This window comes from Sciurus carolinensis, chromosome 3 (assembly GCF_902686445.1).
Source record: "Sciurus carolinensis chromosome 3, mSciCar1.2, whole genome shotgun sequence".
Lineage (NCBI taxonomy): Eukaryota > Metazoa > Chordata > Mammalia > Rodentia > Sciuridae > Sciurus > Sciurus carolinensis.
The window spans coordinates 64,286,499-64,345,935 of record NC_062215.1 but is presented as its reverse complement, the minus strand read 5'-3'; the positions used below and the strand labels follow the sequence as shown (position 1 = coordinate 64,345,935).

The window sequence follows — 59,437 nt, the reverse complement described above, 5'->3', positions numbered from 1 at the left end:
GAGAAAAGAAAAGCCATTGCGACAAAAAACGACGCTTTTTGGTGGCGGACTGGGTGGCTGCCGTTCCCACATTACTCCCGCTCCCTAAAGTTAATTTTAGCCCGACCATCCCTGCCTTGCGTGGTGATGGCACCGTGCAGTGTTCCACCTGCCTGTTACTACCATCTCTCGACCACTGTTCCTGAGAACTGTTCTTCAAGATGAAGCCAAAAGTCGAGTCCGTATTATTGACCACGCCCAGCTACCTGACTACAGCTGACTCCAACTCCCAGTTTGCAACGCGCATAGGGTTCAAAGGGTGAACGGGAGCGCTTTGCACCCTGGGAGCAAGAATCGCGATGTTTCTGATGGGTTGTGGGAGTCGTAGTTCCATGTGCGTGCGGCGCACTGTACCGTAGGAGGGATTGGGGAGCGTGGTTTGCCCTCCGGGAAGGGATACTTTTGAGAGCTGCCGTGCTGCGTACTGGGATTTGTAGTCTGAAGTCCTCATTTCGAATTCTGGGCGGGGATTCATGCTTCTCTCCCAGCGCCTGCCCCTACCTTGGTATACCACTGCCTGACAGTGGATGAAGCAGAGAAGGGAGCTGCGTGTTTGTCCCTGACATTAAGCGTTTGTCGTTTTTGACATATATCTGTATCTGGCCCGCTTTTCTTTTTCTTTATCTTTTTTTTTTTTTTTTTTTTTTTGGTGGCGGGACTGGGGATTGAACCCAGGGACGCTTAACCACTCAGCCACATCCCCAGTCCTTTTTATTTTTTATTTTGAGACAGGGCCTCGCTAATTTGCCGAGGCATGTCGTCCTTCTGCCTCAGCCTCCCGAGTCGCTGGGATTACAGGCATGCGCCACCATGTCTGGCTCCTGCCCACTTTTAATGCGGAGGTACACACACACACAGCATTCTCGAGTCGTAAAACTGAAAAAGGGTTTAGAGACCATCTAATTTAATCCATTTCCTGTTAGACATAATGGAGCAGTGATTTGCAGAGCTCACATAAGTGATTTTATGGCAAACCTAAGAATGAAACTTTTCTTGATTCACAAGCCAGACATTGTCCACTATGCTATGCTTACTGCCTCCAAGGAATTGTTGCTGCTGCTTCTTTTTGAACGTTAAGGAGGATGAGTTAGATAGGATGCGGGTGAGAGTGTGTGCAGTCTTAAGTTTCTGTTTTTCAAACCTTTCACTCTTCTGATTACCTTTTTGGTACCTTGAAAGAGTAAGATCATGGAGTAGTAAAGAATGTCATTTGAATTGACTACTTTCTGCCTTCTGTCAGCCTCAGCAAACAATAGACTTTAGTGGCTATGGACCAGAGATGTGATCCTCAGAAAGGGGAGGATTGAGTTAGATTGCGTGTATGGAAGAGATGAGACCTTGTCTTTCCTGTATTTATACTTTGTCACAAGCCCTTAGAAGTTAGCACTTCATATGCCCTCATTGGTTTCATGCCCACCACTCAGAGCCCAGCTATGCTACTGTGTTAGCCTGAAGGTATTATGGTAGAGAGAAGTAAGCCATTAGCATATACCCAGTGAGCAGAGCTTTGCTTTGATCATCACCATCAGTTGCAGCTGAGAACAGGAACTGGTGGGGGGCCAATGAAGGAAACAAGACTTGACTTTGGTGACAAGTACCAGGGGAACTAGTCACTCCATACTTTACTCTTGGAAGTTGGAAGATGAGGTCAGCCTAGTCGGGGTAGGAATTGGTGCCACCTTGGAGAGCTCCTGCACTAGCTTTTTAAGGGGGTTTGGGGAGAGCAGGTGGGACACAGATGCCTTTGGAAGCGACCTCTTGTGGCTAAATGTAGGCACTGCATCCTGCATGAACTGCAACTTATGGGTCCTTCAAAGCTGCTTGTGCTATTGCCAGGATTTGTGGTCAAGACCTCCCCGTTGGAAGACTGTAGAAGCAGAGGTGCTAGTTGCTGCTGTTATTTATTTCAGGAATTTTTGTCTTCTGGCTTCTGAGTTCTCATATTCCCTATTTCCTACTTCCTGCTCTTATTCTGGAGAACAGCCATGCAGGGCACACCTCTAATAAGCATGGAATGTGCATGCTGGGAGCCTACGCTGAGCAGAAACTTTCATCTTAAGAGGCTCTGTGGGATATATGGAAGGGGCGATCAAGTGGATCCTGCCTAGCCATCTCTTTTCAGATCCTCTGGGCAGGGCTTTTGCCTAACTTAGGTGCCAAACCCTTAAACTGCATTTTCCCTGCTCCTGACATTCTGGATGTTTTCTGAGGCCGAGTCAAACTAAGGCTTAATGTCCAGGGTTTCAGTCACTGATCCCTATTCCAATTTGCCAAGGCTTTTTTGCCTGGAAAGAAGGAAAAGAAGAGATATGTCAGGTTTCCTGGGTCTTGTTGGCAACCCAGTGTCATTGAAAAAGGGTTTGGGAGTGTGCCAGCTTGTACTTCTAGATCTGGCCAAAGAGGAAGTGAGATATTGGAATGAATGCAGCTGGGTTCCTGGACTCTCACCCCTGTGGTGCCACCCAATGGAACCTCTTATTTCACCTGACATCTGTTGCATTGACCTTTTGGGGACCATGGTCCCTGTTGGACTGCATGTAACTGGTTTTTAAATAAAAGCTGGGGGTTATTATCATCTTATCCTAATATCCACATGCCATTCATTTACCACCTCCCTTCCCTCCAAGAAAGCACCATCCACCTGGACATTGCATGATTTTTTTTTTCAAAAACACCATTTTAATAAGGAAACAACAGAAATAAAAGATTGTTCTCTGGCTGGAGCTCAGACCCCATATAATACATTATATATACAAAATTGCCTTCAGCCAGCTCCTGGGCCTCCTCCTGGGGCTCTCTGACTCGGTTCCATGCCAAATTCCTGGGTCCTTGGACCTCTGCTCCTCTCTAGAATATGCCTGCCCACTCCCCTTATGCCATAACACAGTGGCAGGAGGAGGAACCTGGCAAGTGGCTTGGATGAGGGACTGTTGGGAAAGTAGGGGATATTTGTAACAGGCAATAAACATCAGGGGAAGGTCCCCCTCTCTTCAGGGTATAGGACTGTGAGGGAACCACGGGCTGTCCTGCTTTGGTGTGGAGCATGAGTATCTCTTGGAGCCCACCCTGAGCTTAGGGTAGAGTCCTTGAACCCCTTAGGATCCCTTAGAGTTACTGCCTCCACCAGGACAGGGCAGGAGGCAGAATTGTCCATTTCTGAGGCTTTAGAGAAGGAGCAAAGACTGCCCTAAAGGGGTAATATTGGCACTCCAGGACTACTCAGAGGTCACCGTTGAGAGCAGTTTTCACTACTGGTGATGGCCCCGTGAGGAGCAGTTTGGTATAGTTTCCACCACTGTCAAGTTAGCCCAGGGCTGGGTGGTGGCCATGGGGAGAGAGGTGCTCCTGTTCTGTCGTCCAGGCAGGAGGGCCAGGGCGTGGGGAAAGGTTGAGAGAAAGCTGGCTGTTGATGATGTGCTCCAGCTGTGTTCTACCAAGTCAGGTGTCCCTTGACTTGGGCCCAAAGAAGGGCCCTAAGTGAACAGTGGTGCCAAGAAAATAGGCCATGGTAGCCATTGCAGGCAGGGAAGGGCACAGCTTCTTGAGGGATTGGTGGCATCTCTTCCCAGTTGGTATGTACAGGAGATGGAGCGACAGCAAGAAGCTGGGGACTGTGATGCTGGGCTGAGTGAACTTCCCTAGGCTGCCCCCATCTAGATGGAGACTTCATATTCTCTCGTCTCCTGCAAAGGAAAGAGACTGCTGGGAGTTGGAAACTTGTCTACGGTTTGCTAGGCCATAATCCACCTTCCCAAGGAAAAGGGGGAAAGTGAGAGGGCTTAGCAGAACCCTCTACCCAAGGAAGCAGAGAGATGAATCCCGAATGGGGTGTGAAGGTCAGCATGGGTACTTACTCCAGTCTCATAGGTTGGATTGTCAAATGCTGACTCCACTGTGATGCGGTTATAGGGGCGAAGACGTGTTCGGGGAAGCTGCAGGGGGCTTTTTCCCTGGAACCTGTGGGTCAGAGAAGCCTGTGAGGCAGGAGTGTAGGGCAGGAGTGAGTCAGGTATGCAGAGCAAGAAGGGAAGGCAAACTCACCTGGAGAAGTAGAGGTATACACCTCCCACCAACAGCACCATTGCCACCAGTGGCAAGAAGATGGCAGCAGCAATATGGGCAGCATCCAGGGTGCTGGGGGCAGCAGGAGCTTTGGCAACTGAAAGCACAGAGGGTGGGATTGGACAGAGGTCCCTGTCACCAGGAGCCCACTTCCCCTAACCTCTGCCCAAAGGCAGCCAGATAGCAGTTCCCTCTAGTTGTCTAAGTATAGGGAAAGAGCTTTTCACCCAGAGAGGCCCAGACCTCTCTTTCTTTGCTTTCTATCTGTGGGGAACCCGTGGCCTGGGAGCCGTGACAACCAGGTGCAGGGAGACCACTTCTCTGGCCCTCAAGGGTGAGGACTCACCATCCAGGCTACGGCCGCTGTAGAACCCATCCAGAGAGGCTGGAACAAGAGGGGAGGGCCAAGGGCAGTGGGTGAGCCCAGTGGGCCAAACCACTAATGCAAGGAGTAGAGGTAGTGGGCTGATCACAGGAAGGATTTGTCCAAGGAGAGCCCACTCCAGGTCAGAAGGATTTGGCAGAGACTGGGGAGACCAAGGGTAATGTGAAGCGGGGCATGGGAAGGTGGATCTGGTTCTCAACATTGGACATCTTTGCCAGAGCAGCCCTGTAGACCAGGCAAGGTTTTGAGGGTTGGCAGGGCACTCACCAGCCCTACAGATGGGTGGGGGGTCACTCCAATGCGAGGGATGCCCAGGCACACACTTGATGCTGGCCTGGCCCTTGAGCACATAGCCAGGGGCACATGAGAAGTGGATAGTGGCTCCTGCTGGGTGTAGCCGCTTCTCAGGACTGCGGGCACCATTCTCAGGGGCGCTGAGGCCATGGCATGGCTTGAGCTGTTCCACTGAAAGCAGGCAGAGTTCAGTGAGAATGCCAAGCCTCTAGACTCCAGGGGCAGCCTCTTTTATCTCTTACTAGAGCTTCCCCTCCTAGCCATCTGACACTTACAGAGACATTTGGGGGCCCGGTCACTCCACTTGGGGCTGCCAGCCTGGCGGTCATGACAGGTGAGGATGGCACTTCCCGTCAGCACAAAACCCTGGTCACAGATATACTGCACGGTGGCCCCCACAGGAAACTTGGGGCTGGATATGAGGCGTCGGCTGTGCTCCACATCCCCAGGATCATGGCAGGAAGTCACTATGAGTTGGGGATGATGGAGGGAGGACTTAGCAAAGGCCAGTTCATCCCTGGCTTTGTTCCAGTCAGCTAACGTCTTCATATTACATGACTCCACCAACTACTTCTATGTCCCTACTGTTTTCCTGGTGTGTTTACTTTCATTCTTTAGGGTGAACAAATACTGACTGGCCATAACCAGGACTGAAATAACTTGGAGTACTTGGCTGAAATGTATCATCTCTATTTCATAGATGAGTAAACTGAGGCTGAGCAGTATAAGAACTTCAAGAATGCCAGTTAAGACAGTGGGGACAACACACTGGATTCTCTCAGAACCCAGGAGAGGGGCTTGCAGAGGTTGGACAGGGGTGCAAGGGGAACACAGACACTCACCTCTTTGGCATGAGGGCAGGTCCTCACTCCAGCTTAGATCCCATTGGCACATGAGGACACTGGACCCCACCACCTGGTAGCCAGGGTAGCACTGGTAAGTGACCACAGTGCCATGCACCAGCTCAGGCTGTGATGGACTCTTCCAGCCATTGGGGATCTCAGGCAGCTCTGGACATGTGTCATTGCGGGGAACCTCTGGGGGCACAGAGGCAGCAAGATGTAATCCTTCAGCCAATGCCAAAGCAATTGTGCCAGCCCCTCACCCCAAGGACACTCTGGCTTTTCCAGTTTGTCCTGGGCCTAGACTGGCCAGGGCAGGCTCAGTAATTTATTCCTCCCTGCTCAAGGATTCCTCCTTGCCTCTCCCTGACATTGCTCTTTCTTCTAAATTTCAGGGTTATCATTTAGACTTCAGCCTTATTTTCAAAAGCACCTTGGCCAGTTCCTCAGACCAGAGAGGAGAGCAGGTAGGTGAGAAAAATAAATTGTTACTTCTATTAAAGACAGCCAGAAAGGTAGATAGAAACCAACACTTTTCCTTAGTTATTTGTTTAAACTGGGGATTGAACCCAGGGGTGCTTAACCACTGAGCCCACATCCCCAGCCCTTTTTATATTTTATTTAGAGACAGGGTATCACTGAGTTGCTGAGACTGGCTTTGAACTCCCAATCCTCTTGCCTCAGCTTCCCAAGCCGCTGGAATTACAGGCATGTGCTGCCATGCCTAGCAGCTTTTTTTTTTTTTTTTCTTTTTTTAAGGAAAGTTCTTCTTGCTGCCTCTCCAAATCCTTCATGCTGCAACAGAAGGGCTCTTTTTCTCCTGGAGCTCTTCCAGCTTTCCCTTTTCAGAAGTAGCAGTTGGGCTCCTGATTACCCTGTCCTCTTGGACTTGCCATGATTGGGTGTCTGCATTGAGAGAGCCAGGGACAAGCTCACCAAAGAAATGGATGACAAATCCTTGCTGATAGCCCAGCACCGAGGTCCCAGGGTCCGATTGGAACTGGATGGTGACATCAGCCATAGAGGTAAAGAGCTTGAAGTGGCCACGGGGCCCTGAGTACTGGCCCAGGACTCGAGCGGTCAGATCATCCCCATCATAGAAAGTAAGTACATCACCAGGGCCTATGCGCAGCCTGTGGAGGAGGTTGGAGGACCGTCAGGGCAGGAAAGGCCTTGGGACCCCAGGATGGACTGGATAAGAGATATCCCCAGCCCTCAGGAGTTGGTGTGACCTGACCTGGTGGGCACTTACACTCGGACGTCCAGCATGATGCGTTTGTCCTCTTCTACATGCACACCCCAGATGCAGTCCTGCCCTCGGCCATAGGGCTCTGGCCAGTTGGGGGAGAGCACCACGCCGGCTGAATCTGTAATCTCCCCGCTGCACACAGCTGGAAGGCAGGGGAGGCCCGGGAGGCACGTCCCCGCCGCGTTCCCCCCAGTGCCATGTCCTCGGGCTGCCACCTGCCCACAGGAGCACCCACCCATTGCTGGGAGCCCTTACCTTTTCCTCAGGGAATGTATGAATTGCACATGTCATAGGGCCCCTGTGGCCCCGGAATCTGTGGCTGTCTTCTTGATACCCACCCTGTTCATTGCCCTTGTAGGCCCATCCCGTAGTGCCTACTGACCTCGGCAGGCCGGCTCTGTCTCATTCCACTGAGGGTCATGGGGGTCAATGCACTCAATGATGATGGAGCCCTGTTCCAGGGTGTAGCCAGGGTCACAACTGAACTCCACAGTGGTACCCACAGGGTAGGAGGGTGCGCTGCTGCTGAAGTTGCCGTTTTTGACAAAAGGCTCATAGCAGTGTCCCTGCTGGAAGGCTGTGAAGCATAGGGCCCAGTCCAGCTCAGCCTCAAACAGGGTAAACACAGGGCAGGCATCTTCTGCTACCCACCCCTTTTCATTCCTGAATGCAAAGATATGTCCTGGGCTTGGAGCAGGGGACAGTGGGGGGACAGAAACAGCCCGGAGTATTCATCTCTATTATGCTCAGGAGGCTATCTTGCTCACCATTGTATTTCCATTGCCTAGTTTTGTGCCTAATATATAGAAGATGCTTGGTAGATTTTTTTAAAAAGTGGATTAATGAATGCATGCATATATGGGTCTAGAGTGTCTCTTGAAAAGTTTGCCCTCCCCAAGTATTAGGGCCTTTTTTGCTTTTGAAACCCTGGAGAATTCATTCTCTTGGACCAAAAGGCCTGGATCTAGACAAGAGGGCTCCTGCAAAGATGGGGTAGGAATCTTGGATCCAATGGGAAGGGTCAGGGACCAACTTGGAAGGATGTGATGGAATGGAGGCAGAGGGGGAGGTGTGGGAGAAAGGCCCTAGTCCCCACCCCATGAGGCCCCAGCAGGCTCACCCTCATAGCGCAGGGCCATGCCTGCAGCTGCCCCGCTGCTGTCAGTACTGAGCTCCACAAAGAAGTGTCTGCCAGAGCTGAGCAGGCCCTCAATGGGCAGGTATTCCACCTCGTAGGAATCATACACAGGCGGGGCCTCCACATTGTCCCCATTGCGAATGATGAGCCTAGGTCAGGAGAGTGGCAGCTATGTGGCTGGTCACTGACCCAGATGGAGTGTGGCCCCAGGCTTCGGCATCCCTCCAACAGGGTATCACCCAGTCAGGCACTCCCACCCACTAGGACAGCCCCTCACCTGTCATCATCCTCTGCCAGGGAGACCTTCTCAAAGTGCAGGTGCAGCCGCTGGCTCTCAGGAGCCTCAAGCAGCCAGTGGCAGGTGAGGTTGTTGCTGTAGTTTCCCGGGAAGCCCGGAGAGACAATGCGGCCAGTGGTGGCATTGCGGATCACTCCACCGCAGGCAGCTTTGAGACAGGGATGGACTTGGGCTGGGTCTCTGAGTGTATCCTTGGCAGCCTCACAAGCCTTCCTCCCCATCCCAGCCCTGTTCCCTCTGCATGGGACACAGGGACCTTCATCTCCCTGCCAACTTTGCTGCCATGGTCCTAGTGGTCTATCTTTTAGCCCATGACCCTGCAGTTTCAGGCAGCCTGAACTTCAGAATCCTACCTCCTAACCTTTCATCTCTGAGACTTTTCATATGCATTTTTTTTTTGTACCAGAGATTGAATCCAGAGGTGCTTTACCACTGAGCCAATCCCTAGCTCCCTAGCCCTTTAAAATTTTTATTATTATTATTATTTTTTTTTTTTGTACTTTGAGTAAGCATATATTGCTAAATTGTTGGGGTACTCACTAAATTGCTGAGGCTGGCTTTGAACTTGTGATCCTCCTACCTCAGCCTCCGGAGCTGCTGGGATTACAGTTGTGTACCACCGTGCCTGGCCATATGCAACTTTCTTGATTGTCAGTAGATCTGTCACTGCCTAGCTTCATGGCCTGGGATAATGTTCCCTCTCTATTTTTTGTTTTGTTTTTTGAAACAGTGTCTCCCTAAGATGACAGGCTGGCCTCAAACTTTGGATCCTCCTGTCTCAGCCTCCTGTTGGTGGGATTACTGGCATGTGCCACCATACCCAGTTCCCTCTCTGTTGACTCCTCTAGACCTTTCCTGACTTCCTCCAATTTCCCAAGAGACTTTATTAAAGCCCTTAGTCTATGTGTTGACCCTCCTCAGTACATCTGCTACCTCTGACTCATGCCACTTTTCTAAAAACCAGTTGTCTGGTTTGCCTAGTATGTGTGAGACTCTGGGTTTGATCCCCAGTGCTGCAAAAATGAATAAATAAATAAGTGAATAAACAAATGAATAAAATAAAACCATTTATTTGTTTAGGTCTGTCCCTTAAGTAGGAACCTCCTGGTACAGGGACCAGGTCTTCTCAGGCCAGGGATGAGTTGGTGCTCAGAGTTGAATGAACAGAATTAGTAAATGAATGTAAAAAGAGGATCAGGACTAGATTGGGGATGACAAATGACTGATGTGCCTGCCATCCACCCCAAAACCTGTGCCCTTGGCTGACATTGCTAGCTGGAGGTGGCCTCCAGTGTGACCCTCTGAAATAGCTCTTCAGTCATCATCACCTGGGCAGACACCTTAGGGCCTTTCCAGACTGACCCCTCTGGCCTGGTACTGTGTTCTCTTCCCAAGGAAAGGCTGAGCAGTTTGCCTGGGCCCAGCTGTCAGGGTTCCTGTGCTACTTGACCACAAACTCCTGGCAGTTAAGTAGGGCCAACAAAGGGGCCTGAAGCAGGAGGAGGTGGCTGGTTCTAGGCTTTCCTTCCCTGGCCACTGCTCTGGACCCTCCTGCTCTCAGCAATCAGGCTAGCGTGGCCAGTACCCAGTACTGTTGCCTGCAAACACTCCAGATGGCAGAATATTGTAACTTAATATGCTTTTTAGGGGAAGGGATTAGTCTCTTCTCTGCTTCTCTACTGAGAAGATGGACCTACCCTCCTGCTCTGTCTCAGTATGGAACTGCCCTTCAAATCTGATCACATCCTATACTTTGCTTAAAAATCACTCAGTGGTTCCCTATTGCCCTCAGCATAGAATTCAAATTCAAAACAGCATTCAAGCCCTTCATGGATCCAACTCCTCTGACTCAGTTTCAGTTTCTTCTTCCTGCACACCCTCTCCTTTAGGCACACCTCACCATGTCCTCACTGTATCATGTGGTTTCGAGTCGTCCCACCTGTTCCAGAATTCACTCCACTATGCCAAGCTAATATTTCTGGAAACCTTCCGTGATCCCTCCTCAAGAAGCCTTCCCTGACTCTTCTGTCATTTCAGAACTGCTCTCCCTTACCTGGATTGCTGGCACACATCATGTTAGCCCCATTACAGCCTTCTCTGTACTGAGCTGCCCACCAGTCTTCCCAAGGGACTTCCTCTGGAGCCCCTTGAGGGCAGAGGACATACCTGTCTTGTTCATCTTTGTGGCTGGCACCAGCAAGAGCTTATAGAGTGAAATAAGGTTCAAAAGCTCAAGCTCCTCCTCCCCCCAAAAGAAAAAAGCCAAAGTTGCCCTTCATACTGAAGATGAAACACTTGCCTTATCTTCCTTCCCCATCACAGCGAGCCCCCTTAGGTTGGCTGCCAGCTCAGACCTCTCCATCGTCCAGGTCCAGAACCTGGGATCCCTTTTGACTTTCCCCCCATTTTCTCATCAGCATCTCCGGAATTTCTTCCTTCCTCTCCATCCCCAAAGCCACTGTTGCAGTTCAATCCTTCTTGTCTGGATGGCCTCCCAGCCTTCAGATGAGATGACCACCAGGCTGGCTCACCTGAGAATAGTTCTGAGCTCCTCCCACTTCCTCTCAAAAACCTCACCAGCTCCCCACCCCATAGCTTGGCCAGACAGTCAAGACCCTCCTTCTGCCCTCTCCATCTGGCTGTCTTCTATGCCCTTAAACACCCTCTCCTTCCCATCCCTATGTCATTTACCTCCACGGAAATGTCAATCCTTCAGTGCCACCACCCCTAGGAAGCCTCCTCAATACCCAACTAGGATGGCTTCCTCTCCTCCCAGGTCACTTTATGTCTCTATTGGTACCTTTTACTTTCAGCTCTGGAAATTAGAGACCTGTGTGCCTTCTTCCCTCTTTCCTGGAACTATGGGCTCTTGGGAGGTCAGAATCCCTATTTAATTCAACTCTGTGTACCTGTGGTGGTCCATACAGTGGATGCTAATTAAGTGCAGGTTGGATGAGTGCCACTGAAGTGAGGGACCATTTTCTGGTTTCCTTATGAAGAGTAAATGAAAGTACCAGACAGCAACAGAGGGCAGGGACGAGCCCCACCTGGCTTCTCCGCTCAGTCTCCTCCCCAGGGGCCACTCACCGATGCAGACAGGCTCCTGGGAATCCCAAAAGGGCTGGGTGGCATTGAGACAGGTAAGGAACCTGGCACCCTTTAGCTGGTAGCCAGTGGCACAGTGGAAGCGGGCACTGCCTCCTGGGTGGAGGCTGGTGACAGTCACATCTCCGTAAGCTGGACGTCGGGGAAAGTGGCAGCTCAGGAGATAGGCTGCAGAGAAAGAATGGGTGATATTGTGTGTTGTGGGGGAGACTGAGCCATTATGTGTGGGGGTGTGAAGGCCTGTGTTAGTCTGCCTCAACCTTCCTTGAAGTGTCATTTGGGACCAGAGAAAGCATTAGGAGTTTCTGAAAAGATCCTGATCCCTTCACTAGAAGGTGTCATGATGTTTCCAGAGGCTTGGGTTCTGGTCCAAAGTTTTTGACACTTTGGGCAAGTTACTTAGTCATTTTGTGTTATTTCCTCATTTGTTAAAATGAGGTTCAAAATGCTGGCCCACTTATAGGGTTATTGTGAGACTAAATGAGATAGTATTTTATTCCATTTGGTTCCCTGTCATCCAGCTGATAACACATCTTTTTTTATTTTCAACTGGGTATTGAAACTGGGGCATGCTTTGCCATTGAGCCACATTCCCAGCTCTTTTTATTTTTTAATTTTATTTATTTTTTATTTTTTTGTTTTCGGTGGACACAACATTTCTTTAATTTCATCTGGTGCTGAGGATTGAACCCAGGGCCTCACACATGCCAGGCAAGTGCTCTACCACTAAGCCACAACCCCAGCCCCTCCAGCTCTTTCTATTTTGAGACAGGGTCTCGCCAAGTTGCTTAGCGCTTTGCTAAGTTGCTGCGGTTGGCCTTGAACTCATGATCCTTCTGCCTCAGCCTCCAGAGTCACTGGGATTACAGGGGTGTGCCACTGCGTTCAGCTTGATAATACATCTTTAAGAAGTGTTTATGACTGGGCACAGTAGCACATGCCTGCACTCCCAGCTCTGGAGGCTGAGGGAGGAGGATCTTAAGTTCAAAGCAAGCCTAGGCAATTTAGGGAAACTTTATCTCAAAGCTGCTGGGAATGCATCTCAGTGACAAAATACCCCTGGGTTCAACCCCCAATATAAAAATAAAAGTTTTTTATGGAACCACATGCAGATGCAAAAGAACTTGAAATAGTGAACCACCTAGAAGACCTAAAATCTTGATATTGTTTTTCCTGTAGGAGACGAAATGAGTTGCAGCAGGAAAAATTGGAGTCAGTCAGAGCTTCCCCAGTATTCAGGGAGAAATGTTAAACAGCTCTATGGCAATGGTGCTGGACTTCTTTTAAAGACAGGATGGAGGCTAAGGTTCAGAGGTAGAGCTACCTTCATAGAAGTCGGGGTGGGACTAGTTGCTCTGGTAAACCTGATAGCTTTGGGAATTGTAATACCAAGAATGACCACACGATGGCAGCAAATCCTACAAAACAACCTGGCAAATCCCAACCCTGGGGCCAAAACTTGGTGTGGCAGCTAAAAATGGAGATCCTGAGTTGGGGGTGAGAAGTGCAGAAGAAGGCCTGAAGGGTTCAAGGAGAGGGACTGAGAGAAGGCTTGGGCTATGCCTCTATGTGCCATTGTATGAAGAGAAAATGAGGCTACCCTTCTGGGCAGAGCAGAACCCTAAAACCTGAGTTTTGTGCTGTTTTGTGACTTTGACTTGTCCTCTGCTTAATTGCCTTGTCTGTGAAAGCAGGAAGATGGTTCACACTCTTTCCTCTTCCACAGAGAATGGCCATTAAGAGGCTAGTTGTGATTGACAGACAGTGCAGGGCAATGTTTGGGAGGTGGGCTCCAGAGTCAGAAAGTCTGGGTTTGAATATGGGCTCCTCTCCTTGCTCTGCCTCAGTTTCTGTGTTTACACAACCATTTTGAGCATCCAATGCTGTGGAGGTTAAATGAGAGGAATGTGTGCAGTGCCTGGCTCAGAACAAATACCTAACACCTCAGCCTGCTGTTAGTTTGTAATCTTGAGTAATAATAGCACCTCACATTTGAAGCATTTACCAATTTCTGAAGTGCTCTCACACCCTTCTTACTTGATACAGTTTGCTTGGGAAGGAGGAAGGCAAGGTAGGGGTTATTAACCCATTTTTTATAAGGAAAACAGAGGTTCAGAAAGACAGGTTCAGAGAGCCTGTGTGCCCTCGTCACACTGCCCGTGAGTGCTAGAGTAGGGACTTGATCTGGCACACCCCCAACTCCTACTTCTCCAGTTAAAGCAGAAACCTGGGCTCAGGGGTCAGAGAAACCTGAGGGTAACAGACAAGGCTGCCCTGAGTTCCGGGTGGCTGCTTACACTGCCCTGAGGAGAGATCCCAGGCCAGAATGGGATGGGGGGTGTGGAGGATGGGGGACATTATACCCAGAGTGGAGGGGATAGAGGGGATAACACCCAGGAGGTCTAGACCCTCAGCCAGATGTTAGGCTCAGCACTTACAACTTCCCTTTGAGTTCAAGCACAACTTGGGAACGGAGGTCCCCTCACTTCACAGATGAGGAGACTGGGCCAGGATGAGGCGTGGGCAAGAGGCTAGGGGCAGAGAATGAAGCCCCCAAGCCTCCATAATACTTAAAATGCCTCTTCCCAGGATGAGCTTCCTCCTATTGCCATGACAACTGTTCATGGAGGCTGCACCACCACAATCTGTTGAGCTATTTTCTCATTGGCATCTGTTTCTGGAGCCAAGTCCAGTGCCAGGAATGCTCAGGATGGAGGAGGGGTTTGCCTGTCAGGACCCTCTGCCCACCCACCCTGCCAGAGACTGGGAGAGCACACTGAATTGGAACTTGGTCCTGCCATGAGACCCTTGTGGGGACCCATCTTTGTGACCTCCCACATCAGCTTGGACAGCTCCATACTGGCATGGGTACCAGGCCCCTCCCTCCTCTCCTGGCACCCTCTTTCTCCAGCCCACGAGATGCGCGTGTGAGTACACGCTCCTCCTGTTCCCATCTCTGGGATCAGGGCTAATTACAGCCTATAATTAGGGGAATTACACTCATTAAGGAAAGAGCTGATCATTGACAAAAACTGGGCCGAGGAGGGAGGGCTTCCGGGAGCCCAGAAGGAGCAGGACTGGGCCAGTTCTCCCAGCCCTATCTTGGGGTCTGCTCCCCTTTGCTGGGCCTCCAACCCACTGCCATTCAGCCACTTTTGTCTGGCCTGACAGAGAGGGGGGTCTGGAGTTTTGTGCAAAGGAATTTGCGGCAAGAGGAAAGGTTACCATGTCGTGAAATTATGCCGGCTGCCTGGGAGGATTGATGAGCCATTAGGGAGACTGGCGGACCGCCTAGATGCTCACCCCTGCCTCAGCTGGCCCCTTGCCTCTGCCAATCCCCCCTCACCTCCTCCCCCCCCCCCCGTCAGACTCCCTGCTGCCATGCTAGACTGCTCCCCCAGTTTGGGTGGAGAAGCCAGAATGGGACAAGGTGGGGTACCAAGCATCACCAGCTCTGGAGTGCCTGCCCACCTGCTGGTTCTTTCCCCCCCTGCAGGGCTGTAGAAGTGTCCATGACAATGCAAGACAATCTTGTGATTGTTCACACCAATTATTTCCCTATTAGTGCTCCCTGGTCTGAACTGGTTAACTGGTCCAAAGGATTAAGCCGACTAGTGCCCAGGGAGGGGGATGGGCAGGAAGGATACCAGGTGGGAGAGCAGCAGAGTCCCTTTTCTCTACCTCCCCATCCTGCAAGCTGTGCAATACTTGTTTCCTTAGTGGAGCATCAGCTAAGCTCTTGATTTGCACCGTTTATTTACACCTAAACTTGACTTTGTGGGGTAGATGTTTTGGTCTCATTTTACAGTAGGAAAAGGAAGGTCAAATAGGTGAAATGACCTCTGAGGTAAACAGTTAGTGAGAAGGAGAGTCAAACACAGATTTGCCCAACTCCAGAGCCTTTGGTATCCCCACTACATCATGCCACTTCCCTCCTTCCCAAGGTGTTATGAACTGACTGAAGCAAGGGCCAGGTCCAAGGTAGATGAGGAAGGTCAGCCTGGCAGCTGAAGACCTCCAGATAGTCACTGTCAAGCCCCTTTGACCTTGACGCCCCTGCCTTTGGAGAGAGGCTTCTATTATTATTGGCTGTGCAAGTGACTGCCACCTCCTGAGATTCTGAAGCCTTGAGGGCTTGAATGTACCCTGGGCTGGTACATTCTTGATATTTCCAAAGCCCAGCACAAGCCTGGCAAAGAGCAAGTGTCCTCAAAAGTGCACTGAATGAGTGAATGAACAAATGACAGAGGCAAACCTGGGGACTACCTGATCCTGAGTCCCATGAACCATACTTACATTTGTACAGAGCTTCACTGGGCACCTGTGCTGCAGGTTACCAGCCCCTCCCTGTGTCTCTTGGACTGTAATAGCACCAGACACCCCCAAGAGGGTGGCCAGTCTGGGCTGGTTCCTCTTTTAGGTTCCCAGGTCTTACCTTGGTAATAGAAATGGAAGGTGCCAGGTCCAACAGGTGGTGGGAGGCTCTGGAACCTCAGGGCTGCTTGGTGGGTGGGGCTGCGGATGACTTGGCCCCGGAGCAGGAAAGACTGATTGGCCAGGGGCAGTGGGTCAGGGCCCCCCAGACCCTCCACGGTTACCGTCTCCCCCTCCCGGAGGCTGATGTTCTGGACCTATGGGTGGATTGGAGAGAGCAAAGCAAAGCAAAGCAAAGCAGTCAGACTTCTCCCAGCTGCCTGAGCCCTGCTGCCCTCAGCCTCCTGCAGGCCCCCTGGCCGATCCTCAGTGCCCCTTGGGCATCAGAGCTCACAGGCCCTGAGCTGGGCACTTCAAAACAGGAGGCGCTCATCCTACCTTCTCAGTAACTGTATGATGTGACCTGAAATCAGAAGTATTAAGTAAATTACCCAATATCACATGGAGATTATAAGCAGACCTGGGACTTGTCTGCATAACTTCTCAAGTACACCAGCTTTTTCATATCCCCACCCCTATCAGGAAAGCAGGAATGGGTAGGTGTGTCAGAGATGGCATCTGAGAGTCCAGCCAACAACATGAGGTCCTACGCTTCCCCTGGACATCCCTGTCAGAGTCACCTTACACCCAGTCTGCCTCATACTGAACCACTCTCTTCCCCCAACCAGTAGCTCCCCTGGCTCCCATCTCAGGGAGTGATCTTGCTAACTACCTGGGTACCCAAGTCAGAAACTGGCATGTTGCCTCTTCCCTCAGACCCCATATCCAATCAGTCATTCAATCTGTCAAGTAGACCTTGAATCACTGGGATCAGTGCAGCAGCCCCTGGCCTGTCTCCCTGCCTGTAGGGCTTAACCCTCTTCTCCTTCCACATAATGTTTTCTGAACTGCAGCCAGACAGGTCTCAGACCTGTCACTCATCATGGTGCTTCCCTGTTTAGACCCTCCCATGCTTTCCCTTTGAGTCCACGAAGACCATAGTACTAGTATGAACTCCTCATTTGGTCCTTCAGGCCCTGCCCAACTTGGCCCCTATTGGCTGCTCAGCTTGGCCTTTTCCAATCCCCTCCATGTGTCAGCATGTGTCTCCACGTCTCTCTCTTTTCTGAGTCTCTTGCTCTGCTCCTTTCTGCTGATTGTCACAGGTCCCTCTGCTGGCATTCTGATCTTCAGGCCTTCAATCCCTGGAACATCCTTCTGGATGCCATCTCTCCATCCAAACAAGGACTGGGCAATAACAGATACTGCCCAGAGGGGAAGAGACATCATAGCTTGATAGAAGGAGAACTGGATTGGGAACCCAGAGATCCCAGAGGTTCCGGATCTTGTCCTAACCATGGACAGGTATGCCACCTATTCAAGCTTCAGTTTCCTTGCTTTACAAATGGTCTTCTGTAGATTTTTGCTACTCTAAAATGTGGTCCCTGGATCAGCAGCAGCACCACCACCTGGGAGCTTTCAAGAAATGTGGACTCTTGGATCCCATTTCTGATCTATAGAATCACATTCTGCCTTTTAACAAAATCCCTGAGCAATTCAAAATCACTGATCTCCCTAGCCTAAGAACCCTACCATGTTGCTCTGAGGTAGGGTCTTTAAGGGTTAACCACCTGGGTTGGTCAAGTGGCATCCAGTGAGTCATCAGATCCTTTCCCATCTCATTTTCCAAATGTTCCAGCTGGTCCCTCCTGGCTCTCTCTTTGCTGCTCTCTTGGCTCTGAATGCTTCCTGCTCATTGTTTCTCACCTGAGAATGGCCTTCTAACCATGTCCCACCCCTCATCTCCCAGGCTGCCTGAGATCATGTCTCTGTCCTACCCAAACCCTGCTGGTGGTTTCAGTTGCCCTGAGGACAAGATCCAAACTTTCCAGCTCACAGTTGGCTCCAGTGACTTTGTCGGCCTTGCTTCCCTGCACTGCAGCCTCTGGCTTCCAAACCACCTCTGCCCTTCTGGGAATTTGCTCAGGGAGCACCTTCTTTTCTTTCCCTCCTGGTGAAGCTGATCATCCTTTCAGATCTCAGGGCCTGCTGGGCACAGTGGTTTATGCCGGCAACTCTGGAGACTGAGGCAGGAGGATCACAAATTCAAGGTCAGCCTTGGCAGTTAGGGACACCCTAAGCAATGTAGCAAGTCCCTGTCTCAAAACAAAAAACGAAAAGGGTCGGGGATGTAGCTCAGTGGAAAAGCATCCCTGGGTTAAATCTCCACTACCAACAAAACAAACACACAAACAAAAACCTCAGGGTCTCTACCTCTCAGGCCTGGTCAGTCAGTCCCTTGCTATCTCTCCATTAAGTCCTGGGGTGGCATTTTGGGTCACAATGTCCTCTTCACTGGCCAGTCTCCATACGGACAGGTGGAGAAAGTGAATGTGTAGGCCATGGAGGTACGTTCCTCACCAGAGCTCTGGGAGCTGGGAAGCACAGGATGCCGAGCCCAGCCAGGTCCAAGGAGATAGGTGTTTCCTGGCTCAGGGGCCCTCCGACTGTGAGTATTGAGAATAGATGTGCCTTGAGGACCTCAGAAGGGGCAGATAGACAGGGAGAGGTCCCCACCCAGGCCTGGAAGGAAAGACCTAGAGGACCTGGGTGACCGAAGGCTCAAGGCAGGGTGCTAGGGGTAGAAGCGCCTCCTCTCCATGGGGAGCTCCTGGCCCAGGCACATTTGGGTGGAGGCTGCCTGACCATCTGCTGGGGACTTTCCTCAGGAAATCCCTGCAGCAGGCGGAGGCTGGATGAGGTCCCTTCAAACTTGGAGATTCTGTGATTCTAGAGTTGGGAAAACAAGACTCACACACGTGGAATCTGTAATTATCGAGAGACGCCAGGCAGCATATAATTCTGCCTTAAGTGGCACTGAATGCGTGCAGCAGGAATCCTCGAGGGGAGAGCGGAGGGCTTGGAGGCTCCGGGAACGCACATGTGGCAGGTGGGTTTCGGAATGCCTTGAAGAGAGGGGAGCAGGGAGGAGGAGGAAAGGAGGACATTCACTGCAGGGAAATTACCACTCGAGCTAAAGCAGAGAAGTACAAATTAAATTTGTGTTTTCTTCTTAATTCCTCATATGCCTTTAGTTTGACATCTAACTTCCTGTTCCTGATCTCTCTGATTTGCTGGGTTCAGAGGGTGGCAGCAGCAGTAACAACAAAAACAATTACCATTCATGGAGCACCTACAGTGTATCTATTTGAGGTAAAGTCCCCACAAATACACAGGGTCTCAGAGAGGCTAAGGAACTTGCAAAAGGTCACACAGCAGTTAAGAAGCAGTCTTGCCTTACTGGAGGTAAAGGCAGATCCTTCCTTTCCTATCACCTGCAGAAATAGACTTCTAGACATCTTTATTCCCAGGCTCCAGGCCCCTAGGTTTTAGCAGGAGGTGAGTCTTGGCCTGGCCTGATTTGGTCTGGTTTTTTCAAGATGTTGGAATTTGAGTTCCCTGAGCAGCCTGTAAAACTAGGAAAATTGAGAAGTGAGGCCTCTGGTCCCCTCTGATGTGGGGGAAGCATGGTCCCCTCAAAGTGGCCTGGATCTCAGCCGAGCCTGAAGGTGAGGGTTGGGATGAATGAGGGTGTGGAATGGAGTGGCTTCCATCCAGAAGGTTCCCTGTCTTCAGTCAGAGGTTCCCTACACAGCTCTGGTCCCCTGGGTTTCGAGCACCCAGTTGTGGGCCCACTGCAGTGGCTAGAATGTAATTTGTCACTTATTTGAGGACCAGGCTGACAGGGGCCAGACAGGGCTGGGTGTTGGACAAGGGGAGAGATGAAGTCTTGATGCAATTTGCAGGCATCTGAAGAGCCTGGGAGACAGATTGAAATGTCAGCTCTGTTCATGAGGGCTGTCTTCCCGTTGCCTGTCCATTGACAGGAGGGGGCCTAGGAGGCTTAGGGGCCAGGCAGCGGGAGGACAGAAGCAGAGGGAGCTGAGAGCAATTCCCACAGGACCCTGGACTGGCCAATGCTGCCCTGTTTCCAGCAGACCAGGTGGTCAGTTCAAGGAGAAAACATGGCCACTTTGCAGGGACTGGCCCCTTCCTGGACAGGAGGCATGAAGGAGTCGGATTGCTTTCTGCTGCTGCCCTGGTCATCAGCCCTGTCTGTGCTGTCTTATGGAAGCTTTCAGTCAGGCCTCCAGCAGGTGTCTTAATGGTGTGACCCACAGGGGAAGGGGTGATCACATTAACACAGAGCAGCACAGGCAGAAGAGCTGGGGGTTGCCTCCCCGTGCCACTCCCACCACAGCACCTGAGGGCCAGGTGCTGGTCACAGTTCCTCTCAACTCTTGGTTGCCACACTCCATGTTTACACTCTGGCAGGGAATCAGGAAGAAGGGCCTGGAACACAGACCTGAGGTGCTGCTACATAGTTGAGCTTCGAAGGAGCTACATGCAGAGGGACTGGCTGGAAGGGTCCTCGGGCAGCATCCTGTTTAATTTACCTCTACTGAAAGGGAAACTGAGGCCCAGAGAAGATAAGCAGCTCCTCTCAGTCACTGGAAGGCTGGCTGCTGAGCCAGGACCAGAACCCCAGTGCTACATGTGTCCTCTGTGCCCTTCTGAACTGGCACTCATCCCTAATATCTTATGGGTAAGATCTGTTTCAGGGATGGAGAGAGAGACCTAAATCATGGAACCAAACCTTCTAGCACACATTGCAACCTCCCCAATGGGCCTTCTTGGAATCAGGAAATAGGAAGTTGCCCAGAAATTCCACCCCTCTGCTCCTGGTGCTCACATCAGGCCTGGTCTTGACCCAGTTTAGAAGGGTGGGTGTTCTGGCCATCAAACTGACAGCTGGCCTGGCCTGGGAGTGCTGTGTGCCAATGGGGCCACCTGGGCATGAGGGCAAAGACTATGGGCAGCTGTGCCCAGACTCCAGATGGTACAGGCAGCAGCCAAGCCAAGATGGAAGCTGGCAGTGGGAAGGCTCTTGGAATGCCAAAATGCAGTGAGAAGCAGGCACCCAGCCCAGAAAGGCCTGGAGGCTTCAGGGGGAGACTGGCTGCCTGGGGACGGGATAGGACCCACATGGACCATGGGGCTCTAGCTCACCATCCTGAAAGGTCTTCTCTGAACCTTGTTGGAGACAAGTCACAAGTAGTCCCCTCTCTCCAAGTCTGAGTAGCACAGGCGCATTCTAGGCCTCTTAGGTTTAGCCAGGCAGCCCTGTGTCTCCTCATCAACCACAGAGATTCAGATGCAGAGTTTACAGTCCCCCAATCCCCTGCCCATCCAAGGCTTTCCTGAGCTCCTGATTGAACCCTTGGGGTCGGGGGGCACAGCTGCTCCTCACCCTCTGGCATCCCTCCTAGGGCGATGTTGGGCCCACCCATCCAACTCCAGCATGGTCTGGCTCAACTGTCAGCCTAGGCAGGAGGGCACTGCTTTCTAGTCAAGCCTCTGGGCAGCAGTGTAATCCTGATCCTTACCCTCATGATCTCCTGCTCCTATGCAACAAAGTCACCTTTCCAAAATAGTCAGGGCAGCCTCCAAAGGTCAGGCTTGCCACACTTGCTCTTTCCCAGCCCAGGCTGAGCAGAGTTGGCTTCTTCTGTGGCAGGTGTCCTCACCTCCAGCCTGACCCCCAGGCTGGGGAGCACCCCGTCCTGTAATTCCCTCAGCCCCTATGTTCCCCATCCCCATCCCCACCAGCACTGAACATTCTGTAGTCAATGCTTGTGATTTTTGATTCCCCCAACCAGGAAGGTCTGTGTTCCCCGTGCCCAGCACCGAATCTGGTATTTTGTAAATGCTCAATTTAGGTTTGTGACACAAATCCATTCACCAAAAACCATTAGTTAGTTGGGTGCAATGGTGCACACCTGTAATCCCAGTGACTTGGAAGGCTGAGACAAGAGAATCACAGTTGATGCCAGTCTCAACAATTTAGCGAGACCCTAATAAGCAACTTAATAAGATTCAAAATAATAAAGGGCTGGGAAAATAGCTCAGTGGTAACACCCCTGAGTGAAATCCCCATTTCTGCCCCACCTCACCCAAAAAACATTAGTTAATAGTTAGCTGAATGATCTTAGGCAATTCCCTTGTCTTGCCTGGGCCTCAGTTTTTCCAACTATCTAGTGAGTCTTGGTCTGTAACGTCAGTAATTCTTCAGGTCCCAAAGGGCCTGCATTGTGTGACTAGGAGGTCTGGATAGGGTGGAAGTTGCTAGAACTGGCCCTGGAAAAAGAATCTTAAACCTGCGTCAGCTCAGCCTGTTCTGTTGTTTGCTCCTCTCCTAAATCAGGTGCTAACCCAGCTCTGGCCACTCTGTTCCTCTTGTGGCCTCAGACTCTATCTCAGAATGCTGGAGAAGATGGAGTTCCTAAGGACTCTGCCCCAGTGGTTCTGAGGCGGAGGGTGGGGCCAGCGTGTGCCACGTTCCCTGACGGCAGTCCAGGGCTGTGGCAGGTCTTCCTCTCAAGGTTGCCTGGTAACGGCTTTTGCATTCTGATGAAAAAATGTAGCAGCGCCAGACAAGAGACCCAGGGCTGTGTGAGGGGGTAGACATCAGGGTGGAGTTTGGGCCCAGGCCAGGGCAGGGACAGACAGAGCTAGCAACACATCTTGTACCATTATCTGATACCCACACTGGTGGGGGGTACCACCGCTGGGCCCTTTCAGGCCCAGTGGGTTTTGCGGGGGATGGTCGCTTGGGTGGTAGGTGGAGCGGGCCCAGGCCTGCAGGGGGGGTGCTCAACGTGGCATCTGCCCCCTCCCAATCCCTTCTCCACACCTGCAGCTGGCGCCTTCCACCCTGTGAGCCACAGCCGGTGCCACCTCTCATTAGGTGATGATTTTACATTAATTACCTTAATTAAGCGTCACTGAGTGCTAATGGCTTGAGAGGGGGGTGGCTGTTCTTAATTGCCCTTTCAGTCAGCCCAGAGTGAGGGGCCCAGGGTTTGGCAGCGCAGGAACAAATAGTTGCGGGAAGAAGGGGCAGAACACAGCAGGGGGAGGAGAGGGTCCTCGCTCCCAGGGCCTGGCTCAGAGACCTGGACCTGAGTTCCCCAGCAGGGAGAACTGGAGGTTCTGCTCCAGGACCAGCATGGCTGGCTTCAGGCCCAGACCCAGGTGCATGCGGGACTTGGGATGGGTGGGAAACAGGCCAGAAGCAGACTGCTTCTAGCTCCGCCCAGTTCCCCTGGACTCCTGTAGTACCCCTCCTATGACTTCTGAGTCCCCTGGCTGATTCCCTCATCTGGATGGAGTGCTCGTCTTTACCTGCATCAGCCTCTAACACCCAGGCCAGATGTCACCTCCTTCCTTCCTTCCTCCATCCCATCCTGGGCTGTACTGCAAGGCATCCCACGCCCCTAAGGAGCTCACAGTCCAGCTGGGTAGAGGGCTGGCTGTGAACAAAGCCGTAGAAGGCAGAACGACAAGAGCCAGGCTTATTCCCCATCCTAACTTTGGAGATCTGATGCCCTAGGCTTTGGGGATCAGGGGAGAATGTCCAGAAAAAGTGATGGGGTGGGTGTTAGGACAATTCTTCCAGGCAAAAGGACCAGCATATGTAACTGGGGCTTGTGGGGTTAAGAAGGTTTGGCCCTGTTATCAGCTGCAAGCTCTTTGGTGTGAAGCTGGCATAGCCAACAAGAGAAGCAGTAGCAAGAAATGGACCCAGGACTGGCCCTGATTCAGAGGCCCCTGGGGAGAGGCAGTGGGCAGAACTGACTTCATTGGAGAAAAATGACTGTGGTATAGGTGGGGTGAGGGGCAGTAGGGAGGAGGCATGGGAGGGTGACCAGGGAGGTGGCTACTGCATCACTAGCTAGGGATGACCAGGGCTGGACCACATGATGGTTGTGGGGATGGAGGGAGAGAAGCAGGCAAATGTGAGAGGTGGGGAGTATTATGACAGAACCTGGGATGAGTTCATAGGACTAGAAAGAGGGTGAGAGAAGGGTCAAGATGACCCCACGTTGCACAGCTCAAGGGGTGCTCTCCACATTGCACTGTGGTGCTCTAGCTCCAGGTTTCTGACTTGGACAGAGTGGGGCACTGAGCAGGTTTGGGAAACAAAAGACCCATTTGGGTCTGTGGAGTTTGAGGAAGCTGTGGGACACCTGTGAGGACCTTTGGGCTCAGACCTGAAGAGAGTCTTAATCCCAGCTAGGCATGGTGGTGCATCCTTGTCATCCCAGTGAGGCTGAGGCAGGAGGATGGCAAGTTCAAGGCCAACCTCAGCAACTTAGCAGGAACCTGTCTCAAAAGGACTGGCAATGTAGCTAAAGGGTAGAACATCCCTGGGTTCATTCCCCATTACCACACAAAAACAAATAAACAAATAAATAAATAAGAAAGAGAGAGTCTTAATCCCAAGAGAGGGATGAGATGATCCAGGAGGCTGGGAGCAAGTCTGGCTCTCCCACCAGCTGTCACCTCTCCGATGATGTGACCATGTCAGTCTTCCCCAACTCTGCATCCCAGGAGTCAGTACAGGGCCTGGCCCAGAGAAGCTTCTCAGGGAAGACTTGATGAAGGAATGAAGGAGTGAATAAATGGGTAAATGAGGCTCCATGGCTCTCTCAGGTCCAGCCAGCCCTCTGCATTTTCTCCACTCACCCACATAGATTCAGATGCAGAGTTCACACTCACCCAATCCCATTCCCATCCAAGACCAGAGCCCCTGATCAAACCCTTGGGGGAAGAGGATGGGCGCCCTGCCTTTCCCACAGTTCTTCCAACACATTGCTGGGTGAAAGCAATATCCTTCTCCACTCCCTGATGCACAGAAAGGAATCCAATCATCTTCCAGCCCTGGTGATAGGTGTCCCCATGCAATTGTTGCCCCTAGACGTTTCCATCTGCCCCAAAGCAGGTGTCTTTCTGGAGAAAGGTTAACACATCAGCCCCAACTTTGCCCTTGTCAGATCCAGGTCACTCACCTTGATCTCCACACCGTAGCCAGGGTAGACAGAGATGTAGTAAAAACAGTCCAGGCCGACATCAGAGGGTGAGCTGGGGGCTATAGGGGAGTCCAGAGAGCCCTCTGGGCCAGAGAAATTCCAGCTACAAGGGCCTGGGGGACAGGAGGAGACAGAAGACTAAGCCAAGTTCTGGTGAAGTGGATCTAGCTAAGGCTGAACTCTGTGGGTGTGTACGTGTGTGTATTATGTGTGTGTGTGTCTAGCGATGTCTGTTGAAAGAACCCAACCGCCTTTTACAGAGCAAGCACCTACTATGTGCAATCTTATCTGTTTTCACAATGGCTCAGTGAGGTAGGTTTTCTTCTTGCCATTTTACAGTTGAGGTTCAGAGAGATTAAATAAAACTCCTAGGGTCATGTTATAGTTGGTGCAATCAGGATTTGAACGTGGGTCTATCTAGTTCCAATCCGCATGCCTCCTGCTGGCTAGACCTTGGTGCCAAAGGCCAGAGCAGGTTGGCACAGTGTCAGAGCCAGGCATTTAGGGACCCCACTTCCAGATCTGCATTCCCCCATCCCCACTTCCAGATCTGCCTGCTAGCAGGTAGCTGACCTGGTGGCTGGACGGTGGTGATGGTGGTGGTAATGATGGTAGTGGTGGTGGTGGTCTCCTCGTCATCCCCTGAAGCTGTGGAGGTGGCGATGGTCCCCTCCATCCCAAGTCCTGTGGTCTGGGACATGATCTCTGGAGCCCATGGCCTGCCCATGTCTCCAGGACCCTCTTGGGTTGGAGTCCATGCTCTGCTGGGGGTTGTAGTACTGGGCCTTTCCCCTGGGCGTAGGGTGGGCACTGCCATGCTGGGCCCTGGAGGCAGAAAAGCTGTGATTCGAAGCACTGGGGCCTCTGACTCCAGGTTCCAAGGTCCCTCTCTGGATTGGGGCTGTGTGGGGGCTGCAACCATGGCCGGGGTGGGACTGGTAAAGACTGGGCGGCTGTCTTGATTGGCCAGGCGGGGCAGGGGGCTTGGAGTGAAAGGTGTAGGTGGGTCAGGCTGAAAAGGCAGTGCTGGCCTTAGCTCCTCTTCCCCTGTCTCCAGCCCCTCTTGAAGGAATTCCTCCAGCAGTGGGTGGTGGTTGAGCAGCTTCAGAGTGGGGGCCGTGGTAACAAAGTGGACACTTCGTTCTGGCTGCTCAGGTGTAGGGACCGCTGTCAGCTCCCCATCCATCTCCTTGATGCCTGTGGCTTGCCCTTCCCCCATAGTTGGGGCCTCTGAGGAGAGTCCTGAAATAATAATGGATGATCAGAGGTTCTCCTGCTACGCCACAGCGAGCAGCATCCCACCCAACCCAGGCAGTAGGAGATCCATCTCTCTTTTGACAGAGAGCCTTGGGAGTGTGCTCATTGTTGAGAATCATGGAGCTATAAAATTTTAGAGCTGGAAGCGAGATGATATCACATACTTCAAGGATGGCATATGAACTATCCTTTCTCCTCCAGCACCAGAGACAGACATTACTAATTGATTGTCACACTATTTCCCGATGTTCTGATTCAGCCCCAGAATCCTTCTCAACACAGACTCCAGGCAGCCATGACATGACAAATAAATATTTGCCATCCCCAATGTAACTCAAAGGCCTGATTTTGCTAACGAGGAGTTAGGCCAGAGAAAGGAAGTGACTTGCTCAAAGTCGTATGACCAATTGAAGAACTTCATGAGAACTTTAGCAAGAGTATTATCCCCCCCACCCCCAGTGACTTTTTGGCCTGAGACTTTAGGGCATTCAAATTCATTTCCTGTTCTCAGTGAAACTATTGGGCATTAGTTTCAGGAAATACTTCACATATTTGGAATTTTATTTAAGATTTTCTCAAGCATGCATGACTTCTTTGTTAGGGTCCCATGAAGTCCCATTTTTCATAAAATCCTTTCTTTCTCCTTCTTTTCCTGATTTTATGGTCCTCCTAGAGCCGTAATGTGAGTAGAAGGGGAAGAGTCACATGCTGGATTTAGGCAGATGTGGCTTCAAATTCCAGATCCATCTCTCTAAATCTTAGTTTTTCACCTGTGAAGTGGGGTTTCTTTTTTAGGATTGACTGAGGTAATACTACTTCTTTTCCCCATTTGACATTTGCCCCTGAATTCCCTTGTCTTTCTTATGACACTAGTCAGAGCTCATCTAGGGCAGGGTCTGAAACAGGTGTAGAATGGACATCTGGCATGTTCCCCGACACCATTCATGGCAGACATTGCTAACCAATTTTGACTATTTCTTATTGAGGCAATAAGAAATCCTTTGGGATCCTTTTCAACACAGTTATCAAGACAGTCACTACCAATCAACTAGACAGGCTATAAAATATACAAATTCTTTGCTATCACTGGTTAGAGGTGTAGATTGCTCAGCTATCAATTATGTTGACATTCGACCACATAACTGGAGAAATGATACATATTCTGCTTGTGGCCCACTAGGTTCCCTAGATCTTTAACTATCAAGAAAAGGTAAAAATAAAATAAAATAAAAAAAAAAAAAAAAAAAGAAAAGGTCAGTGGGTGCTGGCTTCAGATTCAGCTCATACACAATTTTGCCCACTCTGAGAAGGTGGAGAGGAAATTCCTGATTCCGACAGCTTTCAAAATGGCTGCTTAAGGACTTGAAAGGAAGTACAGCTAGGGCGAGATAACAGAGTTTGCAAGGAGAAGGTCGGTTCCTCTGCACGTCTAGTGGTGGGGCTGTCATTCCACAGGCTCACACCCACCCCATGGATTGGCAGGCGTGAGGAAGTACCAGATGGCCTACATTCTGTTCAGGAGACCATAGCGGCTCTGATGTGTCAGACGAATGGGAGGAGGGAGGAAATTGGGGTTGGGGAGGCGGGTACAGGTTGGAGTGCTCTCCATTACTCTGGGTCAGAGGGGCCTGGGCAACCCAAAGCCTTAAGAAACTGGGACCAACTTCTATGTCCTGAGATGCCCACTAAAGTAGACCATCTGTGCCCTGGCTTTCCATGCCAGGAACTGCTATCACAGTGTCCAAACTAGATGCCCAGCATCCCCCAGAGCAGATGGTCCAACAGTGCCCAGTGTCTTTCATCTGAATCAGTGACGGGGCCGGGGGGAGGAGCGGGCAGGCAGTCCCTGCCATGTGCCAGGAAAGGGTTATTCCCTTTGCCCATCCCCCCCAGATGTCACTTGGTCTTTGCCAGGTGAGACTGATCTTAGGAAGACATGGGGAGAGGATCCTTTCCATCACATAGCCTGGAGTACCTGGAACTGTATCTTGCTCACAGGTCCCTTTCCAGGACTGGCCAACTCATGATGTGGTCCGTGGCTCCCAGGGTGTGTACCTGAGGGACTCTTCATTGGGGGAGGGAGAGCACAGAGATCCTCTGACTATTGAAGTGACCAGAGCAGACATAACTCTCCTGCCAGCAGCCAGGTGGGTGCTGGGCAATGGAGCGGAGCTAATGGGTACCTCCCGTCACTGTCGATTGCACTGATTGTGTTATCTAGGGAGACTGAGCACTTGGTTAAGTGGGACCGAGATAGCATATCAAACAAGCAAATTGATTCCAAAATCAGCTGCCACTTGTCCCTGGCAGGCACCACCCATTGTCAGAAAGGGTAAGATAATCTTTGGAAGATAAACTATTTGTTGGGGGAGGGCATTGCCTCTCATCCTGGTTGGCTGTCAGAGGCCTGAGGCCCTGGGCCATGACCGCTAGGTCCAGGGTTGTGATCAGGAGGTCAGGGGCTTCTCTCTGCCTGGCTGATTAAGCTCAGGGTTCAGGGACTGACAGAGGAGCTGACTGTGATACAGGGACCTGAAGAAGGAGGTCCTGGGCCTGGATGCCCAGCCTCATCAGGTGTCTTCAGGTTCTTTCCAGGTCTTGTATTATTTAATCAACACTAATCCTTGAGATGGGTCTCTTCTTCCTGCTTTACAAAGAACCTGCAGTGAGTTGAGGACTTGCTCAAAGTCTCAAAGTGCTGGAGCCAAGAATTCAACCTGCATCATCATCAACATCAAAGCTCCAAGTCTCTGCAGATACCAGCCTGCCTCATGGGAGGACAAGCCTGGAGCTACTTTTCCTCAGTAGAGAACATTCTAGCCAGTTGAGGAAATCAAGACCTACATAAAGAAATGGATTTGTTCAAGGTTTCATTTAGCTTAGAAAGAGAGCTAGGGCCAGGACTTCTGGCATCTGGGATTTGGGTTAAGCATGGGTCAAGTCCTTAGGAAGCCTTCTTGGCTGGGACCCACAGAGCCCCCATACCATGTCCAAAGTACATCTGAACCTGAAACCCAAATTGGAGCCCCAACACTGCTTCACAGGGCCAGGAAACAGTCCTGGGTTCAAGCGTCAACTCAGTCACTTAAAAGTCATTGCCAGGCATGGTGGCCCATACCTGTAATTCCAGTGGTTTAGGAGGCTAAGGCAGGAGGATTGTGAGTTCAGAGCTAGCCTCAGCAATTTAGTGAGGCCCTGAGCAACTCTGGGAGACCCTGTCTCTAAATAAAATATTTTAAAAGGGCTGGGGATGTGGTAAAGTGGTTAAGCATCCCTGGATTTAATCCCTGGTACAGAAAAATATAAAAAAGTCATGTGAGCCTGAACAAGTCACCTCTTTTTTTACTCTTCTAAATGCTCTAAATAGCACTGTTCTGAGGGCTGAGGGACAAGCCACCTTGGGACAGCTCTAATAGGGAGGTAGATCTGAAGGGAGGAGCTGGCGCCCAATGGGATACCTTCCCTGTTGGGTGACAATGAATGTGACCCTGTACATGTCATCCATAAGACAAAGATAACCCTGTGCCATCCATGTAGAGGACAACCACCTCAAGACCCTGTATGTCCGTGGGGGACATAGTGATGGCCCATGACAATATAGACTCCCATAATCCCCACATGAGGGGTCCACCTGGTGCCAGGACACAGGGAAGTACTCTGAAGCCGCCCTGGCCTCCCCTCTGGCAGGGGTAGGGGCTGGGAAATACCCTTTCATTCCTAGCATCGCCACCCCTTTGTCCCCCATGGTGGAGGAGACCCGGGAGCTTCCCCACTGCCCCAAGCCCTGGCGTTGCCCTGCCACCGCCTGGGCCCTCCCCCTGCATTAGCTCTTAAGCTATGCAAATAGACATCCGAGGGAGCCCTGTTTAAAGTATTTAGACGAAATGAAAAAAGGCTTTCATCGGCACTAATGAGCCATTCAGGATGCCTCCCCGGTGGATTCTCTCCCGCTCCCGCCTCCCAGCCCGGCTGCATCCCCCCTGCGGTCCCTCCTGGGATGGGAGGCCCCGCCCCCAACCTAAGCCTGGGCCTCCCAGGGAAGGCTGCTTCCCCAGCCGGCCTCCTCTCCGTGGCTAGCTGGGTGGGGATACCGTTGAGGGCCCGTGTGCCCTGCCCCCGAGATTTGGGTCGCGTGGGGCTCAGCCTTTGTTTAGAGGAAGCCATAGGACAGGGACTTGTTCTACATTTAGCTGGGTAGGATTGTGGTCTCTCACAGGTGGGTAAAATGAGGTTTCAGAGAAGCCCAGGAGCCTGCCCAGGGTCACTGGTTGCTGGGCAATGGAGTTGTAGTTGTTATGCAGTGCCCCTGCCTGAGGGATCTGCTGTCCCAGGCAATGGTGCCGCCTCAGGACTATCCCTAAGTGCTTTTGCTGCTGCAGATCTTTATGTACCAGACAACCAGAAAGCCTGGTTCCAATTCCAAATCTACACCTCCCTAGCCATGTGACCTGAGCAGAGGGTTGTCCACCTGAACCTCTGTTTGCTCATCTGTGGAGTGAGACACACTGGGTTTTGTGAGGACTCAGCTACTAACAGGCCTGTGCTCCCACCTGCCAGGCTCCACCCCATCTCTGCAAGGGTGCTGGGGACAGTGGATGCTCTGGTAGCCCCTGAGGAAGAGCCCCACGTTCCCCCTCCAGGTCTGTACCCCAGAGGCAGGAGCAGAGGCCAGTAGGGGTGGAGGCCCCAAAATTCTGGGATGAGTTCAGGCATGACCCCCACTTTATGGGTGAGGGACTGACTGTATGGGGTACATGGGTAGCTGGGGGATACCGTGGGCAGGGAGCCCACTTCTTTGGTTCCAGAGGTTAAGCTGGCCCAGCATTGGGAGAATGAGAATTTAATGGGATCCATTTATTATCCCATAAAAATTAATGAGTTTATTCTGGAGGTTTCTTGGCCCCTTTCAAGTTTTAATAGGGGATTAGTGAGGGCCTGGCCCCTGCAGACCCCTATTATCCCAGGGCCTGAGAGAGGGAAGGGGCTCTGGGTGGGAGAATGCCTGGGCCCCCCAAGCCACAGTCTGGTCTTTACAGTGACAATTCCACTGGGCCCTCCTGTATCGAGGGGCCCTTGCTAGAGGCTGGCAGGGCCACACAGGGCCCCTGAGGTCTGAGGTCCAGTTCCAGTTCCAGTTCCAGAGGCTTCTGATTCCATGTGCTACTGAAATAATCCAGTGTTTAGCATCTGAAGTAATTTTGCTGTTATCTGACTTCTGTTGACAGGAAAGGCAATACTACAAATGGAGAAACTGAGGCCCAGAGTTGGGGTGTGGCTACTCCAAGGTCACCCTTGGCTATGGTAAAGACAGAATGGACATATTCTGCCTCCATATTCTGTCTGGAGTCAAGCAGCTGACACTGGCCACAGCTGCTATCCACTTCCCCAGGGTTGTATGAAGAACATACTCTCAAGACCCTGGTATATAATTTCTCAACCTCCTCTCACTACAAGGAGGTTCATGCCACTATCCCTAGAGATGAAGACACTGGGGCTCAGAATAGTTAAGTAACTTGTCCAAGGTCACACAGTCAATGAGTGGCTGAGCCTAAGACTAGGACCCACAGCTCATCTCTGTCCATTGCTCCCACTGACTTTTAGCTGCAGCCCTGGGCCTCCTACCTCACCAGCCTGGATGCCACTGCCCTATGGCATTCATATGGGGAGCCTTGTAGCCTGTGGTGATGGGGAAGGAGTCCCAGAGGTGTCCCGGAGGGGCAATTGTTGGGACGGACACAGATTTACACTCAAAGGGACCTTCCCATTACCAGAACAAGTGACTTTCCCCTTTGCCCAGTGGTTCACATGAGTCCGTCCTTGTGCTGGGCTTTCTCTGCTCCCTTGTCTCTTCAAACCCTCCCCATCTTTTAAGGTCTAGCTCCTGTCTCTGGCTCTGGGGAGCCATCTATACCCAGCCTCCTCCAACTCCCTAGGGGTTCTTTCTGGTGGGCCCTCAGTGTATATATGACTTCATCCTGGGCAAGGATCCAGCATTAGGAATCTCTCTTCCCATATCTCTACACACAAATGATGACCCCTGGTGCCAAACTCATTGAAGGGTGACCTCAGGGCACACAGTTTCCAAGCCCAGGTTCTACATACTTGAAAGTTTCCCCAAAGCTCCTGGCTCTTGACCAGGGGTGAGTCCTGTAGGGAAATGAGCAGTCAGCCCTTGGCAGTACCCCAGAACAGCCCCTACTAGCAACTGATGAGGAGCATCTGCTGGAACAAGCTGGAAGGTGCCCCACCTGGACTACCCTCTCTTCCCCTGCTACTGACCATTCTCATCACACCCTCTCACCACCTTCTTTCCTGGTCAACCCTTGGCAGCTCCATCATGTCTCAATTGCACATATGAAGGGGAGCACCTCTTCTTGACCAGGCTCTCGGCAGGAAAGAGTCTGGTTTCTGGAAACTGATCCCTGGTTGCCTTTATGTGCATCTCATTCCTTCCCATTTACCCTGGAGGAAGCTGAGTTCAGAGAGTTTTCCCAGGTTACATAGCAAATTTGGATCAAGGCTGGGACTCAGGTTGTTGGAGTGAGGAAGGAACCTGGCTCAACCAGAGCACTGGAGAGCATGTCCCCGACTGTCTACCACCTGTGGGCATACTTCCAGGGACAGAGAGCTCACTGCCTCCTGAGTGGTCAAGGGCAGCCACCTCTCCACCATCCTGGATTGAGGTCTGAGGTAACCCTAGGCTTCAGTATCTCCAGAGATGGGTCTTATTGCCAGAAGGAAGGAAGGTGGGTAGAGGTTGTGGGCACCAATCAGAAGGCAAGTCACCCCATCCTGGTCCTGTTCCTAATACACTGGGTCTTTCTGCACGAGTCATTTCCTCCAACCTGGGACTTCATAGCCCCATCAGTAAAATGGGGGAAGTTTCTAAGGGTCCAGCCTGCTGTCACATTCCAGGATCCAGTGAGCCACCAAGTGCTCTGTTACAAAATACTGAAGACTACAATTTACTGAGCATTTACTATATGTTCAGCAACATTCTAAATGCTTTACCAAAATTAATTCATTGAATGACCACAATAGTTTGACAAGACATGAACTTTTGAGATCCAAGGAAGTACGGTCCCCAAGTTTATATGTTTGGATGCGTCTACTTCAAACCTAGATTTAGTCTAGCCTTACAGCAACACTTTTTACAAGGTTAGAACTTTATTTTCTTTTTTTAGTACTGGGGATCGAACCAAGTGGTGCTCTACCACTGAGTTACATTCCCAATCCTTTTTATTTTTATTTTATTTTATTTTGTTTTGTTTTATTTTATTTTATTTTATTTTATTTTGTCCCAGGGATTGAACTCAGGGACACTTGACCACTGACCCACATCGCCAGCCCTATTTTGTATTTTATTTAGAGACAGGGTCTCACCAAGTTGCTTAGCACCTCACTTTTGCTGAGAATGACTTTGAACTTGCGATCCTCCGGATTTAGCCTCCTGAGCCACTGGGATTACAGGTGTGCGCCACCACACTGGGCTCCTTTTTATTTTATTTTTTTAATTTTGAGGCAGGGTCTTGTTAAGTTGCTGAGGCTGGCCTCGAACTTGCCATCCTTCTGCATCAGCCTCCCGAGTAGCCGTGATTACAGGTATGCCACCACAACTGGTGATAGAAATGGTTTTTTATCTGTATGTTCAGATATGGTAACCAGGAGGATTGGGGTGTAGCTCAGTGGTAAAGCACTTGCCTAGTATGCACAAGGCCCTGGGTCTGATCCCTAGCACTGCAAAGAAATAAAAACCAAAAACATTTACATGGGAGTCAGTAGCCCCCATGTGGCTATGGAGTACTATGCTAGTGAGGATGAGGAAGTGAATTTGAAATTTATTTTATGTTAGTGAGTTTACATTGAGATACCCGCATGTGGTTCGAGGTGACCACAGTGGAAAGTGCAACTCCATAGTCCAAACTTCCACCCGTAAGGTATTCACCACCTCTCAGGAGGGAAGAGCCTAGGATGGGGGTCCTGGAGAAGAGTTAAGACGGGGTTTCTGCCCCACTCCTTTTGGGTTTGGGGTGGCTGGGGTTGGGCAGGGAGAGATGAAGAGGAGCCCTAGACCTTCTTCAGGTTTTTCATGAAGAATTCTGAGAGTTGAGTCTGTCAACCCCTCACTCCTGGGGGAGGATTAGTGTCGTCTGCTGATGCTGGCGCTTGCTTCCCAGGCTCTGCTAATCTGGTATTCCTTGAGTTGGGTGTTTGATGGACAATTTTGGGAGCTCAGGCGGACCCAGTTTAGGAGGACTTAGAATTCATGGGTGGAAGATATTCAGGAACATTTGCCCTCAGTGCTCTGGCCCAGGATGAGTGTGTGTGTTCCATGGGAACACCCACTGTGCACTACCAACATGCTCTTCCTCGCTGTCTGCTCAGCAGCAGAGTGCAGGCTATCTGGCACAGCCACCCCGACTCCCTGGGCACTCTCACCGCAGGTGTCCCACCTTGGGGTCAGGCCAGGGTCCTCACATTTACTGAGTGCCCTCTATGGGCCAGGCATCCACCTCCTAATGAGTTGTATTCTACCCAGAGTGGCTGTGCTTTGTGTTTGGAATCAATATTTTACACGCGGAGAAACTAAGGCTGAGAGGCAAAATAAATCATCCTAGTTCACTTGGACAGAGAGAGTGGCAATCAAGGGTTTGAGCTGGGTCTGCCCCACAGCCTGGGATCAAAACTCCTGCATTGGTTGCTGCTGCACACTAGCATGTGTGTTCACATGTATGAGGATGTGGTTGTCTGTGTGTCTGTGAGCACAGGTGTGTGAGCACAGCTCTAAACACATGCACAGACCTCAGATCATTACCATTTGTCCTTGCTCATGGATGCCACACTCTGGAACCTCAAGCTCAGAAAGGTCTAACTCCTAGAAGCATTGCATTTCTCCCCACAGTGGCTGTCATGTTCCCTCCTTGTCAGTCTGCCACCTTCTTGGAACCTAACCTGACCCTTCCCAGGGCCATCTGTTCTGGACAGCCCTTCAGGCTCTGAGTAGGTAGGGGGAGGGTACCACTGCTCTGGGCTGCCATTGGACCATTCCTCTTTACCCTACTGTCACTTCTCTCCTGTGAGGCTGTGACCAGGGGCCTAGGGTAGAGGGAGCTCCCAGCTAACTGCCACATTCTCCGCTTTCCAATTTAAAATCTAATATGGTCTCGCCACTGCAGAGCTGGGGGCTGGAGAGGTGATTAATGAGGCCTCTGCTACAGCGTCACCTGCTGCGCTCTGCACCTTCCCCTGCAGCCCTGTGTTCTCTGCTCCCGTCTGTCTGCTGGCCCTGGAGACCTGGAGGTCCTAGCCCTACCTGCCCACTGTTCCTGGTGCTGGACAGGTGACTCAGGAACTGGGGGCCTGGAGTAGGGGTTGGGGAGAGGCAGGGACAGATCTGGGAGGTAGGGGCCATGGAGTTGGCTCTAGTCCCTGAGTCAGGCTGGAAGGGGTGGGAGGGACAGCAGGGCCTCCTTGTCATCACCCCCCTCACCAGTCTAATCTACTATATGCCAACTTCCAGTATTGTGGCTGGAGCAGAGGTCTAGGTAGGCATAGAGCTGGATGCTGGGCTTCCTTTCCTCACTATAGGGTCTTCTACCTATCGGCTTCTTTTGTCCATCTGCTGCTATTCCCAGACCACTGCTCCTACCTGCTATGTCAAGCAGAAGGCAGAAGGATGGTGTGAAGGCAGAGGTGTGGAGTAAGTGGGCAGAGGGAGATGCTGGGTGCTCAGGTCACAGCTTTCCTCAGCACCAGCAGCTTCCACCAGCAGGTCAGCAGCAAAGACCATATTTCTCTGGATGGTGCACCTTGAAAACATCAGCTGCAAGGAGGAAAGCTGCAGAGGCAGGAACTGCATTCTCAGGGGCAGAGGGGGTGTGTGTGTATGTGGCTGATAGCAGGGCCAGCTCAGCCCAGCCCAGTGGTGAAGTGGTGATCTAGGGAGGAATGGACATCTGCTTCATCCTCTGCCCCCTGCCTAGGACAATCCCTCCTAGCCAGGGGACCCAGCAAGACAGGGCCACATGGTGTCAGGGGTATCTTCCTGGGTTGCAGACCAGCATCTCCTGGTCTCTACCAGGATGCTGAAAAGCCAACTCTATTGAGGCCATTCCTGGCACACATGTCCACCTCTGGGCTGAATCACCAGGCTAGTGGTCCTAGATTGCATCACTTTTGGGTCAGATGAAGGAACTTATTTTATGTATGAGAGGCAAAGTCACTCCTCCCAGATCTTGTCACCTTTGTCCTCTGGCTGCTTTTGTCTGATGCATCAAGGAAGAAATGGATTTGGGGAACTTGGCTGGGGATGGAGGGGACCTGAGCCCAGAACACAGACTAACCTGGGCTCTGGCCACTCCCTACTCTAGAAGTCACTAAGGTATCTGTCCTTAGCTGTGGAAGCTAAGGAGCCTGTCAAGGCCTTACCATAACTCTGGTTTCAGAGTGAAAATAGCTTTGCCTCTGATGGACTATGTAGCTTTGGGCTTGTCCTTTCCTTTCTGGTACTGTCTAGTGGTTTGTCATATAGTACTTGCTTCCTGACTTTTATTGATTGATTGATCGATTGATTGATTGATACTGGGATTGAACCCAGGGCTTTCCACCACTGAGCTACATTCCCAGCCCTTTTGATTTTGAGACAGGGCTGCCTAAGTTGCCAAGGCTGCCCCTGGACTTATGATCCTCCTGCCTCAACTTTCCAAGTAGCTGGGATTACAGGTGTGAGCCCCTCACCCGGCTGATTCCTGACTTTTTAGTGAGTCTTTGGGTGGGTGGGTGGGACAGAATTGCAGCCCCTCTATTTTTGGGCCACTATTTATCTGCACTATGTGGTAAATCCTCCGGGTCCCACAGGTAAGGAAGCCTGGTCAGAGAATCGACTTTACCTATGTGAGGTGGTCGAGCTAGGCCTGGGAAGCAGAAACTGGGACATCCTTGCTCTGCTAAGCTCAAGAGACAGACAGGACAGGTGAAGGAACAAAAGGCCTCTGAGAGCAAAGGCAGTCTCAGCCTAAAGGCAGGCACCACTCCAAGGGAAGCTGGGCTGCCTCCCTCTTTGGTCTTTTTGGTTCTGACCCTTGAACTGCCCTGTTCTACCTTCTACCAACTCATGCAAGTCTCCAGAACAGCTAGGGTAGTAAAGAGAGTAGGACCCAGGAGACCCAAGGAATCTGGAGGGTAATGAGTTTTAATGGCAACCTTTTGGCAGAGTCAGGCTACAGGAAGCCCCTGAAACCCCTCTGGGAAATACAAGGGCAGAATCAGAGGTCCCTGGATACGTAACCTCATTAGGGTGTGCTTCCCTCCTCTTTATTTCCTGACCCTTTGAGACCCTCCCTACCCCTCTCAGGTATGGGGGAGACCCAGGAGCTGCAGACTTCCAAATGGGAGGAGTCACTGGAGGCCTGGGCTCTGCCTTTGGGGACTTAGGAGGGTGGGGGTGCTGTGCAGAGGGAGGGCAGCCTGGGACCTTCTCCCAGTCCCAGGCAGGTGGGATGGAACCTAATCTTCCATTGCTGTGGGCCCTGTTCCTGTGGACTAACTTAGGTTCCCCTTGTATCCATGGCCTTTGGGCCTGAGAGAAGGGGCCTCATCTTCCCAGCCCCACAGCCTGGGAAGTTTTTCAGGTTTGGCCTGTCCCTCCACTTGCCCAGCAAGCTTGAGTGGGGGAGGGGAGGGGTGCAGAGCTGCTAAAAATAGCAGCAGCAGTTCCAGCTCCAAGTCTCCTTGAGGGGTCAGTGGAGCCCAAGATTAGGAAGAAAGAGAGTAGAGTGGGCTGCAGGGGGTGGAGACCAGCCAGAACTAGGGCCTGCTGGGCCTACACTCTGTGCATCTACCGTGCACAGAGGGCACAGACGCCCAGGGATAGGAGGACAAGTGAGGCAGAGGTACACAAACCTGCACATCTGGGGCTTGTCTCCAGAACTCCAGGAACATTAAATGGATCCAGTTGCACAGGCCGCAACCCCTTAGGCCTCTCCCTTGCCCCTGTCTTGCTTTGACCTCTAGAACTTCACTGATCTGGGTATGTGGATACCTCTAGTTGAGGGAGCTAAACCCTTCTCCCCTGTCCCCAACTCTAGTTTCTGCTGCTTGAGGCCTAGGGTAGGACCAGGGTCACTAGAGACAGCATCAGGAATACAAATATAGCAGCAACCAGGCTTAAGGCATCAACCAAGGATTGGCGCCTCAGGAGCACCACCCCAACTTGAGCAACAGGCCTTTTCTAGCCTGGCTTGCAGGTAGAGAGGGATATGAGAGAGGTAACTGGACCCCATAGGTCAGAACTAGGGCTCTGCCACAAGATGGGCCCTGCATTGGCAGTGGGGGGATAAGGGAATCTGGGTAAGTAAATGTGTGAATAGTCTCTCTTGTATGAGCCTTGCTTGGTCCCACCTACAACTCTTGCTTGTAGATGCCAGGGTTTCTTTTATCCTCAAGATGTGATTTCATCTCCTCCAATTCTTCTACCCAACCACAAAGTAGGACCCCATGACAGGAAGACTGTCAGCTGCTGGACCAGACGCTTCAAATCAGCACATCGACCTTGCTGGATATGTTTTTTTGTATGTTTGCAGTGCTAGGGATTGAACCCAGGGTCTCATGCATGTGAGGCAAGTGCTTGACCACTGAGCTATCTCCCCATCCCTCCTTGCTGAATGTAAATGATGTTGCTGTGGTTTGGCTATGAGATGTCCCCCCCCAAAACTCACACATGAGACAATGAAAGAAGATTCAGAGAAGAAATGATTGGGTTGTGAGAGTCTTAACCTAAACAGTGAATTAATCCCTGATGGGATTAACAGAGTGATGGCTGGAGGAAGTGGTTAATTGGGGGCATGGCTGTAGGGTATATATTTGGTATCTTTAGAGTGGACTCCCTCCATCTGCTTCCTGATCACCATGGTGTGAGCTGCTTCCCTCTGCCACCATCTCCCACCATGATGTTCAGCCTCACCTTGAGCCCTGAGAAATGGGCCTTCTATGGACAAAACCTCTGAAACCATGAGCCCTCAAATAAACTTTTCCTCCTCTATAATTGTGCTCGTCAGATCCTTTTAGTCACAGCAGCAAAATAGCTGACTAAAACAGATGTCTAAGACAATGTCCATCAGAAAAATGCCGGTGCAAAGGCCCTTAGAAGCACCATGAACCCAGCTTTTGTCCCTCTGCATTACTAGTCATGCCTTCTTGGTCTGACCAAATCAGGTTGGTACTCGTCCCCTGCCAGTCCAGCCCTGGACTCCTGGGGCATCTGATCCCACCCATCCCATGACTATGGAGCTTCTGGTCTCTTCCCAGGCCCCATTCCCTCTGACTTCCTTTGATCCTGCTACTGCCCATGAAAAAGCTGAAACAGGAACAGGCACTCTGAATTCCCAAGGAAACTGAGGCACAGGGAGGTAAGAAGACTTGGTTAAGTTTACCCAGACAGCAGGAGCCAGTCCTGGGTTTAAACCATGGAGTCCTGGCTTCCTGACCAACACTCTGTGCTGTTCATGTTCTTCCTTTGGGACTGCCCCTTTTCCCTGAGGCACAACTTGGCTTGCCATACTGCGTGATACCCTCTTTCCAGGCTCTCCCTCCCAGGCTTTGGGACTCCCTAGGCACCTGCTGGCTTGTGGGACCCGGGCCAGACGCTCAGCAGGTGGCTGCTTGGGGGACAAAGGAGCTAGTGCTCAGCTGCTGAGCTGGGAGAGGGGGAGGGAGCAGCCGGGGAGAAGCTGTGGGATGTGTGTGTGGAGGAATCTGCGCTAGGAGGGGCAGGGTTGACTTTGGTGCCTTCAACAAGGAACCTGGGAACAAAGAGGAGGAAAACAACATGCAAATTAGATGGGGGTGGGGCTCAGTGGTCCAGGCACTTTTCAATGCACAAGTTCTGTCCTCCCAGCCTGATGACCAGTTAGAGGAGGGGCCTGAGGGTAGAGAGAAGAGCCTGTGGAGATGGGAGGAGTGGGGGGCAGGGCACAAAGGGGGACAAGCTGAGATTGATACCAGGGTTTCAAGATTCCTGCTGAGCCCCTGGGGACTGCGCAATGTGGGTAGAGACCCACTGCTTGGATTCTGCAGCACATTTGGCTTGGTGGCAGGAGGGATCCTGCATCAGTTCTACCTTATTGAGTTAGGGGGATACTCAGACATAGCAGAGATGGGAAGAGTTCTGATGGAGGGCACTATCATGGCCAGGTTCAGGGACCCATAGGTTTGCTGGGTCCTCAAGAACCAAACTGTGAAAACTTCTTGGTACAGATGAGAAACTGAAGCCCAGAGCAGTCCCTGGCTAGGAGTCTCCTGTCCTTCCAAAGGCCCAGGTAGTTGGATCATGTAGGTGCTGTTTGACTTTTCATCTGTATCTCAGTCAGTTAAAGTAAGAAAGTCCCTGGTCCAGTTGTAAAGCTGGAATAAGTCAGAGCTGAGCTTATTAAGAAGGTAGCACCCATCCAAACTGAGTTCATTAAGGTTAGGGACTATGTTGTATTCCTGCCTATCAAAGCACCTGGTAGGTGCTGACTAGAGAGAAGGATTGTTGAATAGAGAAATAGATGGGTAGATGAAGGATTGATAGGCTAAATTCTTGCTGGATAGTATTTACTGTTTAGAGGACAGAGAAAGCCATCTGGGTTGCATGATCAGGAAAAGGGGAGATGGGAGAACCGAAATAAGCAGGATGGCATTCCAGGTTTGGAAAAATGACTGATCAAAACTATAGAGGTTGGACCAAACAAGGCATGCACAAGATTCATCTTCACTGTGTCTCCCCATTGCCCCCCTTTCTGTGCCCACTTTGTCCCTGCTCATCACTTGGCAGAGTCCTTTGTTCCTGCTGGGCCCAGCCGGGACCTCCCACTTCACCCCCTCCCTTCAAGCTGGATTGCCTGCCAGCAAGGCTGCAGATTCTGCAGCCAGAGACCCGGAGACCTGGATTGTTGTTGAAGAAGTGGCAGGTTTGTTTGCTCCCAAGCCCTCGGAGAAATCTTAACAATCAATGGCCAACAACACTCTGCTTGTGGCTGCAGCATCGATCCTCCCCTCCCAGGGTTGGCGGCTGGGCAGCAGGTAGGCAGGTGGAAGGAAGCTGGGGCAGCCTTGGGCCTTCTCAACTGGGTGCTGAGCTGAGCTGGCTGTGGAGGCTGAGGGGGTGGGAAAGTTCAAGATGCCAGGTCAAGTGAGACTGGTGCTGTCATTCACCAAGACCCCCAAAGGATCAAAGAGTCACCCAGAGGCCTCTGACCTTTGGGTGAGACTTCAGGGAATTCAGTTCACCTTACACCCAGCCCTGTGCTCTTGCCTGACCTCCAAGTATTGGAAAGGATGTTTCATTCCTTTGCCACTAAGGATGGAGCAAGATAAAATGTCTCTAACCTGCACTAAGAATGGAGAGCAGACATCAGCAGAGAAGCTACTGACATGACCAGAAATGTACTAGAAGAAGGTTAGGGGCTGTTTATGTCTTGAGTCTCTCTGACAATAAGAGGTTTAACTTAGTCTATAAAAAACAGGTAATAGCTTCCATCTCATAGATATGATATGAGAACTAAATGAGCTAATGTATATAAAGCACATGGTAGAGAGCCTGGCATATAGTTGGTACCTAATAAATGTTTGCTATTGTTGTTGATGCTTTTATTATTGTTTGGATGGTAATGTTCTCCTGGGTTCCCATCTGCTTGTCAGAAGCTCTGCTCTGAGCTGGGGAAGTGGACACTGGCTGGAAGCCAGATTTTGCCCAAATGATCCTGCCCTCTGGAATAGCCTTACTACTTATTGGCTGTGCAGCCCAGGGTAAGTGACTTAATCTTTCCCAAACTCAGTTTCTCCATCTATAAAGTGGGAATAACTAATCTCTTATTGTTCATTTTAAAAAGGTACAGTGAAAGCCTTGACTAGTGAGACCTGGTCCCCTGGGGGTTCTAGACCAGGCTGACACCTAGATATTTGTGAATGAATGAATGACAGGTGGATGTACTCAGGGCCCTGCCTTTTTAGAAGCTGTGAAAGGTTTTCGGACCTGAATTGCTGTGGTCCTGGATAATTCTTTGGGTTCCATCTCTTCATTTAAGGGCATGTTGACTCAGAGCTGCTCCCCAGATTTTATATTGGTCCCTCCAAGCTATGTGAGGATGTCTGAAGCTGAATCAGATGAGGAAGCACTGTAGCCAGATAACATGGGGTTGCCCTCTCTTGCCTCAATCCTTAAGTTCATAAAAATCATTCCTCTCAGCCAGTAGGGTGGTAGGGAGGTTCTGTGGGAGGGGCTCAGGAAGGCTGGGCCTTGGGCTTACTTCTGCAGGTGTTTACCTGTGCAAGTCTCATAAAAAATTTAACATGTATTTAATGTGTCCCCTGTGCTGGGCTCTGTGCCACTGAGGACACTAGCAGTCGGGGTACTAAGGTGTAACTGGAGAAAGGCTATTCCCCATTAAGAATGGCCAACAGCACCCAACCCCCAACCCACCTCAGGCTGACAGCATGACAGCTTAATTTGTAGAAGGAAAAACTAAGTAAAGGCTATAATTTACAGTTGGGATAATTGGCCAACTGTTAGAAAAGAGAAAAAAAATTCTAACATACAATCTATGTAAAAATAGTGTGCTTGCTGCACAAACTCGGCTTCAAGACGTGGTCCCAGCTGCCATGGACACACCTCTTCATTCTAATCAGGCAGCAGACCCTAAGCACCTCCAGAATAGACATTCTGGAGCTACACCAAGGTGGATGGGGTAAGCAAAACAGACTTGGTGTCTTCTTTCCTGAGCTCAGTTTTGCTGTGGGGAGGAGCATTAAGCAACCAGACACTTGTGACCCAACAAGATGGATACCTTGATGGGGGAAGCCAAGGGACAGTGAAGGCATAGAACAGTACTCTGACCCAGCCTGAAGGACAGGTGAGCTTCCCCTGAGAAACCACAGGGTAGATGCCCCATAAATACATGCTAAAGAATTACTGAAGTGCCAGCCAAGCCAATACTTGAAGCATATGCAGAGTGAGTCAGGTTGGTCCAGGACAGGAAAAGAATTTCAGGTGGAAGGAGCAGCAAGAACCCAGGAACTATTGAGAGCTTGGCTGGTTTGGGGAATTGATGCTGAAACTTCTTGACCTGGCTTGATTAGTCATCTTCCTGGAATTGTTGCTTCCTGTTGGACTTGGCCTTGGAGACCTCCTAGAAACTGCTTTCTACTTCCCAGCTACAGACCAGGGCTGGCAGCATTACCTCCCCCAGACACCTCTTATGGAACCTGCCCCCATCCCCGCCATCCCTGAGAGTAGGCTAGTAACCTGGGGACTCAGAAATCTTCATGACTTTGTGCTCCCAGGGTTGGAACCATGATCTTGGTATAACCTTACATTGAAGGCTCCAAAGAGTACAGCCCTAGAGAGGCCAGGGGCAACCTGTCACATGACAGGCTGGGCTCTTAACTGTGTGGTCTGAGAGAGGTTCCTTCACTTCAGTGTTACCCCTGCTGACAAGTCCTTTTCTGTGCCCTTTTTCTTGTTTGTGAGGGAGGGTGGAATACTAAGCCCTGACAGCTCTGCCCAGGTGGGGGCGCAGGATTCCTGAGCTGAGCACAGCCTGGCAGATGGGCTTGATGGGGCTTGGAAAGGTAGGGACAAGAAGGGAAGGAGGAGGTTGGAGGGACTGAGATTGGATGGAGAGAGGGGTTAAGGAAGCAGGTTTTCTGACATGCCCTTCATATTCAGGAAGCCATGGCAGTGGGGGTGGGCATGAAAGCTCTGTTACTAATTAAACCATGCCCGTGTTTCTCCTTGCTCCCCATTAGTACCCTACAGCACCCCAAGGCATTTTAAGCTGCCACCCTGCTATGGAGGCCAGGATGGCCGCTAAAGCTAGCCAAGCTTGATGTGCTTAGGTGGTGAGGGGCAAAAAGCCAACTCAGACTTCCCCCTCCTGTCCGGCGTCAGTCTCTCATTTATCCTCAGAAGCCCAGCAGGGCTCCTGCCAGCCATGTCAACTTCTGGGCCCCTGAGTGGAATCCAGACTCCTGTGGGGCTTTGTCCCCAGTAGTACATCCTGACCCTGAAGCACCAGGCTAGGGACTAGGGAGTGGGGTCTGATGTCAGCTTCAGGAATATGCTGTCAAAATCCAGCACCAACCATCAACAGAGGAGTCTGCTTGGAAGCAGCAATTACCATTTTAGGTTAAAGCAGCCCTCGTTTGTTAACCCTTAAGGCAGTGGGGATCCTGGAAGCCAAGTCCTTCTTCCCTTTCTCTCCTTCCTCCTTCAGATCTCACTTCCCTTACAACATCTCCCAGTTCTTGGCAGAGCAAGTAAATGAGACTTGCTGTCCTCTGTCCCCCTCTTTCTACCATATTCTCAAGCAAGCTCAGAGAGGTGGAGCAGCAGGTCCAAGGTTGCACAGCCACAGAACCCTGGAGACCCAATCCCACCCCAGTCTCAGCTGCTTCCACCTTCACAATCTCCCCAGGCCACATTCACACATGCAGAGTTTAATTAACTTTATTGATATTCAGAAATTAGGAGAATGACTAAAGGTAATTGCTCATTAAAAATCATTAAACTGACACAGCAGGCCCGGGGAAGGCGCAGCCCCTCCTGCATCGCATTCTTCCCCCACTGTGGCAAGACCTCACCAGCACTGCCATGGTTTGGAAGGACACCCCATGGTCCTCAGTGCACCTCTCACCCTGGGTCAATCACATCCCTAAAGCTGCAGAAGGAAATAGGGGACTGTGCCTGCAAAGCAGGGCTGTGCTCGCCCTGTCTCTGGGCAGCCTCCCAGGACTCCTGGGGCTTTTGGGTTGTGCCTGGCTGCATCCTTGAAGCCTGAGTCCCAAGTGTGAACAGATCTCTGAGGGCCGCAAGACTGCAGGAGGGAGGCAACCCAAACCCTTCGCTCCCTGAAGCTCTCCTTTGCTGAAGTCTCTGGAAATCCTGAGGTGGCCAAGTGTACTCCCAATGAGAGGAATCAGTACCAGAGACTGGGATCTTGCATCCCCGCTAAAAAGGGAGGGGCCTCTGGCTTGCGGGGCTCAGTCTTCCAGGCCTCCTTACCTGCCAAGCTTGACACTGTCTAGGCTGCTTCCTCCTTTCCCTTGAGGAGTGAAAATAAAGATCTTCCCCCAAAGTCAGATCCCTACCCTGAAAGCCCCTTGAGCAGGCTACCTCACAGGCACTGGAGCTATTAGTGGGGCAGAAAGAGATACTGGCTGGGACACACAGACTTCTGGCCACAGTGGGCAATTCCTCCCAACACCCACCCCCACACCCCCAGCAGGGCTCCAGTAACTCCCAGTTACATCAGCCTTCTTCCTAAGGACCTGCAATCTCACTCCAGCCCTCTCTGGCACAGGCTGCATCCACACACTAGTGGCCTCACAGGGACTCACTGCTGAGTTCTCACCCAATATTTAGACCTCTTGAAGTGCAGACACCCTGGGACCTGCTACTCCGGGTGCCCAAGGCCCTGATTACACTGACACTGACACACACACACTGCCTCAGACTGTATGCCAGAGGATAAACACAGGTCCTGTGCTCGGGGGGAGCTGTCCAGAACAAAGATACAGCTAGATTCCATACAGGTCCTGAATTCACAGGGACATCCTCGGACTACTGGCCAGATCTACAGGCTTCTCCTTTTCCATTCCCATCCCAGAAGTGGAGCTTGCGGGATTCTTTCTCTTCCCCTGCCTCAATGTGAACACAGGGTTTCCAGTTCCCGTGCAGCTAGAGGACCTGGCATAGGCAGCCAGGTGGCTGGACCAGGACACCGGGGAGCAAGCCAGTACAGCTAGAGGCTCAAAGAGCGGCTTCAGTGCCCGCCCCTGAATCCCTGGAGTGAAAAAAGCTGCTGTCCAGGGACCCAGTTCAGCCTCACCCTCAGCCGCTGTCCTGACCTCCGACACGGTCTGGAAAGATTGAGTGGAGGTTAGAAACTGCCCTTTCCTCTCCCACTCCTTATCAGGAGCTACAACCATATGGCAAGGGAAGACGGGGGCAAGTGAGGTTTCCCGGATCTCCATCAGCCGACCGCTAGAAGCTGGAGAAGGACCTGAGCATTTGTAGCTTCGAAGACAGCTTGTTTGAGCCCGGACGGCAGGTCCAGACGAGAGTCCAAAACGCTTATCCTTTTCCCCAAACTCTCTTGTTCCCTACTCCAAGGCCAAGCTTCCCTTGATCCGAGACCACGAATCTGGGTGTCTGACTGCGCCTGGAGCTGGGGACCTTAGGTAGGGAATGCGTTATCCCGCAATGACTCTGCCGCCATGGGGTGGATGGGGGCCAGGCTGGAAGGCAGGCCCGGGGAGAGGCAGAGCTCTGGGCGTGTCGATGTGTGTGTGTGTGTGTGTGTGTGTGTGTGTGTGTGTGTGTGTACGCGCTTGTGTGCTTGCGTGCGCGGGTGAGAAAAGGACTTCGGGGAGGACAGACTATCCCAGGACCTCAACTGCTGCAGTTCAGTGCAGAGCAAGAAGCTAGATGGAGGACCTCGGGGCCCCCGCGTTTGTCCCCAGAATTTTGCTCTAGGTTTCGACTCTGGCAAGGCAATGCCAAGGCAGAAGGAGGTAAGCGACGTCCTAACCCCATGTCCGGCCGCCATCCGGCTGCGTTCCTCTGCAGTGAGGATGCTAGAGACCTGGAAACCGGCTGCAAAGTCGAGCGAAGTTTGGCGGGCAGCAGGGGAGGAGGGACCGCGGGCCGCCGACTGGACTGTCCCAACTCACCACCCCGCGGCCCCCTCGCGTGCGCCCCGGCGCCCCCAGACGCCTGTAGTGTAGCGAGGTAGCGCGCGGTTGAGCATGTGTGTGCGGGGAGGGGGTGGCGTGATGAATTGCAGCAGAGAAATCCCATTAGATCCGGGGAGATGATTAAAGGCGAGGTCTCGGCCGGGCGCGAATGGCGGGAGCCTGGGCATCTTCCCGCCCGTGGAGCCCGCGCCCCGCCCGGCTCGGCCAGCGCTGGGGTCAGCTCAGCCGGCAGGATTCGTTGCTTGGATTGGACAACCGGACACGCGGAGCTGGGCGCCGGGACGGTTCGCCCTTCCACCCCCGCCCCGGTTCTACCACAGGACGCTGGGGTCCCTTACCGTGAGCCAGGAGCGCCAGCAGCGAGGGCAGGAGCAGCAGGGTTGCTGGGCGCATGGTGTCGGTTGCGGCCGCGCCCCGGGTCGGGGCCGCGGCGGGAGGGTGAGGGGCTTTGCAAGACGTGGGCGCGGGGCGGGCAGAGCTGGGTCCGGCAGGGGAGAGGGAGCCGGGCCGCCGCCGCCGCCGCCGCCAGCGCCTGACAGAATCAGCACCACGGCCAGCGCCTGGCGTCGGCGCCGGGGATCGCCGCGCGGGGCTGGGGGCGGGGGCGCGGGAGGAATAGTTTACCGTAAAGTCTCAAGCAAAGGCGCAGAAGACCCACAGGCGGGAGCACAGGCTCCCGCGCCACCGCCCGCTCAGGGGAAGGACTGCCCTACTAATGTGGGAACACGATCCCCGCCTTTCCGTGCTGCCTACGCCCAGCCAAGTCTACCACCTTCTCCCTCAATTAGCACCCCACCAAGGTGGTAGCTTCTAACATGATTGTCCTTAAGAGAGTAACCCCCTCCCCACCTCTCTCCACCTTATCCTGGTACCTGAGGGCACCAAGGGTGACCAGGGAAAACATGCACGAGTAAGGCAGCTGCTAAGGCCCGCGTGCCCTTGTGGCAGCTCCGTCCTGGCCCGATAATGAAGATGGCTTTTGAGCGTTCGAAGGACAATAAATTATTACTTTGCACTCAATAAATGCCAGGGCTCCAGGCAGCTGCATCAGCAGCAAACTGTGCTCACAGAAAAGCTTAATTATCCTGATATTATAGTTAAAAGCCAGTGGCACTGTGTCCTGGGGAGACATTCTTCACTTGGCAGGAGGCAACCTGGGCCGAGCTGTGGGGAGCTGAAGGTAGTATCCTAGGTCCTCATGCTGCCCTGGATCTCCAGGATCCTGCTTGTTCACCCTCTGTGGGACCAGAGCAGCTACAGTGACAGTCAGATGGCAAGATCATTCATGCCAATACCTGCTCCAGTTCCTGGAACTGGTAGAGAAAATGTAATGGGGGAAGAAGGTGTCTAGGGCAGTACTTTTTACAGTTTCATTTACTTATTATTATTATTGTTGTCATTCTGCAGTGCTAGGGATTGAACCAAGGGCCTCACACACAGTAGGCAAACTCTCTGTCACTGAGTTACACTCTAACCTGTTAGGACTGTTTCAGATGGAGACTCAACCCCCAAGGGTGTAGCTAAAAAGGCATTCCATTACATAGAAAAATAAACTTCCAGGACTCTGCTTGGGTTGAGCAGCACCAATGATTCACAGGACGTAAGGAACCAGTCCAGTTGTGCTGTCTGTAAGGCTGCTGTTTAGACCCAGAGGTTCATGTTTGGGCTCACATCAGGAACATCATTGGGCACAATAAGATATGATCCTGTGAATGATGCTATTATTCCCTGTAGAGAAAGGGGAAGACTAGACTTCCTGTGGCCTCTGAGAGGAGGGCAGGTTTGTGTTTAGTTCTTTTTTACTGGAACTTGACCCAGAACCCTTCCTGACCTTGCCCTGGAAGCAGGTGGCAAAACTTCTCTCCTTAAATCTCATTCCTCAGAGAGTCTTTGGTCCTTACGATCCTCACAGTCTTCCAGCTCTGCTTGAAGGATTCTCTCTAGATCCTCTCGTGGGCTCTGGGGAGCCTCCTCAACTGCTGTAAAGAATCCCAGGCAGCAGGCAGGTGGCGTGTGGAATTAGTTGAGGGGAGACGCTAGGAGAGGATTTTTGGACAGTTGTTTTAAGAAGCTGAGGAAAAAAGAGAGCAGTAATAGAAGGACAGTGGGAAGGGGGAAGCATTGGTGAAAGGATCAGAGGTGAGAAGAGGAAGCCAGGAAAGAAGGCACAGAGGGGAGAAAGGAGTTTCCAACAGAGGAGGGGAACAAGCATAGCAGTAGAAGATTTGGTGACTGGGGGATGATCAGGGCAATACCGACAGAGGTCATGGGATTCCTCTGTGAAGGTATTCCTTTTCCTTTTTGTAATGGGATTGAACCCAGAGTTTTGTCTATAGGTGGCACGCACTTTTCCACTGAGCTACATCCCAGCCTTTTGAAGGTATTCCTGAGCTCCTCCCAGATCCTTGGGTCCCTTAAAACTAAGCAGCTTGGGCAGAGGGTGTGAGCCATGACTCACAGATGGATCTTTGTGTCAGGATGATCCATGGCTCCTGGAAGCTGGTGGCAGGCTCACCTGACTCTCCTGGCGACTGGGATCCTTGATGAGTTGGGTACTACCCACAAAAAGAATGGTAAGAAGAGCCATCAAGAAACTTGCCACACTGTTTTCCCAACTACCTTAGGCATCCAGGAGGGGGTCCACTGGAGGCTACAAGTCCCACAATACAGCACTATGTTCTGAGCTCGGAGGATAGGTTTGAATGGCATGGTGGGAATAATAATGCACCTGGGCCGCCCCAAAGCCTGAAGATGGTCAACAAGTTTCTATGCAATGGGTTCCCAGTTAGGTTGAGACAAAGTCTGGGCTAATCTGGGAAGTAGCTGAGTTTTTGTCAAACACCCTCTCTCATGCCATTCAAGGGGCCCATTCTTCTGAGAACTCAGCATCACCCACAAATTGGTACAATAAAATGTTTGGAGGGATAGTCAGCTGTATCCAGGGCTTACAGGATGATAATATACTCAATTCATACATATATTTGAAAGTGGCATGTGTGTGGGGGCTATAAGGTTTTCCTCATTCATCTAATTTCTCTGATTCTCTCTCTGTCCCCCATCTGGCCTCTTGCCCTCAGAGAACCCTGGGCTTCCCCTGCTCATGTAATTCCTTGCTAAATTGTCTGTCTTCTGTACTTAGTTGTAGACTCTGAAGGCACAGATCAAGTCAGTCTCTCATCTACCCCAAACTTAGGCCAGTAGCCAGCACATAATAGATACTCAATAAGTATTTGTGAATAAATCACGGACATGAGAGGTGTCTAAAGCCCAAGCAAGGCAATTCATTAGTGCCACATGAAAGCTGTGAAATAGTGGTGAAGGGGACATTTAATTTTTTTTTTTTTTTGGTACTAGGGATTGAACCCAGGGAAGATTTACCACTAACAGTTCCCCAGTTCTTTTTAAATATTTTTGAGTCAGGGTCTCACTAAATTTCTGATAGTCCCCCTAAGTTACTGAAGTTGGTCTTGAACCTGCAATACTCCTACCTCACCCTCCCAAATTGCTGGGATTACACGCCTCCAAACCTGGTTAAGGGGACATTTGCTGCAGTGAAGGCTTCACATGCATAGGAGAGAAATCAAGTCAAATACGCTATACATTTCAGCCAACACAGAGGAAGAGAGAGGACAAAGTGGGGGTTGTGGCTTATGCAGAGGCAGAGAGGTGGAAACAAGTCAGTGAGAAGAGTGGTTTGGGTGGAGCAGAGTCCCGCAGGAAGTATGAGAAGGGCCAGAGTAGACTGAGGCTAGTCTGTGAGAGACTTTGTAGTCATTTGTGCTGCAGGACATGCTTGGTGACTACACTTAAGGAATTGCCTCATCTTAAAGATGAAGTCTGGCATCATTAAGGTGGGTTTTCCAGCACCACAGTAAATGGTAAGAGCTGGGGAGTTCAGGGATGACTCAGAAGGTGGGGATCTGGGCTACTATGGTCACAGGAGGATTGAGAGTCAGAGAGGGAAAAAGGGGGCTTTCCAATTCCAGTAACCCTCCCAGCCCCTGTCCAGACCTGTCAGACATCTAGCCCGCATCACTGGGAAACCAGCTTCACTTCCCCACTTCAGAACAGCCCATCAGTGGCAGGATCACAGGCATATTGGTGACTTATTTTGAAGACAGTGTCAGAATGACACTGCTTTCTAAGCAAGAAGAGGAGAAAATTACTCTCCTCCAAGACAACCTCCAAACCAGAGCTGTATCTTCTGTGATGCCAAAGGGAATAGAGGGCTTTGTGGAAATAGAGGCAGAGGCTGCCACCTCACTTCGGAGACTGCAGGGGCACAGAGCTACCTGCTCACCTCAACCCACTTCTTGGAGTAGTCTCCCAGACCTTGAAGCATCTGGAATAGTAAAGGATGTCAGGCTTGGCTGCCTGGATTACCCAAAGTCAACCCTTTGAATTTAGGGGCAGGAGGAGGACCCTGCCCTGGGAAATGGGGAGTTCTGTCTTCTGGGCATTTGCTTCCGCTCCAGGGGAGGGACCAGATCAGCTGTAGCAAGAGCCCAGAGTGGATGGAGACAGCAGCAGAAAGTGCTTTGATGTGAACTTTCTATCTCCAAACTGAGGCCTCTAGCCTGCCCACTCCCCCAGCCAAGGCCTTTGATCCTCCACAGCTCCATAAATGTTTAATGCCACCGGCTGGGCAGAAATAAGGCAGGTGCTGGAACAGGCAAACCAGGGATAGGATTTGAGATCCATGATGTTGGCTAGATTATTTTCACGCAAGGGCTCTGGGATAGGTGGGAGGGAGACCTTCCCCTTCCACGTAGAGGGAGAAATCCCAGGGTTCAAGTTTGTGGCACAAATAAAGAAAACTCTTTGAAAACCACCAAGGGGCTGAAAATAAAACGAATAATCAATTGCAGAAGCCCAATCCCTGGTTTGATTGAAGGCAAAAGATGGAAAGTTAAATGACAATCAAATGCAAATACAGCTCAACAAACACCACGGCAATTACCAGACTCAGGAACCACATGGTGCTTGCAGGCAGCAGGGGTTGGCAATTTGGAAGCCTGGGCCTGTGCAGAGGTGACGAGTATGGGGCTATTTTAATGGACAGTTAAATAGATGCAAAAAACCCTGCATCTACTTTGCATACCCTGCTGATGAGTGGAGAACTAGAATCCAGGGAGGTTGTGTTTCCTTCATGGCTGCCTCTGCGTCATTTCAGATTGGAAGAGGCCCTGAGTGCTTAGGAGGAGAGACAGAGTGAGCACAGATTGGAGCCCCCCGCCCCCTGCAGTCTCATTGGATTCTTCTCATCAACTGGTGCTGAAGGGGCGAGGGTTGAAGTTGAAGAGAGCCCATGAGATCTTTCATATAGGGCTCAAGGCATTGGCCTTCCAACAGCCCAAAGGCCCTGGTAAGAGTGGCCTTCGCCTCTATATTTGCATAATGCTTTGCATCTCATTTGAATGCTATTAATTTGGTGTCAGGCTAGGTTGGCACAGTGCAGGAAAAAGAACAGCTGGCCTTCTCCCTCCCTTCTGTACCCCGGGGCTTACTCTGAGCATAGCCCTCCCCAACTTGGGGGGCATGAGGCCTCCACTTCCACTATCCCCTCCATGTTCCCTGATGCTTAGAGAGTCTCTTAGTGAAACTGGATCCTAAAGCCAAGGCTGCCTGGGCAGTTGTGGTCACTCGCAGAGTTATGTAGAAGGAAGAAGAAAGAGTCCCCCAAGGGTACCCTTGCCAGACCCAGAGATGCCATGGGAGGATGCTGGGAGCCTTCATCTCCCCAAGCAATCAAAGCAGCTTGGCTTGGAAAGGGTCCAAAGATAATAACCAGGAGATGGAGGGAACAAAGACAGGTGATAATCCCAGAGAAATATAGAGGACTCTAGAAATAAAATTCTCTGAACTCAATAGTCCTAGTGCTTGAACTTACATAAAATACATCTGTCCAGAGGCATCGGGCTTACATTGCCATTCTGGGGCCAGGTACCAGGTACCAGGCTGATGACCATGTGATGAGAGAGTGAGTCACCAGGTGGTGTGAGCATCTGAGAAAGAGGGAAGAGGCCCTGGGTATATCCTGTGGGCTGCCACTGGCAGGTGGACATCAGGGGGCCAGTAAGCTGGGGCTGGAAGTGGGCAAGTGGGCCTACCAAGCTAGCTGAAAGGTCACTTGAAAGTATCTTAGTTCTTTCCCACATGAAACCAGCTAGGGTGCCTTACTGGTTTCTTGCTTAGTTGACCTAACCTGGAATCTTGGTCAACAGACCAAGAATATTTATGCATATGACATGCAGGGAGGAGACACCAGGAACTAACAACGTACTAGTGACCTTTCATCAGGGAGAACCCCTCTATCCTACAGAATCCCAGGACCAGCTCCACTCACCTCTGTGGACTAGGGCAGGATTGGGGAGACATGAACAAGTATCCCAGACAGATTGACCTCACACCTGTGTCCCTGACAGTGCTCACCCTGGATCCAGCCATAGTTTTGAGCCAAAGACAATGTCTGAGACAAGATTAGGGGGTTGCTTTGAATAATGTGAGAGGATAATTGTGTTTTCCCCTTTAGCAAACCCGGACATGAAGCCTTGCAATTACATAAAGGATGGACTCATAGCTAATTCACATTTTACAGAAAGATCTTAAGTATTTCCTTTTTTAAAAGATTGCCATAGCTCAGTGAGGTGGTACATGTGCCTATAATTCCAGTAATTTATGAGGTTGAAGCAGGAGTATTGCAGGTTCAAGTCCTGCCTGGGCAACTTAGTGAGACCTGTCTCAAAATAAAAAATAAAAAGGGTTAGAGGTGTAATTCAGTGGTACAGCACCCCGGGTTCAATTCCCAGTACAGTACCAGCAAACAAATAAATGAATAAATAAAAATAAAAAGATTGCACATGCATTTAAAACAAATTCACAATAATTGTATACCTTCCTCATCTTATTGTATTTCTTTGTCGTGCTGAGGATTGAACCTAGGTCCTTGTGCATGCTAGGGAAGAATTCTACCACCAAGACACATCTCCAGCCCTATGTCCTGGCCCTCCCAACCCCCACTCTTTTTGGTACCAGGGATTGAACCCAGAGGTGCTTAACCACTGAGCCACATCTCCAGTTCTTTTGATTTATTTATTTATTTTTATTTTGAGGATCTCAGTAAGTTGTTTGGGACCTTGCCAAATTGCTAAGGCCAGTTTTGAACCTGACCTCCTGTGTCAGCCTCCAGAGCCACTGGGATTACAGGTGTGCACCACCACATTCAGCTATATTTCCCATTTTTAAGAAAGTCAGTCCCTGATTTCAGTGAACTTTTTCTGACCTTAAAAAAAAAAAAGCACCCTTGATTATTTGCTGTTGCTGGGCATTAAGCCAGGAAATTCAACAACATCCTCATTACAATCCTATGAGATACGTACAGTATCGTTATTGTCCCTATTGAACAGAATAAGAAACTGAGGCTTCAAGAACCTCTGTGATTTTATAGCTAGTTAGTGGTGAAACCAAGATGTGCTATCAAAGGACAGGAAGGAACAGGTGGGGGAGGGATTGCAGGTTCCCTGGGCCTCTGGCTTCTGCCTGGGGTTGGCCTGCAGGAGGCCTGTGCCTAGATGTTCTCCCTGCTGTGGCACCTGGAGGGTGAGCTGCTTGGAACAGGCAGGGAGGGTTGGTTACTTACTAATTTATTCATCTGACAAATATTTAATAAGAGCCCAGTTTGAATCCCCAGCTAAATGCTGGGTGAGTGAAAGAACACTGGCCCTGCACGTGCTGAGGTCACAGCCTATTTGGGACTCAGTACACAGAACATCTGCCTCAATGCAAAACTGCACGCCACAGGTGCTTGCAAGAGAGGCTCTAGGGAGGCCCAAAGCGGGGATCTGAGGGCTTTCCTGAGAAGGTGGTGATTGAGAACAAAGCCAAAGATGAGTAGAAGTTATTTGACTGAAGAGGGAAGGGAAGGGGAGGGAAGTGCATCCCATAAGTATGGTTGGATGGCAGAGAACAAGAACTGTGGGGTGGGAAGGATGGAGAGGTGACAGGCGTAGAGTTCCAAAGCGGAGGGGTGGAGCATGATCTCCAGGCTCCCACCCACCCATCCATCTGCTCGTTTCTTCACTCATCCTTCACCCAAGAGCCTACCAGTTCATTCATCAGCCTCTTACTCAGTTTTTTTCCTGAACGAGGAACCATTTACTGAGTACCTTCTGTATGTCAGGACCTGTGCTGGTGCCTGGAGAGAAGGCAGAGAGACAGAGGCTCAACACACTATAACACAGCGTAGCTGTTTCTACAAGGCACTTAAACAAGGCTCTCCAGCCTTTGAGGCCAAATGCCTCCCATGATTCACACTTTCCAAGGCAAGGAAGGGTCCATTATCCCTTTAGATGCCACAGGAACCTCCTGGCATCTACTTCTGTTCCTTCCTGCTGCTGAAGCAGCCCACTTCTTAGAGCCCCAACGAGGCGGGGTGTGTTTCTGCTCTTCCTTTTCACTGATCCTTTCACAGTCCTTTTCACAGTCCCCAAAGAAGCCAGGTGACCCGGCAGGAGCCCTTGGTCAGGCCTCCCTCATGATCCCTCAGGAGCCAATTCCTCTTTTGGGCAGGAAAATAAGACAGAAATGCCGAGTGGCACTCTATTCTAGCAATGCATTCCTTGAACTCCTTGTCCTCTGCTTGTGACGTCACAATGGTCTCTATAGCAACTGATTGTGAGGTCACTGGTCCTTAAAGCCACAGAATCTGTAGGTCCAGACAATGGCCTGGAGCAGAAAGGGAGGGTGCAAAACGGAGACCAGAGAGAGAAACCACCTCCTATGGGGGAAGGGAAGGTACCAAGAATTGTGGAGGGATATGGACTCCATTTCTCTGTCCATCTTCAGTGACTTGTTAGTGGATTGCAAGAGCAAAGGAGGCTGAGGGGCCTTCTGAACAGTGCCCGGGCTTCAAAGTCAGGTCTGAGTTCAGATCATCCTAGCCTTAGGCCTGCCGTGGGCATGTTTTAGAGCCTCCACTTCTTGACCTATACTAGGAAAATGTTGCCACCCTCATCTCAAATGTATTCAGTGGGATACCTGGCACACAGTTGGTGCTCAACAAATGCTTGTATTCATTTTTTCTCCTCCTCATCCATTAGCCTAGGTTTTGCATCTTATCTGTGCATCATTAATGCTAGTGAGGGTAAGAGCAAGTGAGGAATGGAGGGCAGTGTGCAGACAGGGTAAGATAGTGGGCCTGGGTTCAAATCTTGCCTCCGATACTTATGAGCTGAAAGCCTTTGGGCAAATCACCCCACCTCTGTGCCTCAGTTTTCTTTCTTTTATTTCAGTCTTTATTTATTTTTGTGATACTGAGGATTGAACCCAGGGGTACTCTATCACTGTGCTACATTCCCAGCCTTTTTTAAAAAATTATTTTTATTTTAAGACGGTCTTGCAATGTTGCTGATACTGGCCTTGAACTTGGAATCCTCTTGCCTCAGACTCCTGAGTTGCTGGGATTTCAATCATGTGACACTGTGCCCAGATCTGTGCCTCACTTTTTTTAAATGTAAAATGGGAGGTAGTAATAGTATTGTATTTTTAGGTGCTTAGAACAAAATGAGACTCTGCAAAATGACAGCCACTTCGGTGCCCAGGGGAAGGCTGACACTTGTGCCAATCTTGAGGAGGGCTATTTGTCTAGGTGCCACACAGTTTCTGTCCATAGTTAGTTTTCAGGAAATGTGAGTTAATCTGCGAGTGTCCTGAACTGAGTGGGAGAGCCTCAAGCCATGGTCACTGCTCCCTGTCTGGATCCCCTCAGTGCAGATACCCAGCAGTGCCGTCCAAATCATACCAGCTATAGGGACTGTGTGCCACTTGCTCTCAGGGTCAGTTATGTCTCAACTCATCAGTGAAGCCCAGGCCAGGACCTGACCCATGGCAGATGTCAGCAACAAAGTGAACTGTGTTAGACGAGGTCCAATAATATATTGGCTAACATATCTTCTGCACATATCCTGGGCCAGGTTCTGTTCTAAATACTTGACATATTGTTGATCCTCACAATCATGTATGAAGTAGATATTGTTATTATCCATTTTCTTTTCTTTTCTTTTTTTTTTTTTTTTTTTGGTATGAGAATTGAACTCAGAGGCACTCAACCACTGAGCCACATCCCCAGCCCTATTTTGTATTTTATTTAGAGACAGGGTCTCACTGAGTTGCTTAGTGCCTGACTATTGCTGAGGCTGGCTCTGAACTCACGATCCTCCTATCTCAGTCTCCCAAACCTCTGGGATTACAGGCTTGTGCCATTGTGCCTAACTGTTATTATCCATTTTTAAAATAAGAAAACAGAGAGGTTGAATAATTTGCCCAAGTCACATAGTAAGCAGTATTGGAGCTGGGATTTGAACTCAGGCTACTTGGCTGTAGAACCTGCACTCTTAACTCCCATAGTAAACCCACCCCCCTTGGCCTTGTCCATCTATTTTTCCATACCTGCCACCACAAATTTCCTCCTCCTGCTCTCCCACCGGCCTTTCTCTTTCCAGCTGAGCTTGCGCCCAGTGCAGCCTGAAGAATGCAAATTCTCTCCCACCCGCCTCAGCCATCTGCCTCCCCTTTTGCTGAAATAAAGCTGTGGCTGCCACCACAGCTGAAGCCACCACCGGATCCCTTGCTTATTTCAAGTCCTCCTAAAGCTTGTTGAGTTCTTAACTTATTAAAGATAAGCACATGGAAATAGGGAGCAAATCTCTTTATTTATGACATAATCTCCAGCCCAGAAAAGCGGCAGGAACAGTGTTGCCTATATTAGGGAACCAATAGGAAAAAAAATCAATTAGATCCGCCAGAGCGTTTTGCTATTAACTTTCTTCTGATGTTTCTCTCAGGGATGGCCGTGGAGGTCTCTGCCAATGGACCAGCTGGAGGAGAGAGAAGAACTTTGTAGGAACAGAGGAGGGAATGTCACAAGGGTGGCCACAGACCAGGCTCCCAGACAGTCTCTCCATCTGTGGTCTCTTTCACTGCTATCCTAACCTCAGTCAGGATTGATTGATGGTTTGATTGATGCTGGGATTGAACCCAGGGCCTCCTGCATGCTAGGTAAGCCCTCTACCAATGAATGACATGAGAGAACTCTTTTTTTTTTTGAGACAGAATTTCACTAAGTCCTGAGTCTGGCCTTGAACTTGCAATCCTCCTGCCTCAGCATCCTGACTAGCTGCGATTACAGTCGTGTGCCCCAGCTCAGGAAATCTTTATGTTGATTTAAACTTTATGTTTTTTGCTGCAGCTTTGGCTGGTGTCTTCAGGGACATGGGAGTCAGTTCTTTATTCTTCAAGTCTTGCAGACTCAAACCCCAAGCCTGACCCCATTTCTGCTGGATTTGTTGAGGGCAGGATACTCTTCTTCCTGGCAAAAACAGTGCTCGGCAGGGGCTGTTTTTGACCGATGTTTAATGGAACCTTCTGCCTCAGACCTGCAACCACCCCATGAGGTCCCTACATCCATCTGTCTGCCTCCAGAAGCCACCTCCAAGCTATCTCAGGGCTCAGACCGAGCTCGGTTTTATTCCTGAGAGCCCAGTGTTCGCCTTTTGACTCCAGATTCCTTCTCCTCACAGGTGGGGGACCGTGGCTTGTTTAGTAGTCTTTTCTATGGGTCAGATTGTAGCAGGTGCTCAATAAAGATTCATTAAGTCAATAATTATTATAATCCTTTGGCCGAATGCTCACTTTGTGCCAAGGCTGAGCAGGGTAGGTGTTTTGTTACCAGAAATAGGACTCTTCTGCTGTTGCCCTGAACTGAAAGATAGCCCTACAGAGCCTTCTAGTTTTGTTTTGTTCGGTTCTATTTTTTTGGTCAGGAGCAGCAGCTCTGGGAAGCAGGTGTTATAATTCCCACTTCACAGAAAAGGAATCTGACTCAGAGAAGAGAAGTAACTTGCCCAAGTTTGTAAGTGAATCACATGTTCTATGTTCATCCACTTGAGGAAGTCCTTCTTGAAGTCTAACCTAGACCAGTCCTATTTCAGTAGCACTGATTCCTTCTTCTCAGTCCCAGGGAAGCAGAGAACAGCACCACTGCCCATGCAAACTTCTCTCAGTGCAGAAGTGACCACCAGCTTCTTGCACGTGGTTGACTCAAAATGAATATTCAACACCAAACCTCACAGAGGCCAGCCCTGCAGGGCAGGCAATGAACCGACCCTCCTCAGGCCTGTTCATTATTATAATTAATATTGAGCTGGGGTCTGTGGTGACCTCGCCCTCACTAGGTATTTGGGCTATTTTAGAAGCTTATTCAGATCAATGACAGACAGCTCCGAATAGATAAACTCCCCGCCATCCAGACGAATCAATTGCAACACTGCCGTCACAACAAGCCCAAGAAATCAATCTGATTTCAGGCGACATGGTAACTCAGCGCTGGGCAAGCTGGTTTTAATTTCCGCATGGCTGAGACCCAGCTTCCTGTGCTCACTGAAGCACCCCTCTCCCCCAGCTGGTGCTCCTGCCCAAGTGCCCAGGGTGCTCTGAGGGCTCAGGCTAACCAGGCAGCATGGAAGACAGGGTGACCCAGGGACAGTGTGACTTGGAGGAAAACTCTTGAACCCCCAGACCCAGAAGGAGCTGACTCAGATCTGCGGCTGGGATCCTTGTTTTGCTGGCTTCAGCTCTGATTTTCCGCTGCCCTTTGCAAAAACCAAGCCTGGGGGCCCTTCTGGGCTGCTTCC

The 59,437-nt window shown here is 50.9% G+C and overlaps 1 protein-coding gene across 4 annotated transcripts; it reads right to left on the bottom strand.

Moving 5' to 3' along the window:
- Positions 1–2,698: 2,698 nt before the first annotated feature.
- Sez6 (seizure related 6 homolog) lies at positions 2,699–47,299 on the bottom strand. 4 transcript variants are annotated; one of them, XM_047546769.1, is made up of 17 exons: positions 47,087–47,299; positions 25,332–26,000; positions 24,738–24,871; positions 15,848–16,043; positions 11,395–11,580; positions 8,287–8,455; positions 7,992–8,158; positions 7,254–7,448; positions 6,875–7,013; positions 6,559–6,755; positions 5,623–5,817; positions 5,056–5,247; positions 4,754–4,951; positions 4,448–4,486; positions 4,081–4,198; positions 3,894–3,996; positions 2,699–3,738 (listed from the first exon to the last, which is right to left on the bottom strand). In XM_047546769.1, the coding sequence occupies exons 1-17, from the start codon at positions 47,139–47,141 to the stop codon at positions 3,706–3,708; spliced, it is 2,985 nt and encodes a 994-aa protein (XP_047402725.1). In that variant the 5' UTR covers positions 47,142–47,299; the 3' UTR covers positions 2,699–3,705. The 4 variants fall into 4 exon arrangements, with proteins under 4 accessions (XP_047402725.1, XP_047402726.1, XP_047402727.1 ...); XM_047546770.1 differs by having other exon boundaries at positions 2,699–3,722; XM_047546771.1 differs by lacking the exon at positions 4,448–4,486.
- Between the last annotated feature and the right edge of the window lie 12,138 nt (positions 47,300–59,437).

Excerpts from the sequence above, each read along its gene's own strand:
- Sez6 (XM_047546769.1), bottom strand. The coding sequence starts at position 47,141 with ATGCGCCCAGCAACCCTGCTGCTCCTGCCCTCGCTGCTGGCGCTCCTG. Across the intron at positions 16,044-24,737 it reads GCTACGGTGTGGAGATCAAG|GTCCAGAACATCAGCCTCCG; the intron begins GTGAGTGACCTG and ends ATCCACCCATAG. Across the intron at positions 8,456-11,394 it reads CCAGGAGCCTGTCTGCATCG|CTGCCTGCGGTGGAGTGATC; the intron begins GTGAGTGGCCCC and ends CCTGTCTCAAAG.